The following is a 71,402-nucleotide window of genomic DNA, read 5'->3' on the forward strand; positions in this document are numbered from 1 at the left end:
GTGTACCCCGCAGCTCGCCCAAAGATAGGTGGGATAGGCTCCAGCACCCCCGCGACCCTCGTGAGGATAAGCGGTAGAAAATGAATGAATAAGGGTACCTTGGCCTCCAGGGGGCGGCAAAAAACAAAGTTATACTAAAACTAGCAGATACTAACAGATATGATAACCGATCACTTATATATACCTATTACAGTTTGAAATTTAGATTTTACCAGTAAGTAATTCAAAGGTGGATTAGACAAACTGTACCTGTAGATTTGTCGTAACTTTCCAGAAAGTCTGACTCAAACCAAAACAGACTCTAACCAAAACGAGTTTCCCCATAGCAAATGCGTAATGTAAAATGTAATCCAATTAAATTTGTTCCAGACAGCCAAAAATGTTAACACAAAACACATTTTATAAATAACTATGGTTTTACATGCAGTATAACTACAATATAACAGGTTTTCTATGCCATAACTATGAAAATATTCCATTTATAAAGAAGTACTGCACCTTCGCAGAAATTCACTTATCAGAATTGGTAAAACAAATCCACCGCATTTTTTCTTTTCTTCAAACTTGTCAAGTTTCTACACGCTAATGGCTGCTATTCTGGTTAGTCCATAGAGGTTTTGGGTGTTAAATGACTATTTGAATCTTCTTTGATGGCCGCTGTTGCGCCATCGCTTCCAGCACAGCTTTTAAACTGCCTGCTGTTCTGACAAGCCTGTGCAAGTTCACTGATCTTTGGATTATGGACAAGAAAAATGATGCCATAAACCCTCTGAGTGGGTGCAACGGATCAGGATCAAAACCAGCTGCCAATTAACTTAATGACTGAATCTATCACATTCAATTAGTGGGAGTCTATGAGCTGCCAATCCAGCCCTTGGATTTCTCGTTAAACAAAAACACAGGCAGAGCGATCACTTTAGGAGCGATGTCTCTGTCTTTGTGATCCTTATCTGACGGGCCCTGTGTCATATTTGAAGCAGTCCACACTGACAGGTCCACGGATAAAATGCTGTATTGAAGAGGTCACCTCAACTTCTGGAACCCATCGGCTGCTTTCTGTCCTGCACAGCAGATTGAAGGAGATATAATATTGAGGGGGATCCCTTGATGTGTGGCTATGGCAAGGATAAGAATGAAAGCTACAGGAGATCCGGCTACAGGAAGAGAGATAAATGATGCAAAATACAAGAATTGAGATGCCACTTTCTCACCAATAATCTGACTTTCTCTGCTTTGACTGTTCTTCCCCCAGAGGAGCAGCTCGCTGTCTGACAGGGATTTGCTTCATGGTCAGTGTCTTTAACCCCACGTGATAACACTTAGCCAGGCCATAAAGAATAGGCCCCTTTAACTGATCCATTAGCGTCCAATCCCTGAGAGTGGACCTGGCGGTGTCTACTGAAACTTACCAGGAAGCCTTGAAGGGAAACAGCGTGGCAGACGAGCGGAGAGATCAAAGTCTGCCTCCTTCCTCTTCTTCCTCAGCTCTCAGTCTCTATCTGCTGCTCTCCTTATCTGCAGATTTGACACAATGTCATCAGAAGGCGGCATTATATTGAATTCATTTTCATTTGTATGTGTGTACTTAAAAAGTATTCACCACACGTCAAAATTTCAAAACAATTTTCACAGAGGAAATAATGGAAGAAAAACTGGGATAGGTTCCAGCTCCATCAAATTTTGCATTGAACTGAGGTAGTGGAATTAATCCGTTCCAGAAGGTCCAAGTCTAACCTAAACATACTCTAATCAAATCAGTTTTTCCCATGAGTAATAATGAAAATCCAATTAATGTTTTCAGAAAGTCTGAAAATGTAACAAAGAGCACAGTTTTAGACTTTTAATTATAGATTTACATGCAGAATTAAATTTGAAATACATATAAATAGGCTACATATGAATGTTGAATATAAAGGATACATCCGGGGTTATGGCCTCCGACATATTTCTGATAATACAATTAAACATTAATTCATTCATTTTCTTCTGCTTATCCTGGAGCCTATCCCAGCTGTCTTTGGGCGAGAGGCGGGTACACCCTGGACTGGTCGCCAGCCAATCACAGGGCACATACATATAGACAAACAACCATTCACACAATTTGGATAATTTGGAGTCGGCAATTAACCTAGCATGTTTTTGGAATCTGGGAGGAAACCGGAGTACCTGGAGAAAACCCACGCATGGACAGGGAAAACATGCAAACTCCACACAGAGATGGCCAAGGGTGGAATTGAACCCCGGTATCTAGCTGTGAGGCCTGCGTGCTAACCACTCGTTCGCCGCGCAGCCCACAATTAAACAGAAAATCAAAAAACAACAACATTCATTCAGGACTCTTCTTCCTTATACTTTGAATACATCATTTGCTTCTACTGTTTCTTGGAAAAGCACATTTTATTACATTTTTTTAGTTCTTTGCTAATCCATTCCATAATTTCATTGCACATACTGATATCCATTCATCCATGTTCGAGCGCTTATTCGAGGTCAGGTTGAAGGGGCAGCAGCCTAAGCAGGGAAGCCCAGACTTCGCTCTTGTCTTCCCTCTCCGTCCAGCTCCTTCTGGCAGATCCCAAGGCGTTCCCAGGCCAGTTGAAAGACACAGTCTCTAGGTCCTTCCTGAGGCCTTCTACTTTCACCCGGATGACTGTACTTCTCACCTTATCTCTAAGCCCACCCACCCTAAGGGGAACACTCATTTCGTCCGCTCCTACTGGTGATCTTGACCTCTCTTGTTGTATAACCACTTTTCAAGTTATTGTTTAATGCATAATTCTACTTTTGTCTGCATAATAATACCATCTTTAGGACTTTGTGACTTTATAGATGTAATTTAACTTCTGTATAGGGTGAACAGTTTTGGTCCCAGTATTGACCCCTAGGGTACTGGGGTGATAGAGTGAAGCCGTGGAAGTTGAACTGTGAAATGGAGAGGGACTACTGTACACGCTTGTTACTTGTTGTGTATGCTGTGGCATCTTTCCCTCACATAATAAATAAAGTCCATTGAGCAATCATTCCATCCATCCATTAATCAATATACCTATCCATCTGAGCCTTTCAGTTACCAGCATGAAAGATTCCTCATGGTCACAGATCCCAAATTACCTAAAAGCACCACAAGAGAGAGCATCGGTTTTGTTGTCAGCGCTTTTCAATTGTCTTCATGTGGATGGTGTCCTTAGATGTCCCTCCTGTTCTCCATTTTGTTATTTTTGCCTTTTTTCCTCTGAGCATCTCTCCTCATCACATCGAACATCTCCTCCCAACATCCCACCGATGATCTGTCTCTCTCCTCTCAAATGTTCCCAGCCTCTGTCCCACCGTTTTCCTCCCCTGGTGTTTTCAATTTAGCACCACTATGAAGCAGTTCGCATTGTAATGTTATCAATTAGTCCGAGACGCCATGCACATTTATTTAACGGGCCCAGGAGTGAGTTTTAGTGATTTACAGGCTGCAAGGGAGATGTAAGGGAGAAATGTGCAGACATGTGCTGATGTGAGTTTTTTTTTTTTCCTCAGGTCTGTGGGAACCGGGCCTATGTGCTGTGTATCTTGAGGATTTGGTCCCGTGTGCGGTTTTCACATTTCCCTGAAGAAATGTGGTGAAACCTCCGTAAGATGAAAAGTGTTATGAGAGGAAATGCAAAGGAAAATGTTAAGAGATTGTCTGCAGGGTCAAATGGTTCTATTACATGCTTTGGATTTTAACTTTGTTCTGGGTATGGAAATAAGATAAGTTTATATTACAATTTGGAAATCCAAATTTCAGAAGGTTTTACATTTGCTTTGTAATAATGCGGTATAATACAAAAGATAATGGAAGTGGTTCAGTTGTTACCTTAACCCTCCATGGACTGAAATTCATTAAAGTTTAATCTTTGCTGGCATTGCTCAGGATCGCTAATGTAATTAAAGTGTGCAAGTAACGTGTGCTAAAATAACACTGACTTACTAATTTAGCACATTAATAGCTTAGCTTCAACTGCTGTATAGCTTTAAAAATGTGATTAATCAGGCTTTGGTAAATAATTCACATATTACAAGATTTTTGGAGAGGAAAAATGCCACCAGAATAAAATAATAAACTTGCCAAAATAAAGGTATATATTTAAGAAAAAAAGTGCATTTTAAAGGTTGTATTAAAAAAACAACAATTTGACTTAGTAAAGTCACATCACATTTTTAAATCCCATATAAGAATATTTCAAAATAATATTTACAAAATAAATTTATATTTTTCAAGGCATTCCTAGAGTAAAACATTGTAAAATTAAATATAGTGAAATCTGGATTTTTTTTGTAATTTTGGAAACTTACAAGACTAACCATTAATGGGATGCATGATTCATTCATTCATTCATTTTCTACTGCTTATCCTCACAAGGGTCGCAGAGGTGCTGGAGCCTATCCCAGCTGTCTTAGGGCAAGAGGCGGGGTACACCCTGGACTGGTCGCCAGCCAATCACAGGGCACACATACACAAACAACCATTGGGATGCATGATGTGCGAGAATTTTGAAATTTACTTGAGTTCTCTTGTCAAAGGTCAGCAATGTAAACTTTAGCAAAGTTTAGCAAGTACACACTGGGGGGGGGATGGTTGTATTCGTTTATCGCTACACCCAGTGGAAGGCCCCTGTGGTGTCTCTCATGTCTTCCTCTTAATTACCCATCATTCCTCTCCGGGCCTGGCCCCTCACAAATTACAGCACATTGTCCATCGCCGATCGGCCTGTCATCACTCGGCTCCACATTTCAGAGTGCGGCTCAGTGTGTACTGAGAGCAGAGCCGGGGGGGATGAGGATACACACATACACACAAACACACACACACGCACAAAACCATTTGTGTGTGAGCAAATTCACACACTCTGCCTGTCTCATACGTACAGCCTGGCCATTAGCTGTGGTGCCAGCTGACTCTGTGACCCAGACGCTTTTCTGCCACATCAGCGGGAGCAAATGACAGCACTACAGTCGGATGCTTTCAGAATTCACACATATAAAATTGTGTGCCATTTTTCATCAATGTATTCCTCCTTTTCCTACTTTTTATTCAGCCTGTTTTTTTGTCTGCTAACACCTCCTGCATTTCTTAACCATTTAAGATTAAAATGGCGCCCTCTGCTGTTTGAAAAAAATTTCCATTACTGAATCATTGTTTGCGCTGCAGCAGGCATGTCAATAAGTAAATACAATGTATTTATGTACATGGAATGACAAAAAGCTAGTTACATAACATTAAACACGTAATATTATAACTATTTACAGTGCAGTGCTACCCTAATTACCAACATCACTGTTACAACACTAGAATTGTGAAACAAGCGCTGGCTTGAAGTTGTCCATTAAACATTATTTGTGATATAACAGCCTTATTTGTGATAATGCAGCGTTATACAGCATCGCACAGCGATATTTGTAATAAGGCAGTATTACTTATATAAAGCAGCATTATGCGTGATAACGCAGGATTGTACGATATAATGCAGCATTGTGCTTGATAAAAATACACAACAATAAAATAAAAATAAAATAAAGTTAATTTAATGTGATGCCATGATGTCATCAAAAAAATTAAGTGGAAAAAAATACAATCCAATCAAATCAAAAGTTAATACTTAATACTAAATTCAACTACATGAATTAAATACTATACTAAAAAGAATTAAGATGAACAAGAATAAAATCTAATCATTTTAATTTTAGTTTAAGTAATGAGGTACTTCATGAGGTCATTCATCTAAAATAGACAGAAATGTAATTAAAATAAATAAAAACTAAAACCATACATTACATTTAGTTGTGTTTATAGCTATATAAATTAAATAATACAATAAAATGAATTGAGATGAATGAATAAGAAAATAAAATGAGTTAACTAATGTCATTTTACTTCATTAAAACTACATTCAACAATAAATTAAATTATATAACAAATAAATACAAAAAAATAACTAAATTTAACATAAATGTTTTATGATGGCTACAATTTATTTCTATTTTTATTTTTCCCTAGAAAAAGAATGTTATTATATCCTCATATGCGCTCTTACAATACCAAAAACCTATTTATGTGTTTTTCATCATGCTGAACAACTGATCCCACCAACGTATTTGTACGTCTTCTGTGTTTTTTGCACAAAGATGCAAAAAGAGGTGATGATGCAACGCTCCACTAATGCATTAACATTTCAGAGCACTTTTAAGACATAAAAACGGCCACAAGGTGGCAGAAGTTCCAAACGTGAAAAGTGTAAATACTTCATAGTGTTGTATTTGTAAATAAATACTGATCCCTTTTTGTGTTGTTTATGTCTGCATAGTCGTTTAGATAGTAATAGAGCTGTTACAAAAACTATAAATATTTGTGTCAAAGTGAAATGTATCTTTTCCCAAAAAGCCCACGTTCTCAAAAAGGTATACAAACACATTTTTTTTTCTAATGAAAGACGGGAGTCCAATCTTTGCTTTGCTAGGTTCCATGTTTATTTGGCCTTAGAGCACAAACTTGAGTGTGCCTTGAAAGATCATTCAAGATCAAAATGGCCAGTATTGAAGGTGTCTTCTTGTGAAAAATGGCTGCAACTGAATGAGTTAACAGCGTTAACTTATTTTTGCACTTGTCAGTTACTGTTAATATGTTACTGAAAACATTACCTTGTTGCATTGTTTAAATAAATCAAACAAACAAACTTGTTTGGAATGGATTGTGTGGATAATGTTTAGCAATATTGATTCTGTACTGTAATATTCTAATATATACGTTAATCAATTTTCTGTATTACTCACTTTTGACTTTCCAAAGCAACTATTCAACAGTTTTACTTTGGATTGGCAGAGGTCTGACTGCCATTCTAGATTGATGGGGTTTTTCCATTTTCTAAAAAAATGAATGCAACATTTTCCTGAATTCAAAGTGTGAGTGTGAGGCTTGTGTCTTTGTGGTGACACTGTCCTTCAGTTCCCTGCTCTGGAATTCAGACTCACTGCAGCACACTTTATGCTGTAACACAACATCATTGCCAGGGCAGAGTGTGCATGCCAAGTTGTTGCATCAGCTAAACATTAAAAACGTATTGAAAAACAAACACATAATAAACTATAATTATAGGCCTAGGGCAATAAAGTCTTTTAATTTTACTAGTTCTCCCCATTATTACCCTTAAATGCGAGTAAAACGCTAATTAATAATCACAAGCACATGCTGTACAAAGCATGGGATTCTTTACAGGGACTTTAGGTGTAAATGGCTTTAAAAGTGTAATAACAGCAGCTCAGAATCTCCACCCAGCATGGTCCATAAATAATGACTGCCTTTGATTTCAAGTCATATTTACTAACCCTAACCAATATTTCATGAGGACCAAAGTGTATTTGCTGAAGTAGGGGTATCCAAAGTGCGGCACATTTAACCAGAAGATAAGAAAAAAAACAACAGCAAAAAATAAAAAAATCAGCAGTAATTTTACAAGATTAATGAATGTCATTTTACTGGCATAAAATTGAACTATTTAAGAGAAATTGTATATATTTTTTTAATGTCAAAATATTAGGAGAAACAAGCAAAACAACGTTCTCAACGTGCAGGTTAATGGACGACTCCAAATTGTCCATAGGTATGAATGTGAGTGTGAATGGTTGTTTGTCTAAATGTGCCCTGTGATTGGCTGCCGACCAGTCCAGGGTGAGCCTCGCCTCTCACCCAAAGACAGCTGGGATAGGCTCCAGCATGCCCGTGACCCTCATGAGAATAGTGGTAGAAAATGAATGAATGAAAATTATAGTACCAAGAGAAGACAACTTACAAGAAGAATGTTCAATTCGTTGAAAAATTAAAAAAGAAACAACTAGCAATGGATAAAATAATTTCACAAATAAAGTCCAAATATAAAGGGAAAAGAGTGACAATTTTACGAGAATTTACTCATCATATGAGGAAAATTTTCATTTTTGTTTAAAAAAGTTTTTTGACAGACAAAACATGAGTGGTAATTTTTCAGAAGATTAAGTCGATGAAAAGTTATAATATTATGCAAATAAAGTCAAAATTGTATGTGAATAATATTATAATCATAATATTACGAGAAGAAAATGTGCAAAGATTAAATAGGGAAAAAGTTGAAATAATTGAAAAAAGAATTTTAATGGGGGAAAAAAAACAAAGTTCATACTAATAATACGCTTTTCACTCGTATCAGAAAGTTGAGACTTCTTAGCATATGTACATTTGTTGCTTTATAAAACACTTAAAGTAGCTCAGCATCTTTTCATTTTTCATGATATGGCTCTCGGTGGAAAAAGTTTGGACAAGACTGTGCTAAATTTTCCATGCTGCAATGGAAATAACCCTGCGGCTCCCAAACAAATAACACTTAATTATAAGCAATTCTTCACAACTGCACACTGAGACCAAGCATCAGTGACTGTAAGCATCGTGGGGGTGATGTGATTCGGCTTTAAAAAATATAAATGGAAGGCTCCCATTGAATACAATCACTTCCTTCCTCTCTGGTTCCTTCTATCAGCCATGATGGGAAGAGGAAAGGGGGTCTCCATTTGGTACTGATTAAGGAAGAGGCCATGTTTTAAAGAAGGGGTGGTGTTTGGAGACCACAGAGGTTCCACACATGCATCAGAAGACTCCTTCTAATTAAGACGTTGAAGAATTTGCTGCCTCGTGCCAGTAAGTCTCAGCCTCACTGTAAATAAATGGCAAAGGGCAGTGTGCGCTCAGCACCATTTGTAAGCTATTAAAATATTTTCAATGTGACATATTAATTAGAGTGTTTGAGTCTCCCCATTCACTCAGGGAAAACAGTGAATGTCTCCATGTGTGCCCGCTCATGTCAGAGTGCTGCGCCGTGCATGGAACGTTACATACCGCACATCAGTTTGCTGTTAATCTGCTTCAATTATCTCACTAACTCAGCATGTCATGTAAAACAATGGCATACTATTGAGATGCATTTGATTTAATTTTAATTTTAATTTTTCAGACGAAAAGCCAAAAGAAGGGAAATCTTCTAGATGGATGACACGTAATAGGATTTAATGTCTTCTCCGGCCTCAGGTTTTAAATTAAATAATAGTTATGTATTATTGTTATTTAGTATGTATTATTGTACCACAAAAATTTGATGTGCCCACCCCGCAGTGGTTGTGGCCTAACCACAGAGTGTTTATGCAAAATAAAATAAAATAAACCCAACCCTTTTGAAACTTAACAACAATGTTTGAATCCAACCAAATGACTAGTGTCTAATACGGCATAGACCCACGTTTCAAAAATGCTAAATGGTTCATTCCACCTTGTAGGACTCGTGAACAGTAAATGTTTTTGATTTATTTTTTAAACATGTCCTATTATGCTAATTTTTCACCCCTTTGTATTGAGTTTTGGACTCCTATAAACAAATGTGTCTTTTCCTGATGAGCCATTGCAAGCAACGTAAACAGAGAAGGAAAGCTTAAAGCTTAAAAGAAAGCTTAAACCTCTGTGACATCACAAAGGGGCAGTTTTACCACGCCTTTTGAAACCAAGAGTTTTGAGCCATCCCAAACTCACTTCCAAATGAGCAAACCTCATTATGTAAAACTTTGCATCATTTAACACGAGAATACAACATTTTAACTACATTCATAGCTCAGAAAAGTGGAAAAAGCATAATAGGTCCCCTTTTTTCTAGGCTTACATTCCACCCCATCATATAATTGTATATTGTAAAGTGATTCTTACAACTCTGTGATGGGTAGTTCCTCACTAAATACATGTGCCTCACTTCCTTAATAACTACTCTACTTGGTTATTCATTAGGTCCTCAGTAATTGCTGTATTTTTGTGTGCCTTATTGTAAAGTACGACTGTGACGGGTGTGGAACCCAGCTGACTATGAGCATAACATCACTATGACTGTAGGACATAGAAATATTGTTATCAGACCAATTAGAAAATGATGGGGTTTTTTTTAGACTGAACAAATCCTTCCAGCAGTTCATCATGTGAATTAACGTTGTAGGGATTTAGAGGTCTAATAAAGTTAATTTGCAAACCCCTGTGGCATTACTAAAATGTTTGTTCCTTTGGTGAAGTGGTGCATTTTGTTACCTAGCCTTTGACTCACTTTATTGTGTCCATTTCATTATGGATGACGGTCAAATATTTGTTTCAGTGGTTTTCCCCCATATAACCTAAATTGCAGCAAGCTGTTGCGCTTGGAAAAGGCATTCTCGTGCTGCTTTTCTCCCCTTATATAAATCACTGCTAAATGTGGCAATGAAATGACGACAGATGACAGTTTATTCTCACAAACTCACAGCCCCCTCATGGGAAGCTTGTGGTAAGGAGGCTGATTTTGCTTTTTATGACATTGTTGCTCATTGGCCTCAAATTCGTTGAATATATTTATGTTTTCTCTCAAAAAGCATATTAAAAAAGCAAGCTTTCTAGATTCAAAAGGAAAGAGTTAACAATATTGTGCTCATGAAACAAAAAAATAAAATGAAACATAAATGGTCCTTCACTTGTGTAGTGCTTTTCCACCTCAAAGGTGCTTTGACACTGTTAGCACACCGACTGATGACGCACCATCATCAGGTGCAACTGGGGGTTCAGTATCTTGCCCAAGGATACTTTGACATAACGGGAGAACTGAGGATTGAACCCACAACCTTCAGGTTGGGAGACAACCACTCTACCACCAGAGTGTACTCACTTAATGAATGTTTTTGCCATACTATTGTCATAGATAAACTATGAAATATGAGTTGTGGCGATGTTGACACAATTATAACTTTTTCTTGAGGCCTTCCGAAACGGGTCCGGTGTGGGCCCTTTGTTTCCTTCACATAGTATTGATAGTTTTGTTACCTTATAAAAGGTAACAGATATTCATTACCGATGCAATGTTTGATCGTTTTGTATTTCTTTGCAGGAAGCCACTGATTGGGCCCACCATCTCTGGAGCAAATGGATGTGTATAGATGTTTTTTTGTTTACAGTCTGACCATTTAGACAAGTGGTGGGGTGACAGGACGGGGTTGGTGTGTATTCTCTTTAAAGGGGTTGTGACAATCAATACCATTGAATCAATATGCGCTCCTATACCATGTCAAAGGTTTGTGCCTGGAACAGATTTATTATTCATTTATTTTTCACTGCTTATACTGTTGAGGGTCACAGGTCAGCTGGAGCCTATTCCAGCTACACCCCGGTCCAGTCAATCATAGGACACATATTTTTTGTCCCGTTTCTAATTAATTCACTCAACAGGCCAAATCTAAAAAGGTCATCCATCTTTATTTGCCACTGAGCTCACTTGGTAGAGCCCTGTCGAAATGAACAGATTAATTTCACTTTGAATGGTCTGAACTTGAAACATACGTCAAAGATGATGGCGCGCTCATAGGGAATCCTTAAGGTGAGAACTACTTGCCCGAACTTGCCCCATGTAAAATGAAAAGACTGCCATAATGATATCATGTAATTTTTTGTGTCATGACATGAGAATCTCAAATAAATAAAATAATAAAATAAATAATACCTTACACATCGTAGTCGTAGTAAGCAGTGATATTTATAAGTTGTGCACCACAATGAAACATTATTGAATAGACACATTTGTGTACTAGTAATGTGTTTTTAATCCAGAAAAATGGTCAAACAATAATTTGTGAAGCAAAGGTGAGAAAAATCCACAGAGAAATGGAACCGCTAGATTTTGTAGCTTGTGCAAAATCAGCACTTGGTATTGGATCTAATCGGTGGTGTTTCATTGTGACCACTTCAAATTGTCACAGCAATGTGATTCACTCACCTGTGCCATCATTTGATTTGCTGTCGCTAATAAAATACTTGTTTTGGAGGCACTGGTTGATCACTTTTTGCTGTTTCCTTCAGAATTAGACGATGTTGGCAGCGACGCATGATGGATGTTTTCGTAGTCAAACGATCGCTGATTGGTTGATCGCAAACAACGGGTGTGGGTAAAACGCGGACTGTGGATTACGGACCGCGGTCTACATAAACGATTCTGATTGGTCCATTGCAATGATTGCTTTGCAAATTACCACCGGAATTACGCAGTCCGTGTTTTACCAACATCAAACAAGAACCGCTTTAAAAAAAAAAAAACTCTTGGCTGTAATGGCATGTCAAAGTGCACTTGCCCGACGGGAATATCACTGATTAGATTTACTTGCCCGAATTTTGTTTTAACTTGCCCCGGGCCATCGGTACATCGTTATTGTCGAGCCCTGCTAACTGAGTAATACAACACGTCGCTAATCGCTAGCCTCAGCTTCATTCACAGAGTGGATACCAAGCTCTCACTAAAGATGCTCGTTTGCCATCAGCATTTTTTTTACCTGAGGACTGGAGCACACGTCTTGTGCTGGAAGACACGGCCATCCCAAGGAGAGCAGACATCAACAGTACCGTTGTTGAGAGAACTAGAATAACTATGTGTATCAAAGCTGGTAAGGCCATCTCTCAAGTGGTTTCAGTGTTGTTGGTCCTGGATTGCATTCTCACTTCATGAACCGGACTAGCTGAGCAAATCTACTAGAGTACACCTTAACTGGACCAAAGATGAAGTGAACCTTAAACACAAGCTCCTATTTGTGCAACAAAAGCATTGAAGAGCACATCTGAATCCTCGACAAGTTATGATCAGACGCTCCCGCTTTTTAAACATCAAGTAGATAGGATCTGTTGTGTGCTCGGAACATGTCTAGTGTTACTCCCATCAAAGAGGCCTGAATGGAGCTTGTGTGTACTGACTCTGCTTAGTGAAGGGATTTCTAGCTGGCGCCAGCACAAAAGAAACCCACTGAGACAACACACACACGGGTCAGCCTGGATTCACCCACCTCCTCCACACCTTCGGGCCTCCTCTTGGCTCCCTTTCTCAGGCCTGACTGACTCACATTCTTCTGGGATCATCCATTGACTTTCTCTTTCTTCTAGGTCACCCTTTTTTCATGAGATGCAGCTTCAACTTGTAACCTTGTACATAAATTGTTACACCTACCAGTAATGAGCAACTGTCTAACACAGTATTGATAATATATAGGCTAGTGATCAGGAGACCAAGTTCAGCTCAGGGAGGGAGTACACAAGAGACAGAATGCTTTTTAAGTGCAAAGTATGGTATACAAAAGAAAAATACAATAATGCATACAAGTATTCACAGTGCAACACAATATATTCCCAGCCCACCCACGTCTGGGTTTATAATCATCTTTCGGAAAGTGGAAGTGGTCATGGGGTCGTGATAGTGTGTGCGTGGAAATGTGGTGGCAGATGTTTCATTGGGAAAAGCTGTGGGCTGCAAAAGAGCCACCAACCAGCCAGTGGGAGCGGTATGGTTGAATCTTAAAGTAGACTTCAATCTGTGGCTCTAGGCCCGCTCTGGTAGCTCACCATCGTAAGAAAACCTGGCCCGTGTAACCAAATGTTCACTATTCAGACAATATACATTGCTATACATTTATTGCTCACCAATGCTTAAGTTGTACATAGAATTCCAAGTGGTTCTACAACTAACAACTATATTGAGCATTCTATTGTATGCTTACAGAATAACAAAAATAGCACTAATTGCACTATGAATGTAGTCCAAATTAAATACTGAAATATTAACATCAGTATAAATAATACATACCATTTACAATTGATATAATTTATATACAATATTCAAAAGGAATATAATTCCAGTAATAAACATTCACATAAAACAAAGAATTTCTTAAGTGCTTAAATATATTAGACACTTTGACAAAAGGTGTTCAATGGCTCTAGTTTAAATAATTTCTTCCGCAGGTTTCGTTGTATTTTGGTGAAATAAGGTATGTTCCAATCGAGCTAACAGTGTATATTAAATGAATGGAGGTGTTAGGTAGCTAACCACGTCCATTCAAATGAATGGAGGCGGCTAGCTAATACTACAAACAATTGACTTACCAATTCCATAGTTTACCGCGACATGCATAGTTTATTTTTCTGTCGACTCCGTTCGCGGTAGGAGGCACCTACGAGTTGAATGCGAACCATTAAAAGCAGAAATGTATTATAATGTCCCAAATAACTTTAAACTGACCTGTAATTCACTCGTGTATGTGTGTGTGACGCTTCATCACTGCCATAACAAACTGACTTCTGACGCCATTTAAATTGTGCGCGATTGGTCGCTCCGTATGACGTCACCAAATGACGCCGCATAAACTATCGCGAGATTGACAGCAGCAAATGAGGAGACATGTAAAAACTTCATTACGTAGACCTAAATCGTCTGATGAGATCCAACACAAGTGAAACAAGTTTGCATACATAAAGATGTTCAGTTTTGAGGTGCTGTTTGAATTATATGTTTATTTATGGTTGTTATTTGCAGTACAAATGTACTGCATCACACTGACAGCTGTCCTCGCTATTTTCCCCCCCTCACAGTAATAAATAACACAATTCAAATAAAAGAAACCTCCCTCAGTTGTAATGTTGCACCACTGACTACAGACTCCAACCACAATAGATCATAATTCAATAGATCATAGTTGAGTAGCTCATAATCATGTTCACACTGTGCGATGAAACAGACATTGATTCATGGCTACAACCAGTGGGTTGTTTTTATTACAGTCAGCATGCAGACTGTTCAGATAGAGATACTTTATTGATCCTTTGCAGGAAATGACTTTTCTACAGTAGCCACATTTACACAGTGGATTGCTAATAAGAATACACTAAGACCAAAAAACATTAAAGTGAAAAAGAAAAGAAAAATGTACATGAAATACATTGCGTGCAATAAAAATAAACACAACCTCCTTTGTACATTACGTATTATCACTACTTGTGTATCAAAGTGTACAGCATAAATGTAAATGTGCAGGGTTGAAATATGCTACTATAAAAGACGTGCAGTAACTCACCTAACGCACCTCACAACATCACAATTCAAATATCGCAATCATTGTTTTTCAAATACATATGTTCCATAATTAAATATGGCCTATTAGTCAAAAAATTATATATTCATGCAAATTTGACATACTTTTTTGCTAAATCTAAGCATTTTCAAGCAGGAAAAAGGCTAAAATACAAAATAAGCCATTCAGAAGATGGGTTCAAAGATGCTATGTAATATTCCATATTGGTCACTAGGTGTCAGTATTATTCCTGTAATGTTTAGCGCACACAAGCACCAGACTTAATTGTTATAACAACAAACGTTTATTGGAGGCTTGAATTATCTCACAACATGCACAATAATAATGATGATGATAATGATGATAATAACTATGATAACCCATTCTTTTTCTACTCATACCATAATCATCCTAATAATAATGTTCACAATAATAGCACTATACTATTGCTGACATAATCCACTCCAGCTAAAACTGAACCCTCCCCATCATTTCCACATTTCCGGGACACATTTATTGCAACACACACAAGCACAAGTCTTATTCATGTCTTAGATGGCTTACTTTCTTTGATTATGCCTACTATGTTGGCTAATATGAACATAAAGGTGACGAGAAGGGCGTTATTTCATGTCTAGAGGGCTCTAATAATTTTAAAACTGTATTTACAAGGTCATAAACAGGTTTTCCATGCTATAAGTGCAAAAATATTTCATTTATCAGCATTGAATCTGGCTAAATTCACTTATTATGGTCAGGTCTGGAACCAAACAACCGTGATAAATGAGGGATGACTTCAATAGGTGAATGCTAATGACCTACAGCAACAATAAGTATCTCTGCAACCACCGTTTTGTGCATATTTCTGGATTATATTGTATGTATAGATATTTTATATCGCTTTTGTGTGTAGTTTAGTTTTTAGTTTTCTTATATTGTTATTGCATAGTGTAAATGCACCTGGCATATTTTAAATCGTTTGATGTTCAGTGTTGTTGTAGATGTATTACTATATTTATTAACATGTTTACAGGATTCTTATTTTCTGGTAAGGAGCCTATCCCAGCTGTCTTCGGGCGAGAGGCGGGGTACACCCTGAACTGGTAGCCAGCCAATCACAGGGCACATATAGACAAATAATCGTTCATACCACACTCATTAATGGACGAATGTGAATAAATGTTTGGGCGCTGTGGTGGGAGAGGCCATGGGGGGAATTGGCAGCCATGTTCCTGTCAGATTACCCCAGGGCAGCTGTGGCTACAGATGAAGCGCTTTGGGTGCCTTGAAAAGCACCATATAAAATTAAATTCATTATTATTATTATTATAGGTACTTCACATAATTTTACATGAGAACCTGTAATATGAAATGTCATTCTTTGCTTGACTTTGAAGAATATATGCAAAGGATGATAAAATTCCTTTGCATCAGCACAGACTCCATTCACACGTCAACAACAGCTGAGTTAAGGAATTTGGATTCCAAGGGTATTAAAGTTGGCACAGCGTTATGGGCCACTTGGGACAAATTAAAAGCCAACCTGTTATTTTACTGTTCAGATGTGTAGATACTATAAAAAAATGGAGGTGGCAGATTTACGTTACTCAAGGTATTTTTGGCAAATGTTCTAAATTCTCTAAATTACCCCATAGATTTTTTTCTTGCTTTTTTATATTAAAATATCAGTAAAGAGGAAAAATAAAACTAGATTTACTTCTTCACCTCTAAATGACCCGGGTTAGGCTACTATTATCCAGTAATAATCAAGTTTTGGTGACAGCTGGCTTTGGCTCTGGCCACCCACTTTGCTAGAAGGATTAAGAAGGATTAAAATGCATAAGAAAGTTGTTTTGTTTCATTGTCTGGTTTTATATTTTTGTTTCAACTATTTTGGGTCTCCCCTCGATTCCCTAACTTCCTGTCATGGGCAGCACCACCGGATGCACCATTTTCACGAGTATTCCTATTTTTCCTGCTCCCCCACAGCTTGTGGTGGCAGCATTGTACTCTCACCTCTAACCTTGTAAGCAGACCCATCCAGTGGGCCACCCTAGTGTGTTTGTCCCTGCTAGCATTGTTATTCCCTTACAGGTGGTGATTTTGTGGTTTTTCTATGAAGTCCTTGCTTCCTGAGCCAAGTCTATCTAATAAAGACTCCAAATTGCTCTTACTGGTATCTGTTGCCGCATCGTGATATCCACCCCTACCAGAACCTATACAAAAGTGTTATGTTATGAATGTTATTTTTAACATCTGTAATATTTTACTTTAAAATGTCAGCAACAAAAAATTAAAATTGATCTAGAACCTGATGCATTCATCAAAAAAGTGGCATCTGGTTCCCGACCCATTGGTTCACTACCGTCGTTATAAGGAGATTGAAGTGAAAACATGACTGATTAAAAAAAAAAAAAGGTCAGCGCATTAATTTGTGTTCAGATGGTGACATCAGAGCAGATGGATGTGATGTAAGGACAAGCTGTGCTGTGATTTCACACTCCTCCGACACAAAGACATAACCATCGCTTCAAATACAGAATTAAGATGGTAAAGACACTTTAATAACAACCAATGGATATTAATAATCAGCTGATGTCTGTTTAAAAGTGTTCATACCTTCACTATACATTCAAAATCAATGTATGGACGCTAGATATGCTTACTGTTACATACAAATAGTACGTTAATTCTGTAAAAAGAACACACGACAGTGGAACAGTGCAGATAAGAGGCGCTACCTCATATACTGTACATTCATATTCACCCAACGATGACAATGAGTGTTACATTATGAATCAGTGTATTTATAATAAATTAAGCAATTCTTCTTGTTTGGATGTTTTCACACTCACATTTTTAATAACATGTTACAAGATATATTTTTAAGCTTGAATGGTAGCTGTAAGAGCAAGTGCTAATGAGAACACACACACACATACTGTACGCAAATGTGCATACATGCACCCATGTGTGTGTGTGTGTGTGTGGTGTGATGTATATAATGTATGTGTGTGGAATAGCCGAGTTTAGTCACGACATTTTCCAACACTTGGAAAACATTCCTGCCTGAGACCACAGCCGCTATCATACACACACACAATATGATTATGGTCTGCAATGAAGTATGACCGACCACCTGCACATGAACATACATGAAGCAACAATAAGCATGTCATCTTTTTACTCATCTCCCACGAGTTCACCTTTGCCTTGCTGATGGCTTTCTTCTTTGGCTCTGTCGGGTTCCTTCAGAGCTCTGATGACCGGTAACCACGGCGATGGCAGCCCAGGTCCTGTTCTTTTGACCTGGTTGAGGCGGCTGAGGGCTGCGTAGAGACCAGAGTTGGTGCCGCCTTGGATGTCTGATGGGTTCTGCTGCTCGGCGGCAGAGAACATCTCCAGAGCGGCCGGAGTGCAGTGCCTCTGCTGTTCTCACAGAAAGAACAGATGCACACAGTCACCCGGAATCATCATGGAATTTTGTAATGAATAAATAAAAAGAGTTTGTGATAATGAATGCAACAGTTTCAGAGTGTGCTTGATTAAATTCATTAATTAAAAAAAAAAATAATAGCCAATTGCACATGACCTCAGCACTCTAAGCACCAAAAGACCAACTCTGGACTTATGCTTTGCTTTTTCTTTGACTATGCATTATTATTATGGACTTTTTAATATCCCTCAGGTGAACTGAAGCAGACTTCATATTTGCTATTTATATTTAAAGAAGAACACTTTTTGGTTTACCTTCTACCTGACATCTTACAGCTGCTATCATGACATCCCAAAAGCACAGCAGTGACTGTGCTGACATCTATCCTCCATCCTTACCCTTCTTTTCATGTCTCCAGCGACACATTAGCTCGAAAAAAAAATGCCAAAAGCAACTGTATCTGCCAAAAACTTCAAAGGTTCCCCTTCCCTCTTCCCTTGCTGCCCCCTCACAGCTAAGCCTTTAATCACAGTTTAGTCACGCTCAGCCCTAATTAAAGACCCCTCCGATTCACAGACGGGAGTCCCGACCACTGCCTCACCAGAAACTACGCTCTCGCTCCCACCCCTCCCTCTTATTTTCTCCCGTGAGACAGATTCTTTAACCAACATGCGTGGCGGCGCTGCCTTGGTACATGATGTCCCGAGGTGTCGTTAGGAGTAATGACTTTTGAGCGCCAGTGTTGAGAAAATTCGACTGAAGTGACGGATGTGAGGGTGTGGCGGGAAACAAAGTCCCAAATGAGCCGCATTCTACACACTGTGTGAACCCTGCGGGTGTGTGTTGCTGCCATAAAGTCTACCTTGCAGTGGGCAACTTAATAAAATACTAGAGTGTACCTGAAGGATGAACCCCTCCGGGCAGGTGAGACGGTTGTACCACATGGCTTTGTACATGAGCAGAAGGAGCAGGCTAGTCAGGAAGGCCAACATGATGAGGATCAGACCTGTTATCTGAGGAACACAAACAACTTAATGCGTTGTAGATACCTACTGTCAAACATCACCTAGCCTGGACAAATTTGGCTAAGAATTATTGACTATTTGTGGACATTGGACAAAAAAAAAAAAGCCTGATGCCTTTGGGGAGACAGATCCTTCTCCATCGCTGCCCCCCACCCTCTGGAACTCTTTGCCCCATTCACGCCGTGCTTGCCCTGACCTTCCCAGTTTAAAAAAACAACTAAAAACCCGCCTCTTTAAATCTGTATTTAATATCTAACTTCTTATATCTGACTGCTGTGCCCCGCCCCGCTTTTTCTCATGTTTTAACTGTGTATTAACCAATGAATGTTGTATTTTGGTGTGTCTTCTACATTGTTTACTTGCTTTTATTCAACTCCATTCTTCTGTAAAGTGTCTTTGAGTATTTTGAAAAGCGCTATACAAATACAATTTATTATTATTAAGAATTTGTCTTGTACCTTGGCTCTGTCTGAGACATCTTTGTAAAAGCTGATGTTCAGCTTCTCGATGTTGGGCATAAACAACTTCTTCTTCTTTGGCTGCTGCTGCCGGTAATGGGTGGACGTCTTTACGGTGACCTGTGTCAAAACAAAATATGTAGAACCCCTTGGGTTTAGTATATGCTTTATTCATATTTACCATGTTCATAAAATGGAATAGTAACTAAGAGAAGGTTGCAGCCACAGCGGCAAAAGGCAATATGTCGAGTCTTGTTGAAATCCTGCGATAAGCAGCGTGCCGTGGTCATTGTGTAATATTACCATCACAGAAAAGCAACCCTAACGACGCTTCCTTACCTTGTCTGCAAATGACTGCTGGAGCTGGCTGACCTCCAGGGGTGTGATGAGGGGGATGTTATCAAAGCCATCATCTGCAGACGGCTGTTTCTCCATCTTATCAGACAGATTGCTGCCCAGCTTCACCATGACTGCACAGCTGCTTGAACACGGCTATAAGTCGGGGACAGTAAACTCACATTCAGTATGACAGCGAGTTACAGGGCATTGATGAGGGAACAGGTAAAGTCATATAGTCAGTTCATATATTGCTTGATGAATATTGAGAAGTGTGGAAATGATCAATGCTATGTTTTTAAGCAATCTAAGATTTTAGTTTCAGCATGTTTGATTGTGTGATTATGTGTCCATCCCTGTGTGACAGCAACTTCAATGACTTTGTGTATTATTAACATTGTTGAGACGTTTTAAAGTAGTTTTATTGTGCAAGGTGGCAATTCCATTGATGAAATGGAATTATTATGCACACAAATATACTTTCACTGTAGGTTTTGATCTTCCAGAAACGTATATTATGTGTTGGATATCACCAACAAGCAAGGATATAAGTCTGAAGCAGAAAAACAGCCCCAGACCATCACACTACCACCACCATATTTTACTGTTGGTATGATGATCTTTTTCTGAAATGAGGTGTTGCTTTTTGCCAGATGTAATGGGACACACCTTCCAAAAAGATGATTTTTTTCCCCAAAGGTCTTGGGAATCACCAAAGACCTGTTGATGTTTTCTGGCAAAATTCAGATGAGCCTTAATGTTCTTGTTTTTCTGCAGTGGTTTTTGTCTTGGAACTCTGCAATGCTTGCCGTTTTTCCCCAGTTTCTTCCTTATGGTGGAGTCATGAACACTGACCTTAACTGAGGCAAGTAAGGCCTGTAGGTCTTTGGATGTTTTTGCGGGGTCTTTTGTGACCTCTTGGATGAGTCATCCCTGCGCTCTGGGGTCATTTTTGTTGGCCTGCCACTCCTGGGAAGATTCACCACTATTCCATATTTTCGGCATTTGCCGATAAACACTCTCACTGTGGTTAGCTGGAGTACCAAAGCTTTAGAAATGGCTTTGTATCCTTTTACAGTTTAAACTAATCGTTTATCGGGGCGGCAATCACTCTTTCACACAGAACCATGTAGGTTTGGACTTTTTTAAAATCACTTAATAATACAAAGTTTCATTTTGTGTTCAATTGTGTTGTCATTGACTTCAATTTCAATTTGTTTGATGATCTGAAACATTTAAGTGTGACAAACTGGCAAAAAAGGAAGAAAGATGGTCGCCGTGGTGATGCATACATGCATACAGTATGTATAAGTAAAAGGTGATGAGTCATATGAGTCATTCACACGGTATAATAATACACCAACACCTTCCTGTGGAAAAAAAGACCCCCACTGGCTCCTTGCCGTCATGAGTCATTGGTGACATACAACACAGTACACACAGTAATTCTTCTATGTAGTACAAACTAACAGAAGAAAGATAACCTAATAATCTAACCTGAACAATCAGTATGGAATGTGTCATGATGAGTTAGATTACACGAGACTAATCTGGTCTAGTTCATCTCAAAGGTGTGTGAAGAGGTTGAGGTCATGGCTCTTAAACTTAGACCTTGTTTTGTACACTTGGGCACAGTCGTGCTGGAACTGGATATAATAACCTTGCCCCAAACCGTCCACATCAAGTTGGATGCATAGAATTCAAAATCAAAAGAAAATAAGGATTCTTTCTCAACTTCTGAATGAGAAACTGATTAAGAGGTGATTCAAAATAAAATCCATGTCGCCATGATGCCATCATTCAGGCAAAGAATCAAGTCTCCACTTCTCAAAGGAGGGACATTACTCAAGAACATGCAATGTTTTCTCTGTGTGGGTGGATTCGAACCCCCAGTGAGAGAGCAATGAATCATTGTGATTAGCATCTGTGATTAACAAATAAGCTGAGAGTCTCTTACACGGAGCATTCACACTTGAGATCTGAAAAAAAAAAATCGGACAAATAGGAGAGCTGTAAATAGCTTCCATAAAATGCTAACATGGGAATAAGATGAAATGCCTGAGCGGTTCAACGCTGTCTAGACGTACAGTTAGACGCCAGTGTTAGTATGAATAGTGCGTTGCTTATGCCTATCAAGTTCAGGTTCACTGCCCGTGTGAATCTGAACTTGCTGCATTGGAACTGCAACAACAGAGGAGGCGCAGCCAGACAAAGCGCATCAATGCAACGACTTTTTAAATGACTTAAATCTGCTGGTCCCTCATCACTGCAGCTAGATCCAGTACCCATGAAGCTATTGTCATCAGCAAAAAAATCATCACATCTGACCTGCAGTAATACATTGAAACAAATGTATTTAAAATGACACTATCACCGGCAGAGCTGTGATAATTCCACATCTATATTTTCCCTGCTAATCCACTCTGCTGCAGCCTGAAGAGAAAACACGTGAGAATCAACTTACTGCGGTTTTCTCTGCTCTGCGGCCAACGGGAGATGATCACAAGCCAGTGATGCTGCCGGGCACTCGCTGTGAAAGATGGTTGCCGTGGTGATGTGTTGTCACCCAACTGCGCATGTCAGTCAGCCTGCAGAAGCTTCCGGAAGTTGAATGTGTTTTAATGCAGCTGTGAGTGTCATCTAATGGGCGGGGAAATATGATGCAAGGTTCAGTCTTTTAATAATTGGTAGCATTCTATTTACAGCTCAATTTAAAATACCCAAATGAAAGTTTAACATCTGCTCTTTTTACAAAAACCATAATGATATATTGTGCTTATTTAACACAAAACTGAGTAGCTCTAAGAACTACAGAACACTCTTTCTTTCTTCTTAATGTATTTCAGACATACATACTATGTTACATTATTGTTTCTCACATATACACTTACAATACAATACACTTACAATATCTATATATATATATATATATATATATATATATATATATATATATACATGAATGTGAGTGTGAATGGTTGTTTGTCTATATGTGCCCTGTGATTGGCTGGCGACCAGTCCAGGGTGTACCCCGCCTCTCGCCCAAAGACAGCTGGGATAGGCTCCAGCACCCCCGAGACCCTCGTGAGGAAAAGCGGAAGAAAATGAATGAATGAATGAATATATATATATATACATATATAGACATACACACACATAACACATCATTACTACTACACATGTCTGAAAAGGAGCAGGAAGAAGCAAAGCTTATTAAATCCTACCCCTTCTCCACGCCATAGCAGTTACCAATTCAATAAGTGATTTTTTCCACACATATAATCACAGAATCTTACATAAGACAAAACAACAAAAGAAGAGTGGGAACATCGGACACCCCAGCAAAACCCCAGGACATTGCCGAAGCACACTACCAACCCCGCCAGTCAACCCACCAGGCCCCGACCCCCCCTAGCCCCTGAGTGCACCCACCTAGTGCAACAATGGACTTTCTTCAGTGTGCTGATGCCTTCTTCTCAATAATTGAACATCTCTCCTTTCTCTTCTTCTGATCATGGTTGAGGTGCAATCTTACTACCAGCAGTATCCTTGTCTGTCAAGTCCTTTTTGTGCAAAGCAATAACTACACGTGTTTCCTTGCAGGTAACACGTTCAAAACAGCTTCCAGAGTGGGAAAATCTGCAAACACCAAGCCACTATTTTCTATTTTCTAAAATATGATTCAGCAAATTATGAAATCATTTCAAAAAAGGTGCAAGACCTATGCAATTTGTGCGCTCTACATGTTTTTAAAAAAAAAAAAAAACATTGGCAAAAGGGTCAAAGGTTAGCAATCTGCGAGCTACTTGCGTTTGACCTGTGAATAGATATCATGTGACCTCAGTGAGCCGAGGAAGCTTCAAAGACACAAACGTTTGAATTTCAGTGACATACCACAAGGAACAGAACACTTACCCACCGTGATCAGGATCAGCTCAGTGGGAGACTGCGTGGAGGCGCTCCAGTGTATAAAGACGTACGTCTGCAAGAGAGAAAAGGGTTTAAGTACATGCAAGACAAGTTTAAGGGTGTGATGGCTTTGAGACGCTCGGCTGTAGATTTAGCTCAACCTTTTCATTTAGAGAAAGAGCCCATGCTGGTTCCCCTCATTGGCCATGCTCGGGTATATGAATTCATTAGTCCTTCGGGGAGCTCTCATCCAAAAATTTGCACTGAAGCGCCCCCACCCCCGCCAAACCATCAATTGAGGCTACATTTATTATTTTGACCTTTTCTTGGTGGGGGTGTGAGACATCAAAGTGGGTCGTCTACTGGTTACTTTTTTCCAAGACACATGTGCCTTCCTCACAGTGTGGGGCCGGCAGTCCTGGTTATCAAGGGGAAAAACACACACACATGTCATTCAAATGACAATTAGGCTGAACAACAAACATTGTCAAACCACAATCAAGATGTTGTTTTTCATTTTTTTTCCCCTAAGAGTAACTTATTTTTTCTGAAACATAGTAAACATTAATTTTAACATAAAAATAGTCAAATTCCCACAGTTTACCATATATATTTTTTTTTAGTTATTTTCCATTTTATTGTATTGTCAAATGAGCTGCAATTTACTGTTACACCACAGGCACGGCTACTCAAAAACGTTCTTCTTATTCATATACAAAAAAACCCCAAACATTTACTTTCTCCTTTGAGTCCAAACATTATGGCAGGGGTGTGGGCCCTGGCACATGTTTTTATTGTGCCTCTACACATTAAAAAAATAAAATTAAACAAGAAAACAAACAAAAAATAAAGTGGGAAATGAGCATTAAGTTTACAAAATTGTACAACAAAGTAATATTAACTTATTTAATGAGCATAGAAATACTATGATAACAAAAAATTTAGCTTTGAATTACACTACTACACTAAAGTTGTAATATTAGAAACAAAATATAAAGTTAAGTCCCCCTAAAAAGAAAGAAATACACTTTGTCACCTATAACCCAAAGCTGATGCAGGCTATTATTTTTAAATATTTGCAACTTGTTAGCATATCTGCTGAAAAAAAAAGTGGCCCCAGTATTGTTGCTTTTACCATTAAGCAGCACTTGCTGGGAAACATTTGAACGCCTCTGCATTATGTTAATTTGAAGCAGAACAATTGTGACTTTTAGAAGAGAAAAAAGGGGCTCACCTACCACAATGCTTTGTTTCTTTGTTTGTTTAAAAATATTTCCGTGTACAGGAAAGTCTACGTTGTCATCCTGAAGTACACGTTTGCTAGTCATATTATCTCATTTTAATTAGAAAATACTTGCTTTCAAATACCCTTTGTCATTATTAAATTAGAATGTATACATTATGAAAACATCTCCATCATTGGTGGTACACCACAAATTATATTAGCATGTGAAACTCAAGTTAACTCGTTATTTTACTCTTCTCTTCGTCAAGCGTTGATTTCATCAACGATTTACCAACAGCGCCATCAAGCGTGGATTAGGCGACATAGCAACCACACAACACATTGGAGGCTGTGCAGTTTTTGACGAGACTATTTTACGTGAGTATTACGAAATTCAATATATGCAGTTAAAACATCTTAACTCTAACCAAGGCAAGTTCCAGTTCCGTTCCAGACACATTACAAATTTAAACACGGCAATTACATTCAGAAATTGAAACTTTTACCTTAAACTCTTTTTACTTTTTTACTTATTGCATGCCCTCCTGTGGCACATGAAAAACCAATGCATGGTCTGTTAATAACTTTTTACCATGCAAATTTACATTCAAAGACCAACTATAACATATGATACGTGGAAGCCTCGCCATGCCTAACAATGCTATTTATACTAGTTCTTTTTTGGCAACACTTTCAAATAAGGTACACAAAATGACAGTAGTCATTTTAGTCAACAAACCTCACCCTAACCACTACTCATTATAATTAGTGAACTATGTGAATTATAGTTCATCTTTAGTTCATTAGTTCCTCAATAACTACTGTATTTTTGTACCTTATTGTAAGGTGAGAACAAGCCTCTGCTTGTGTTTACTGTTACTGTTACGCACACCATAAATTTTAGCCTAAAACTGTGGATGTTAACCAAAGAAAATGTGCTAAACAGGGCGGATGTTAACCAAGGCACCACCGTATAACTATTTTAACAAAAACATGATCCAGAGGTAGTGTGAATGGTTGTTTGTCTATATGTACCCTGTGATTGACTGGCGACCAGTCCAGGGTGTACCCCGCCTCTCGTCCGAAGACAGCTGGGATAGGCTCCATCACCCCCCGCGACCATCAAAAAAAAACCCAAAAGCGGTAGAAAATGAATGAATGAATGATCCAGAGGTTTTCATTTTGGATGAAGACTGACCAACAATAGCAGTGCACATTAAAGCATGCAGGAATCATCCGTGGTTGTCATCCATCTGTCATGCCATGGCTCTGTAACTTATAAAAACTGGATTGTGATTACCTCCAAGTGGCTTTTTTTAATGCTCAACTCATATTACATAGCTTAGCATTGACCTGATGGCGACAACACACTCACTGTCAAGTTCTTTTGGACTTAAGCCAGCCTGCACTGAAAAAGGCGATTTATCAACTCAACTGCAGATTTTAAGATTTCACACTTCAACTATATACAGGAATTTGTCACTTTAAGTTTAGAATCAAAGATGAATAGTATCAAATGACTACTCAAGACAGACCAATAGATGTTACACACCAGTGGTCTTCCCGATCTTATTTCGTCCACAAACGTTTCATCATAATCGTCATTTACTCTCTGATGAATGAATACAAGTAAAGTCACAAATGTCTACTGCAATGAAAACATGACCATTAGACTTTCTGTGATGACAGTTTAACCTTCACCAACAAGGTAACAATGTATTGTCATACAAATGAAATCCCAGAAAATGTATTGTAAATGATTTAATATCCTAACATATTAAATAAAAATTTACAATACAAGGAGTCCAAGACTTTGTTTGCAATATACTCTATTATTAACATTATTTAAATACAGTTTTCAATGTCACTGACTTTTAATGCAGCATTTAATCAAATCATTCTTAACATTACTCCACGTGTTGTCAGCTGTTTCATCAAAAAGGTCTAAAGTCCAAAGGTTGATCAACCATTCTCATGGCCAAAGTCAAGAGTAAAACACTAAAGGCAATGTTTTGATTAACCTTCATACAGTATATGGACTCAAACAAAAATGCTTAAAAGGATGGGTTTAGTTTTTTCCTCCAGTGATGAGAGGAAATGTGTGCCCGTGGTGCTAACACCAGTGAACCACACACAAACAGAACCCAGAAAAACCCTGTAGTCTTTAAAAGTTACCAATGCTTGCTTTTACTTTGTGAGGAAAGGTGAACGCATAAAGAATGCAACACAAACAGGCGGCAGATCCTAGTCCATCCTCTGTATTGATGAATTCCCCATTATCACCAGCATTAAATACATAAAAAAAAAAAAACGGTCAAACGATTCTTGCATTCAATACAAGACATAAACCATTAGTGTTATTAGAGTACTGTCTTGATGTTGTAAAATATGAATGTATCGGGAACACTGATCCATATTATTTGCCTTTCTAAATACAGTATATGTCCTATTTCAACATCTGAAATTAGGTTACTGACTAAATTGCTTGACCTTGTTGGTTTTAAATCCCTGATCTCTACAGCGTAATGATGCTGCCATTTCTGAGGGGAAATAACAGCAACATCTTCGGTGTAAGTAAACAAGAGGTTCAATGGGACGTGAATCATGAGTCATTACAACACTTCTTTTCTTGGGCAGATGCTAAAGATGAGACAATGAGCATTTTAACAACTGTCTTGTGTTGGTGATTCTTCCTTTGCAGAAAAGATTACTAATTAAAGGAATACTGTCCTACGCTAGTCATACTTCTAACAGAGTTCATATCACCTAGCACTCATCAGGTACACTCTTTAAATCTTTTGTCTTCTCTGATGAATCAAAACAGTACAGCATGTGCAACACAAAATATTGTATGGAACCTCAAAGCATGTACCAATTCTGGCCTCCTTTGGTGACCCAGAAGTCCTTCTTTCACAAAACCAAAGATCTGAGCACTTCTGTTAGTTAACATTGCCACGGCTGCTAACGTCTTGCTATTCCTCCAACTGTCCTCACTGTTGACATTGCACATCTAATGTCTTCATTCTTTTTGGTTGCCGGAAGGTAGCTGAGAATACAGCAAACCTGAGGAAAAAACATTGCGTAATAAGAGACACATCAACTGAGACCAACATCAGGAAAATATATGTGTAGCTGGTAGGGATGCTTCGATCAATTGGCCACCAATCAGTATTGGCAGACTTTAGCGTCATTAGCAACGACGATCACTAAAGCCGATCTGTGGCTAGCGTTATTGCAGCCCGTAGCGACTTGGGCAGCGTTTCATCTCGTTGGGTTGATAATGTTACCATGTGTGAGCTAGGCTAATAAATAAAATAATATATAAATAATAATAATTGAATCCATCCGACAAGATGAGCAGCCTTCTTCAACAGTGGAAGACACTGGGAAGGCCCTCTCGCTTACCTGCAAGTCCTGCTGGAGCTCCACTATATACGTTCACATCTAAAGTCTCATTAAGAGAAGGCATCTCATTCTCTCTGAGATTCACAAGTGAAATATGTTCTCTTGAAAAAGATGTTTTTGTCTAAAATAAGGTACCGGTTGTGGATTTTATGGTTCCTTTTTGCAGGAAAAAGATATTGAAAAATCTCTAATTAATGTAATCGGTATTGGCCGATTTCAGACCTGGATGATCGGTATCAGAATCGCAGCATAAAACCCTGATCGGAGCATCCCTAGTAACTAGAGATGCAGATCACCACAATGTACCCCATTAGACATACAGTATCAGTACAGTCCTCTCTTTTGTGCATTGTGTACCTTATGTTCTAGTGGCTGCTAGGAAACTGTTCATGTGTGTTGACTGATTGTTGCAATTTCTCTTCTTTGGCCCTTCTGCTGTGGCAAAGCTGTAGAGAAACACAAAAGCAAATGAATACACATTTCATCATGTACTTAAATACAAGCTGCGTATTGTTTACTGTTCTCTTTTCCATGAAGCTGGTCAGAAATTCATCTATGTCAGTGCGTCCCTCTAAAAAGTTTTCAGCCGTCTCCTCAGAATCCTCCTCCGCCTGGTGTGCTGCCACCTTCAATCGCGCCTGAAGAGTACTTGGGCTGCAGCTCTAGTTTTGGAAAGAGGTACCATTAGTTTCGCTCCTTTGCAGAAGTATTTGCAAATAATAACAAAAAAGACTTTTAATTGGGGCTGCACTGCAACCAAGTGGCTACTGCGCAGGCCACACTCTCTGAGTGGCGTTTGCATGTTCTCCTCGTGCATGTTTGGGTTTTCTCTGGGACTCTGGCTTCCTCCCACATTCCAAAAACATGCATGCTAGGTGACTCCAAATTGTCCATAGGTATGAATTTGAGTGTGAATGGTTGTTTGTCTATATGTGCCCTGTGATTGGCTGGCCACCAGTCCAGGATGTACCCCAGCATGCCTGCGACTCAAAGGAGGATAAGCGGCATAGAAGATGGATGGAATAGAGCCTTGTAACAACAGTTCAGGAGTATGGGTTAACATGACCAGGCCAGGGAACCATTCTATTCCAACTGGCCTCGGTTGTAGGTTATTCTTTGGCATAGTATTTGCAATTTGTAGTCTTTTTAAATTCATTCATTCATTTTCTACCGCTTTTTTCCTCATGAGGGTCGCGGGGGTGCTGGAGCCTATCCCAGCTGTCTTCGGGCGAAAGGCAGGGTACACCCTGGGCTGGTTGCCAGCCGATCACAGGGCACATATAGACAAACAACCATTCACACTCACATTCATACCTATGGACAATTTGGAGTCGCCAATTAACCTAGCTTGTTTTTGGAATGTGGGAGGAAATCGGAGTACCCGGAGAAAACCCACAGGGAGAACATGCAAACTCCACACAGAGGTGGCCGCGGGTGGAACCGAACCCTGGTCCTCCTAGCTGTGAGGTCTGCGCGCTAACCACTCGTCTTTTTAAATTAAAAATTAAAAAATAGCCCTACAGTACGCCTCACCTTGCATTTTTCATGTATTATGCTTATAAGAAATGCACAGTAGAGAAACTAACACTCCTACAGTCCACCTTACACCCGTATTACCCAATATAATAAACATAACCGTAAATAAGCCATTAGGACATAAATAATAGCCATGCTCGTTTGTGATACTATAAATGCGTTGCCTAGAGGAGTTTAGTTGACAAATGTTTTATTTTTCTTCACAAAATGAACTAAAGTGATGCTTCATTTTTGCTTCCCCTTTGGTACCCCAGACAAAAGAAGTGATGCGAGTTTACTCGATATTATGGATCCAACTGTTTGTAGCCACATACCTCACTGAGATCATGCTGTCTCTGCAGTTTTGTCTCAAAGGCAGACTTCAGATGAGTCAGCTGTTCAAACTGCCAACATAAAACACATAAGAGCTGCTGGACAACTACAGCATTCATCAATGTTGTTGATTGTGTGTTTGGGTATGACATTCATTTAATAGTATTTAACCTTGTAGATCATTTCTTGTCTTTTTCCTTCCAGTTGTGGTTCCATCTGAAGGTTTCTCTCTGTGAAAAGATGCATGAGCTTGTCAAGACAAATTCAGGCTTCTCATTGTCGACTGCCTTCTGACCTTACAGTTCAGAGATGGGAGAGGAACGTACTTGCCATATCCACTATGTTAGTGATCAACTCCTCTTTGTCATTTGTGACCTGCTTTAGTTGTGGCAATGTCACGAAGAACCTTAGTAACACATCTTCATTTTCAGACATGTCGGACAGCTGCGTCAAGCTGGGCCACATTGCAGAGAGGGCAGGCAAACAGGTGATTGTGTACCATAGAGGAAGAAGATACAGCATATCATTTTGTTAATCAAAATCATACAAAACCTGTTAAATGAATAATGTCTTGACACATGAGAATGTATTACTTTAAGTCACAGAGTTCAGCAAAAGACTCGGGAATCTCGGGCATCTTATACATATGTCCATTTATTCCAGCCTGAAAATAAACAAAAATCTAATTTATGACAAAGCAAACCATTTAACTGAAAGGGATCATGTGTAAAACTAAAAATATTTTTATTTTATTTTATTTATCTTCGGTGTACCTGCAAATCTCCAACAGGTACGGGTAATGGCAGGTCAGTAAGAAGTCCATAAGGAGCTGGACCTCTAGTAGATCCATGGACAGCATCAACCCCTGGATGAAGCACTGGACCTGGCCCAGATGGAGCTGGTGCAGGAGACGACGTATGACCTGGGCCAACATGGCGAGGACCATAGTGGTAACCCCGAGTCGGGTAAGGAGGCATTCCTGATGGCTTGTACATACTGCTGTTGGTAAAGGTCAAATAAAGTTGATTTAGTTCATATTATTTTCATCTGATTAGTCCTTTATTTACAATATTTGCCACCGGTATAACCGTGCATAGAAAAGGAGCAAACTCACTAGGGAAAGCCAGATGGGCCAGCAGACATCAGGGCGGGAGGACTCTTCCAGAATTCATCTAGCAGACTCTGAATGACTTTTCCGAGGTCTGAGTGCATGCCAAACTGCAAGAAAAAATGCACTCACTTTATCACCAAGTGTGGTACACAGAGCACTAGTATACATACATAAAGAAGCCCAGAGCAGTCTGTGGATAGTTTCGGGTGCACTCACACTAGGCCATTCAAACCTTCACAGACTTGGGTGCAATTCCTCGTCCCTCTCTTGGCCCTGACTGACATGTGTCATTATCATGACTTTGTGGATTACTGCCAAGTCTTTGTTTCTTTAAATTGTGTACTGACTTGCAGGTTCTGACTTGTGGATTATGAAAGGTGGTGGTTATCATTAACAACTGTTATTGCATTCCAGTCATTTTGTGATGTGCCAACGTTGCTTGCACATACATATGTGAATGCGCAAGCTACATGTTTATTAAGCAACCAATCCGAGTTGAGGCCTGTTCCTCGGAATTTTGCCAGAGGACAGGATTTATAATGGACTTGAGCGTATAGCAGCTCATATTAACCAAGTTGTATAAATGGACACAATCACAGTTTCAATACCCTTGGACCCATTTTCTATTTAAAAATACAGAATGTGACTTTTCCAACTGATTAACTGCTGTAGCCTTGAAGTGTTTTTTGCTGTCATGTACTGTTGTTGTAGTCGGCAAGTGTGATGTTTTTGTATTTATTTAGGTATAAACTGTATTGTAGCTCATATTACCTGATTTCGGCAATAGAAAAATGGGGGCTGCCGTTATGGTGAGGCAGTAATCTACTGATAAGGGGTTAAGTGGACTTACTACCACCTTGATTTAGTGGCAAGTCTTACAATAATTCAGTAATATGAATGACTATACTTACATTACTGATGAGAGGGCTTGTGATCACTGTGCCATTATTGCTGTCAACAAGGTGATGACCAACAGGAGGGTAGACACTAACTACCGGCCTCTCCTGAGGGAACTGAGGAGGAAGAAGACTGGAGACGAACAGTTTGACAACATCAGATTGAAACAAACCAAGAAGAGTGTTACAGACTTTAAAATATGCAGTAGAATTGTGTATCATGGTGGTTTTGGGGGGGGCATCTCTCACTGAAACTAATGAGGTCAAACCTCACCTAAAAAAACTTTACACTCCCCAATATTCAATTGGTTCATAAGTACATATTTTTAACATTTGGTATACTGAATGTGAACAGCAAAACAGACAAACAACAGAAACTAATTAATGACAATGTGGATTTTGTCTGGAATGAGTACAAGTTGGTACAGCGTGCTGTTCCAACAAATGGCTGAATGTTCTGTATCATCTTTACTTGCCCAAGCAAATTGATTTAGAATTCCCAACATGGTTGAAAGAGTTAAATCTGATCAGGGACTGGCCTGTATTGCTCTTACACAAATGGTTTAGCATTACACATAGAAAACTACCTTCACTCATTAGTATGAACTGTATAAAATTGTGAAGCCATACAAATGACTGCTCGTGATCTCCATAATCTGTGACTGTGACCGCAAATAAAAACTCACATGTTAACAGTGATGGTGGAGTTGCTGACTGTGAACGGGATCCTGTACTCCACATCTTTCTGGATTTCTGCAATGCTGTTTGGGATATAAAGAGACACAAGGGATCATAGATGAGATGAGATGGAAAAAAAATTACAATGTTTTGTATAGTTTTAGGAAAATAAGAATCCCTGTTCATGAAAACTCTGTTTTAATATGCAGATGTGTCCAAACTCTTTGACTGGGTAAATATGCCCAAGTTTAGGGGCCGCCAACCTGTCGATTACCATTGAGCAGTCAATCTGGATTTCGTAATTATACAGTTGGGCTTCATGTTTTTACGCTAGATATCTTGCAAGACAGCTAAGGGTCGTCGTCAGGACCAATGGCACATCTGAACCATCCAAATGTGCGTATACACTCATGTCGGTCGGTGATGACGATAAAAGATACCAAACAATATCAGACCATGCAGGATATCAATGTCAGAACTGTGTATTAATAAAGCCATCAAACATTCCATTGTGTCTAATGACATTCAGTCCTCACTCTCTACTACGACTGCAAAAATAGTAATAAAAATAAATGCATTATCAAATCAGTGCCCTCTCCAACCAGAGAATGACCAATGGAAACGCATTTGACCACTAAATACGCCCAAAGACCCCACCGCTCTCCAGGCACGCATCCAACCCTGAGCTCAGTCCCCAAAACCCAGACAGAGGTGTGTTTCAAAATTAATTAACAATTGATCACTGGTTTATATTTTACTGATATCTTGAATGTGACATGCTATACCTGATGCTGACCACTGGATGCTAGCTGTGTTGGCGTGTTTTGTGACGTTTGTGTGATATTTTCCTTTGTGACAAGTTTTGCTTTTTTGTTAGAATAATTATTTGTTCCAGTTGATTGATGTCTCACAGTGGTTATTTCTCCAGCAAATATTGTGGGCTGTAGACTGTGGGCTGAGTACTCACACAAGGACTGCTGTGACATATATGTCTGCTAATATTGGCCAAATTAATATTTCATATTGCATTTTATTCCTGATGCTAGGCTCAAACAATAGCAAATGTAGCGTGTTCCTTGGGTTGAAAATATGTATCCCTTATAAATAATTAGTGTGATTTCTAAGAATCCTGTCCTAGTGCCTGAATTATTCTTGTTCCTATGTAAATCTCCTATGTTAGACCTGGAATTGTAAAGTTTTGGTTCAATCTATCACAATGGAAATATGTTAATCGAAAAATGGGACAGACGCTTCACGATTTTTTTTCAACTATGAAAATATACCGATTAAAATGTATACAAAACCACACGTGTGTTATACTTAAAATGAAAAAAAATGCATTTTGATATAAGACGTGCTTAACAAACGTTGTTATGGCAAGACGTGACAGGCCAGTGACAGCACGTGTCATTAATGTCTAAAGATAGGCACGGCCACCGTCGCTAGCCAACTGGATTAGCAAACACACTGAGCTATGAGGAAGTGTTAGCACGCATTAGCCACGAAGAAATATAAACCACCCACGAACAACACTTTATTTTCAAATGACTAGCCATTAACTGAACATGTTTACATCAGATATTAGCACTGTTTGGTAACTGCCAGTCAAAGTGGCTAGCTATACCGCTTTGTCACGATTTATTCCGTGATGCTACAAAGTTAGCATATTGTTGTGATTTCAAATGAACTAAAACACACGCCAATGGTAGGTACAAACAGGTTCAAGTACTTGGCTTTGTTATTGGCGTTTACCTGGGATGAGCAGCTTTCAGTGACTCAATCTGCCGCTGCCTTTGTTGCTGAAGACTGTTGAGTGGAGGGTGAGGTCCGGAACCTTTTGAGACGGGGAAAAGCCAGTTCATCCTATCCAAACTAAACGGTAAACCGAACTTGGTAGTAGAATGCTAAGGTCGGTTACAAACTCGATGGAAAGGCAGCACACTTAAGTGGAGCTATGGTGTGGCTAACTAATAAGCTAGTGAGTAACGTCAACAACTCCTTTTCGTCCGCAAACGCTTTTTGGAGCTATGTTACACCATCAGATATAGCTTCATGCTGTACTGGATAAAATACCTATACCCTTTGTTCCTTTGGCAGTGGAATTAATGTCGCTAAAACATGAAAAAAATCCGGCTACTGGAAAACAACATTTACGCTTAAGCAACTTATTTACGTAACACGTCACAGTGAAACGACGAACTTCCTGTGTGTGCTTTCAAAATAAAATGTTCTAGAAGCACATTTGAGTTTTTCATTAAACTGAGTTTTTTTGTAGCATGTTTCTCTTGGTGTACTATTAGATATTAGAGATTTAACGACGCCCTTATTTTGCTATCACGGCTTTTTGTGAAGGCTCAAAATGTGTTTTTGAATGGCTCTTGACGGTAGAAAAACTCCCAAAACAAAACAGCGATCATGGTTTGATCTGACACATTTTAGTACATTTTATTGACAACAGATTCACTACAGTTTCTGCTTCGACAGCAACGTTCCAACTCTGATGAAGAAATATATAACGTGAATGATTACGTTTGACCCTTCATACGTAAAGTATACTTAAAGTAGCGCGCGTTGATGATTCAAAACTGACCTGCTGTCTGTCATTTCTTTGCCCGGTTATTTTAACGCTTCTTCTTTCTTTTTCAGCTTTCCCCTTCAGGGGTCGCCACAGCAAATCAGCCGCCCCCACCCAACCCTGTATTCCTCCGTCTTATTATTTGGACGCTACGTTGAGTATATAATTACAAAGCAGATAAACAATGTTGGATTGTGATGAGAGCATTTGGGTGGTTATTGTGAAACATACAGTTTCGCCCATTTCAGCGACAAAAATTATGACTGATTGAGGGTAGTTCTTGCATTGAATATTACCCCTGTTCTTTGGTATTTCAAGCCAGTAGTACTCATGATTCAATAACAGAAATGATGGGGTTATGACATTGCTTCTACACATTCTCAGGTCCACTCTGGTCATATTCCTTCCCTCAATACTCCATAAATGAAGCATAGAACGGTCATCAATGACTGAGAGCGTATGATAGAATCACTACTCTCAATCCGCTTCACGTTCAGGAAGGAATATCACTTCTCATCATCGTGGTTAGTGAGATCGTACACTTTAGAAACACATTTCTCAAGTCAACAACTATAGAAATGATCCCTGAAAGTATAGTCTTAATTCTAGCTTGGGTTCCGACGGAAGGTCATCTACAAGACTACCATTGTCACTCGGGGTACTCATGCAGTTTGTTCCTGTAAAAGATACAGTTCACGAGTGGAAAATGAATTCGGTAAATTTAAAACAATACTGACTTATTTCGTCGACTTTAAATTCTTAAACATGAGACTACAATACCAATTTGAGTACTACCCAGAATGCTTTGCAGTATTACTCGTTTTAAAATGAAATAAGGTGCTTCGGTCACTAAAGTGTTCACCCACTTCTTACCATGTATAGCATATTATTACTTGAATAATTGTAATACCATTGCCGACGCTGGGGGTTATATATTCACTTTATCCTCAGAAGAAGCGAAAAGCAATGTCCGTCTATTAAATCTTCCGACATTAAACAAGCATCGCACACAGGTTCCCACTCTACACTAAACATGAAAAGTTTAGCGAGGTTAAAACTCGTAAAAAAATCAAAGTTGCAAAGTTGGCTAACCCGATTTGAGCAACACACCACGAGCGAGCGACGCTGGTATCAGAAAGGTAGGTTGAGGTGTAAGATTTATAGTAAACTTCCACGTTACATGCGCAGTTATAATCCTGACTCGCTCCATATTACATGTATTATCATTCACAGTAGCGACGCCATAGTTCACATTCTGATTGGCTCGTGGCTGCTCTGTTCTCGTGAGATATATTTTCTCTAAACTGGAATTAATGTCACGACATCTCGTGACACGTCTAGATAACATGAAAATACAATTAGGGAGACCTAACATCATTATTTTGGCTTCCACTTGTTATGAACACCCTTCATCCTCCTGACCTTGCAATCCATACCAAGCCATATTGATTAAAGTCGAATTAGAGATGGGAAATGAGTCCGAAGCCTCGACGTTTGAGTCAATGGGATCCTGAATCACATTGCTTCAAAAGCTTGTATCACTGCAAATATTACGTGACAGATTTTGATCCTTCGTACGTCACAGCCCGCGTTGGCGATTCAAAACGGACAATACAGAAAACAAATAAACAATGATGTGCGTCTGTAACAATACCTTACTTCGCTTGATGTGGTTACATGCTGATGTTTGTTATGACTTCGCCGCTGTGCCACAAGATGTCGCTACTGTGCTGGTTTCAAAAAGCAAATGATATGTCCATAAGAAATTGGACTTCGTTCATTACTGTTGACAACTGTGAGTGTCCACTCTGGTCATATTCCCTCCCTCAGTGCTCCAAAATTGAAGCAAAGAACGTTCATCAATGACTGAAAGCGTATGATAAAATCATTACTCTCAGTCCGCTTCACGTTCAGGAAGGAATATCACTTCTCATCATCGTGGTTAGTGAGATCGTACACTTTAGAAACACATTTCTCAAGTCGATGACTATAGAAATGATCCCTGAAAGTATAGTCTTAATTTTGTAATGGGTTCCAACGGAAGGTCATCTACAAGACTACCATTTTCACTCGAGGTACCCATGTAGTTGAATATTGAATTGTTAATGAGTAGACAATATATATATATTACATTTATAAGTCGTATGTATTGTATGTGTTATTTCGTCCGTCCGTCCATACTTGAAATTTAGTTTGGATCAAAAACAAACTTTGAGCAGCAGTCCAGTGCTGATTGCTCGCCTCCATTTTTAAAACTGTAGGAAGTCTCTAGCTGCGGGTGACGTCATATCTGAGCTTGCGCATCCGGGATAAATTTAAATAGGAAAAGACACAACTCAATCCTGCTGATATTTTAACGCACACCGAAACCTGAAGGTTTTGGTCGGTGAACACGTGACTGGCCAAGATTGATTTAATTTATCTTTTCCACTAGATGCCGCTGCTGGGCGGTTTCAATCGTGCGGAGATAAAAAGAGTTCTTGATCAATCGCGTTTGCTAATGTTTCGTTGTTATTGACATGTATAAGCGTCCACTCTGATCATATTCCTACCCTCAATGCTCCACAAGTGAAGCAAAGAACGTTCATCAATGACTGAGAGCGTATGATAGATTCATTACTCTCAGCCCGCTTCACGTTCAGGAAGGAATATCACATCTCATCATCGTGGTTAGCGAGACCGTTCACTTTAGAAACACATTTCTCAAGTCGATGACTATAGAAATGATCCCTGAAAGTATAGTCTTAATTCTTCCATGGGTTCCAACGGAAAGTCATCTACAAGAGTACCATTTTCACTTGGGGTGCTCATGGCGTTTATTCCTGTAAAAATACAGTTCACGAGTGGAAGTAGGTTTAAGACTAAACTGACTTATTACGTCGACTTTAAACTCTTTAAAATGAGACTACAATACCAATGTAATTACTACCCAGAATGCTTTGCAGTATTACGCGTTTTAAAATGAAATCAGGTACTTCGGTCGCTAAAATGTTCATCCGATTCTTAGCAGCATGTAAAGCATGTTTTTTAATTGTCTGAATAACTATGTTTTTAATTACCTGAATAACTGTAATGCCATTGCCGACGCTGGGAGTTATATATTCACTTTATCCTCGGAAGAAGAGAAAAGCACTGTCCGTCTGTTAAAATGTCCCGACGTTAAACAAGCACCATACATTTGTTTTCCCTCTACAGTAAACACATTAAAAAGTATAGCGAAGTTAAAACACGTCAAAAAAATTCAGGATGTAAAGTTGACTAACCTAATTTGAGCAACATTTGTACCAACATTCTTTCTCTGTCCTTTATAAATCTGACTACAGTATTACATTCATTACACTACCTAAGCATGTTTTGAACTTTGCCAGCAGTTCGCTCTTCCGACACTGGAGGGCAACATTGAGGTAATGAGACCATATAATAGTTTGTGATAATATGTGAATATTTCCTTCACGTCATATTTAAACACGGAAGGAAAAAGCGCACATTTAATGCGACCAATTTAAGGGTCATAACTGACATCAGGCAGATAAAGAGTAGATAAAACTGTAGTTAATGGTCTTAGGCGTTCTTTAGAAGTTCTGATGTGTGAAATATACTACAGTACTGTATTTGGATTCCTTTATTACCTTGGAAATATTCTATCACACTTGAAGGAGTACATCTCTCTTGAATATGCCAGTGAAACGTGCACATTATATTTTAACAATTGATATTTTATTACTTCAAACATTGGGTAGACAATTTACAATATCATACTCCCTCTGTGCGTAAAATAGATTAAGAGCCAACTAGATTAATCATGTGTTATTAAATCGAGCTGTATCTACAAGTCAAGGGAGGAGGAAATAAATAGAGTGCGGGAGAATAATGTTAATATACAATTATATGAATAAACACCATAAATAACTGATATTTATATACTTTTTCTCAGATTATATCGCTCTGGTTATATTCAGCTGTTGATGATGATGTTCTTCCTGACGTGAAGCCACTTGGTATATTAATGGTCTTCCTCCATTTGTGTCTCTATTCACTCTCTTGGTCACAGAGGTGTCAAGGATATGTGGAGTCGCCTCTTCATCCGGAAAACACATGACAAACATTTTCATGTAAGGAGCTGAACACTGGACTGGGACCAAATAGTAAATCAGGGATATAACTGTGATTTACATGGCATTCATTAGCCATCTTTAACTTTTCCACAATAACATCCTACTCAAATACATCATAATAAAACATTGGACATTTATCTGTATTTTTGTAGTAAAGCTGTGTTGTATTACAATAAGAACTGACCTTTTCACTACAAAACAGGGCACTCGTGTAATTATTGGTCATACCTATCTGCTTGCCAGCTCCCTTTTTAGGCAGGATTTAAAGGAGGTGGCTCGCTCCATCGCTTTATATCCCTGAGACAGATGTCATTAGCAAGGAAAAAGAAAATGCAGAGTGTAAGAAAGAGTCAAGAGAAGTTTTTTTTTGTAGCATCGTGACATGGGTATGAGTGGCCATTTGGAGAGGCAAATGAAAAATGCAAAGCAAAAAGCAAGAAATAGGAAAATGACATAAAAGAAGAGAAATTCTGTTAGTAATTCAAGGTCAACACTGATAACGGTTGACAGTAACAATGTATCACAAAATACCACTAGATGACAATGTTGTTATTTAAAAGCAGCTCAAGTGTAGTGACAGGAGGTGGTTTCCATTTCATTTGACATTTTTCACCACTTCAAGTAATTAGGTGGAGTTGTTAGCAGCCCTTTTTCATCCAAGCTGTCAGCATCAAACATGCTGAAAAATCCCCACAGCTTTCCCAAAAAATGTGCATAACATAATGTACAATGATACTTTGTTAAATGTCTTAGCATATTCAGTGGTTCACTGAGTACTCATATGGTCATTCTATGTCAAATTATCATTCTAGATGGAAGTCTTAATCTTTATAATGTGAATTTAACATTTAGCTTATGCAATTATTTAAACATATTCCCCCAACAGGACTATAAATTGTCCATGGGTATGAATGTGAGTGTGAATGGTTGTTTGTCTATATGTGCTCTGTGATTGGCTGGCGACCAGTCCAGGTTGTACCCCGCCTCTCACCCAGTGTCAACCCTAGGGAGGTCCTCCACACTGGGGGCTGTGTCGGGTCTGCTAAGGGGGTGCCATCTTTGGGTCCCTAACGTGGGGGTCCGCCCGTCTGTCGGAGTCGGGGGGCCCGGGTGTTGGTCCCCCGATGGCACAACCTGCGGCTCCTCCCAGTGTGGACGGCCCCAAAGGTGGTGTTTCCTTGACCCTCAGTGCCATGCCATGTCTCCCTACTGTGTGTGATTGTGTGTGTGTGTGTGTGTGTGTGTCTAGTATGGAGGGTCGGAGGAAGGGGCTTTCTCAGTAATTGTTTTTCCTTTTAATTGTGGTAATTGTTTTTAATTCTGTTAAGCACTTTGCAGGAAAAGTGCTCTACAAATAAAGTTGATTTGATTTGAATGGGGCAAACATGTTTTCACACCACTCTCTTATTTCCTCACCCTGGCTCCTCTGTGCAGCCGGTCCTTCATGATGCCAATGAACTCCTTGTAAGACAACTGGTCATCGTGATCGACGTCAAAGATCTTGAAGATAGTGTTGACCAAGTGGCGTGTCAGCTTTAGACCCGTGGCCACATACACCGCCCTTGCAAACTCATCTGGAGGGACGCAAAGACAAATATTGTAGAGAAGAAGGAAGACATCATGTGCTTAGAACTCTAATTTCTAAAGTTGTGTTCCAACCTTGTCCGATTGAGCGAGAAGCAAAATTGTACATCTGCATGGCAATGGCAAAGTCCTCCAGGTTGTTGAGAAACTGGAAGAAGGATCGGAACTCATCGAATGTGATTCCCTGAAAGACCAAAACAAATACACCTGCGTAAAATACGGTACTTGAGGTGCATCAGCTTTGATTGAATTTTGATCAACTGGAAGAAGAGGAATAAGAGGACATGTGTGAATGTGTGTGTGGTCGAGCAAGGCAGTGGAGCACGAGAGTGTGGCAAGTGACAACAGCCCCAGGCGGAGATGATGGTGGGAAATTTCAGGTGCTATTCATGCATGGCTGGGAGGCAGGAGCACTCACAGAGGAAGGAGGAATAAATCAAACAGATGTGTGAGGGAATTGTAGACGTGTTGCTGTAATCTAAAGATCAAATGCCGAACCACAAAAATCACTTGAAATTTGTATTGTAAAAATGTTCAGCTGTGTGAAGGTACTTGCACTATTTCATGATGTTTTTCACAAAGTGTACATGGTCCACTTCAACTTTTCACTGCTGATATTAAAATACCCACAAACTCCCTAGATTGACTTCCTCTTTTGCTTTTTCCCTTTTATAGTAAACAACTTGTATTACGGCTGCACGGCGGGCGAGTGGTTAGACCTCACAGCTAGGAGCCCAGGGTTCAATTCCACCATCTCTGTGTGGAGTTTGCATGTTCTCCCCGTGCATGCGTGGGTTTTCTCCGGGTATTCCGGTTTCCTCCCAGATTCCAAAAACATGCTAGGTTAATTGGCGACTCCAAATTGTCCATAGATATGAATGTGAGTGTGAATGGTTGTTTGTCTATATGTGCCCTGTGATTGGCCGGCGACCAGTCCAGGGTGTACCCCGCCTCTCACCCGAAGACAGCTGGGATAGGCTCCAGCAACAATAATATGGTTGTCATGTCATGGTTGTCAAGTGGTTAGCGTGCAGGTCATGCAGCTGGGAGACCCAGGTTTGATTCCCCGCTAATGCATCTGTTTGGAGTTTGCATGTTCTCCCATGCATGCTTGAGTTTTCTGCAGGTACTCTGGCTTCCCCCCACATTCCAAAAACATGCTAGGTTAATTGGCGACTCCAAATTGTCCATAGGTGTGAATGTGAGTGTGAATGGTTGTTTGTCTATATGTGCCCTGTGATTGGCTGGCGACCAGTCCAGGGTGTCCAGCGATCCTCGTGAGGAAAAGCGGTAGAAAATGAATGAATGAATGAATTTGTTTATCTTATATTTTATGTTTCCCATGAATAAATAATATGGGGGCTTCATGGTTGTCAAGTGGTTAGCGTGCAGGTCACGCACCTAGGAGACCCGGGTTTGATTCCCTGCTAAGGCATCTCTGTTTGGAGTTTGCATGTTCTCCCCATGCGTGCTTGAGTTTTCTCCAGGTACTCCGGTTTCATCCCACATTCCAAAAACATGCTAGGTTAATTAGTTTAGTTAATTAATTATTTAATTAATTATGTGCAACATTTATTTGTTTTTTTTGTTGGATGACACCACATTTTCATAAATAAAGTTTAGAATTAGGGATGTCCGATATCAGCACACAAAATGGTGTCAGATTTTTCTCCAATCATGGCAAGCGATATTAAAACATATTTGTGTTCATTCCACCACAGGAGTCATATACATATATCGGTATCAGCATCGGAAATAGAGAGTTGGACAATATGGGCATATCGGACATCCTTATTTATTATGTACCTTTTCATCAGGTATGCTGTGTCTGACGTTTTCCAGGTAAGCTCCGATATTCTCCACATTGGTAAAGCGCAAGAGGATCTTGGCAAAGTCTTCTTCACTGATGGTGGTCATCCCTTTTGAGTAGGTCAAAAATTCAATCTCCAACACTTCAGTCTGGAGATTATCCATGAACCTAATATGAAAGGAGATGGAGTCGTTTGGTAATCATTCTGGATAAGTCAGCATTGCTTTTGCATAGCAGTTTTATGTGCTGGAATAATACCTGTAAAAATCATCAAAAGTTAGCTCAGCCTTCCCTTTCTTCCCGAAGAAGTGGACCAGCAGGGTGGTGTCAATGGTTATATTCTCATCTGTACGCTAAGGATCATCAGAAAGAGCAGCATAAAGGAGAAAGAGAGAAGATATGTGAGTGAATATTATTCTTCAAACAAAAGACACTGTTTCTCAATACCAAATATTTGTATGTATTATATGCAATGCAGACCAATCCAAAGAACCTACGTTCATGAAGGTCAACACTATATGAGCATTTACACCGTTATTGGCATTGATTTTTGAATTTGAACAAAACTTGGTGCAATACATGTCACAGATTACATGACATGAAAGTATATTGAGAAACAGCTAATGAGAAGGCCGTTATTGATCCAACATCACAACCATGGAGTCAAGCAAATCAAGACAAAGAATCTAATAATATAAACAAAAATAACTGTTAGCAGCCACCATGACATCAACGCACCAGTCCAAGCGGCACTCACGTTCAAGTTAAATTTCAAATGAAGTATTAATTAATGAGATGAGACAGAATATTTTTTTTGAGAAGTTCAATTTCTAGATCGTTTGAGACCAAGAAATCATTACTGTTATCGCAAATGCCAAATGATGCTTTTGGAAGTGGTCATCAACTAACGTTACTGACTGTTATTTCTTAAAAAAACAAACAATATAACAATTGTAATAATCTTTCCGCGTAACCCAGACTGGTGACTAATGTTGCTATGGTAGGAAACACACAACACAAAATTACTTACATCAGCACAAACAATACATTCCAAACATGCTGCAGGTAGAACAAGAATTAAAGAGCAAGAAGAGGTCAGAGAAGGAGAGGCAGATGAAGGAGTGACGAAGTGAGAGAAAGAAAGACACACGTACAGTAAGGATTCAAGCCACACCCCATGCATATTGCCAAAAATGCCACACCGTCTCAGACCATGAACAGCAGCAGCAAACGAAAGAAAGGCTCAGATGCGGACAATGTGAGCGGATTCCACTTTTTAACCTTTTTGTTTCATCCATGATCACTTATCACTTATTCACATCCCCCATTTGTAAATAATGTCTAAATTCTTTGCGCTATAGTTTTTGTTCTCTCTGCTAGGATGATTACGGTTCGTGTCAAGTCCTTTTAAAAGGGACAGGTGTGAATACTTCAGGATTCGTCGGAGTACCGGCTACTGGTGATTGGGGTTTGAGCACTTCCAATAAAAGCAGAAAATGGGGAAGTAAATAACAATTCTCCTTCGCTGCCATGCCCATCAGTGCCAAATCCTGTTATCTCCGGCCATGCTACTGTTATGCAGACATCATACTGGGTCATCTCATGTTTGCCAAAGATGGAGGAGAAAGTATGCCATTCCCATTACTGTTAATTGTCAAATGGGGTTCTACCTCAAGTGTAAAATCCTAAAACCCAAAGCAAGCCAGAAAGAAAAAGTAAAAAAAAAAGGCTATTATGTTTTCCTGGTCAAGATACAACAATTCCTAACAAGACAGGGTTACACCAATTAATTTGTATTAATTAAATTGATTCAATTGATGAATCATTAGTTCACTTAGGCAAGTTTGGTGTGGAAGAAAGAATACAGCCAGACTTAAAGCCCATCCAACATTTTTGGGATGAAGGGATAATGCGGAAGAACTTTAGAGCTCTGAACTCAGGACCTGACAAACGGATTCACACAATCACTCCCGAATGTCTTCCCAGAAAGGGAACACTGACCCATCCGTTTTCAATTCCTATAAGAGTAATAATAATTTCCATTTGTCCCAATACTTTTCTACAAGCAGCAAAAGTGCTAGTTTGGAACACCAAGTTCTAGACTTGTATATACATATATATATATATATACATATACATATATATATATATATATATATATATACATATATATATACATATATACATATATATATACATATATATATATACATTCATTCATTCATTTTCTACCGCTTTTTCTCACAAGGGTCGCGGGGGTGCTGGAGCCTATCCCAGCTGTCTTTGGGCGAGAGGCGGGGTACACCCTGGACTGGTCGCCAGCCAATCACAGGGCACATATAGTCAAACAACCATTCACACTCACATTCATACCTATGGACAACTTGGAATCACTAATTAACCTAGCAAATAATATTATATATATATATATTATATATAATTTACTATTTACAATTTGCATAAATATGCACACTTTTTTACTACCAGGTCACAAAACAGCATGATTTATCCCACCATTTATCCCACCAGACAGGAAGTAGAACCGGAGGTGACAGAGATAGAGATGCTGAGGTTCTTGGGAGTGACTAGGATGGATAGGATCAGGAACAGGTACATCAGAGGGACATTACATGTTAGAGGCCTTGGAGATAAAGGGAAGGGATAAGCCAAAAAAGAAAGAAAAACTGTGATCGCGTGAAACCGCGATGTGGCGAGGGACTAAGAAGCAACCTTAGTTGCTTAAACCATCACAACAGTTTGGTAGTCTGGACTTTCAGTCTTTGATGAGTGACAGGAGGTTTTTTTTGGCTTTCTTTTTGTTCTGTTTCAAACTTCATTAGAGTTACTTCCATTAGAACAGTGGTGGAAGGCAAGAGTGCCAAAGTGATGAAAACAATGTTATCATTCCTGCAAGTGTGGCAGCACCATGGTGAGCTCATCAGCCCAATGACGACATCATGATTACTCCGCCCAGTAGGGTAGGAGTCTACATGGTGTGTGTGTGTGTGTGTGTTACAGCAGACTTTGATCACAAAGTGAAGGGTAAAAACAGTCATTACTAATGTAAACACTAAACGCTTTTTCCTCCCCCCCCCCAAATCTATGACTAATACCACCTAGGAGCAGTTCATTGTCAGTCATCCCAACTGTCTGTCAGTAAGATATTCTAAGGGCACAGGTTAGCCCACCTTTTCCTTCCCATGACCCGCTCTTCTCTCCCACCTTCTGTCAGTTCTTTTCTTTCCCTCTCCAATCACGTCTATTCCTCTTATACTGCATGTTCTCAGTTTACTCTGATTTCCTTTCTGTTCCTAGAGCCCGTCAATGCTCGCTCCTCGAGCTGTCAGTCAGAGAGCCTCCTTTGCCAGACAAAGGCAAAGAGCTTGACTAATCTGTTGAGTAAACACATCGTTCTTTAAATACGATCGGCTTCTTTCTTTTGCCTTAAAAGTGCTCTCTTTGTACCTCAACATTTCTTCTCTGCTGACCTTTGACCCCTACTCTAGGCCTCTCTTACCTATTTGTTGATTTTATCGCTTCCTCTTTTTCTCTATTTATCTGATCGGCTGTTATCTAAACTGTTTCATCTCACTTCCATGCAATCCTGTTTCCACTATTGTGTTTGTGTTCCGTTTTGCATTGTTTATTCATGTTGCAATCTCAATACAATTTAAATATCAGATGGTTTGTTTTTTTTTAGTCCATTCCTTTGCACCTCTGCCTGATCCTGTGTGTTGTGTTGCTGTCCATTTGACATGAAAGGCACCTTAGAGTAAATACAAGGTCAGACCCCCTTATGCTCCACTGTCATTACCCACACCTTAGCTTCCGCTGCCACCACAGCACAAAGCCTGTCATTAGACAGCTAGCCAGCTTACTGGTTAGCTGTTATTAATCATTACCAACACCTCCAAGGCTGTGGATGTTTTTGCTACCTTCCTCCCCACTGGCAGACCTTGCAGTAAGACAATGTGTAGTGCTTCTCATGGCAAGGAGTATATTTGGAACATGGAACAACACCATTGATAGTACTGAAAAAGTTAGTAGTTATAGTTAATTACATTATGTTACATTACATATCACACATATAAATCATTACAAATATGATATATTTGCCTAAGTTAAAATGCTGACTTGTATTTCATTTTGTTTCCCATATGAAAATGAAAAAAGTTGTGTGTAAATGGTTTGATTCCATTGGTGCGCCATTAGCAACTAAACAACACAGACAGAAAGGCATAGATTGATGATAAAACGCACACACACACACACACACACACACACACATACAACCGCATAAATTTGTCTCACGAGCACAATACAAATACAGTACTCACAAATAACAGCAACAAACAGACACAAGGAGGACAAATTAGTCACATAGGGGATGTTACTTGAGTGCATACACTTTAAAGTAGAAAATTATGAAATTTTGAAATAAAAAAGGGAAATAAATATGGTAAGAAGGTACAAACAAAACTATATGGAAGTACAGTATATCTGAAACGATATTAAGTATGGAAATGAATGAAGACTTTTGAGTCACAGTTATAGAGAGTTAAATTTCTAGCAACAAAGTGACTAGCAACAAAATACGTTCTTAGCAGCTAGATTTTGGGGTGAAAATAGCCTCATTGTCTTCATACATTTCAGGCCGTACTGTGGCATGCTTTATGAGAACACAAGACACTCAGGGATGATGATGATGAAAATAAAAAAAGGTGAAAAGATGAGGGAGGAATGCCACGACAGAGGACAGTCGGGTCTGTGTACCTCTGCCAGGTCAGAAAATAGGATTTGGCTGGCGCCTCGCCTCAGAACGTCCCAGTAACTCCGCGCCACAAACTCTTGACTGTCTTTTTTAAGCACCTGTGGGGGTGGTCAAGCAGGGCCAGGATCAGTTCACTTCCAACGCCATCTTTTCTGTTTTCATTGAGTCGCTCTATCAATGACTGCGGCTGAGTGATCAACTTAGAAATAATAATAATACTCATTCATTCATTCATTTTCTACCGCTTATCCTTACAAGGGTCGCGGGGGATGCTGGAGCCTATCCCAGCTGTCTTTGAGCGAGAGGCAGGGTACACCCTGGACTGGTCGCCTGCCAATCACAGGGCACATATAGACAAACAACCATTCACACTCACATTCATACCTACTAGGAACTATGTTCCTCACCACCAAAATCCCACCACATCTCGGCTCACAGAACAAAGTAGGGGGTAAATCGCCTTTGATGCACTACACTCCTGTCAACGTCATGTCAAACAATCCAAACTACGCCTTTAATGTTAAAACAATCTTTCCAATGGGGCATGCTTTTTCTTCTATAATGACATAAGTAGTCGCTACGGTCCTGTTATACTCTTTTACTGCCATTTTATTTAATGATAGAACTTAACTTATAACCATTTCTCCTTTCACCCTTCAATTCAGTTCTTAAACCATCCAACGAAAAAAACAAAAAGAACACTAAGGGGGGTATGTTTTTGGATACATACGCTGTTCATGGGAGCAACCTGATATCCATACAGCTGCATACTCTAACACACAGAGAAGAGACATGAGGAAAAGACAGGACGACAGAGCATGCAGCCAGAGAGGAGGGAGGAGAGAAGATAAAAGACATGTTAGTACATGCAAGGAGAGAGGCTGCGGATACACAATGCATGTCGTTTCCAACGCTTCTATGATCAGAACTTAAAGATCATGCAATACGACACCAAATAGTTTGAAACTTAATATAATTTACTAAAACTAAAACTAAATTCATTCATTCATTTTCTACCGCTTTTTCCTCACGAGGGTCGCGGGGGTGCTGGAGCCTATCCCAGCTGTCTTCGGGTGAGAGGCGGACTGGTCGCCAGCCAATCACAGGGCACTAAAACTAAATATAATTTAGTAAATTAAATATAATTTATTTGTACATAAGTGAATTATGTATGTTATTATTACAATTAACTACAAAATATCAATATAAAATGCAATATTTCAAATGTGAAGTAATCTGTGGATTTTTTCTTGTCAACTAGATTTGGTATGGGTTAAAACTCGTCCTATGCTCATTCAATATGTAAAAAAATATATAAAAAATAGAAATTGTCATGCAAATATTAAAAATGTTAAAATAGAAACTTAACAAACTAAAACAAATAACAAAGCTTAATCACAGAAGCGTGAAAGACGACAAAGAGTGTATCCAATTAAACCAGTACACAATATGTGTCAGATGTCCTTGTCATGGTACAACAGAGATCACATCAAAACACATCAAAAACCTGTGAGGCAGCATGCACTCAGTCATGGTTACATGATGGATTATTATACTAATACGTCCACAAAAACGCCAATGAGCTTGTTAGTTAATGGCTAGTCATTTGAAATACATCCACATGTACAGCTTGGCACAGCATTCTAGTCACGTTAAATGCACCATTATGATTTCGTATTCAAATTCAAAAAGTATTCAAATTATCAGAGGCTAGTTAGCATCAGTAATGCAATGGATTTGGGGTCAAGGTTCATTCTGTCATGTCTATACTTGATAAATTACAACTGTACATTTATGATTCAGCATAATAATAAAGATAAAAAACAGATCTCATTCCCACCACCACGCAGGAGGGTTCGGAAGTGGAGAGAAGTGAGCCGTGTGACATTTTTATGTGCATCTCAATTACTCGTGGATTTTGGCCATTTGCTGGTAGTCCCGAAATGCAACCCCCCCGCTAAAAGCAGGAATCTACTGTACACCAAATACAATAACTATAGCCTCAATCCCAGTTTCCCTATCCCCAACATTCTTACCAACTGTGCAGACTTCTCAGCATCCCCCTTCCTTCCTTTCTTTTCATTTTTCTTCCGGAAGATCTCCTGAAGCTGGAAAAAGGACAAAATTAGCATCACATGCTCCAAGCACAGCTCTTTGTCCAAGTGTAAACTCCCACAGTGACACGCGTATGTCGGCCACAAACACATGCCGCAGATAAGACACAGACATCCTGCATTAAAAACACAGTTTTACCATGACATGATATGATATTATATACACCATATTTTGCTATAATACAGCTATTAGGGTTGGGAGATACTTAGGACATAGAACATTTAAATGATAAAATATTTTAAAAAATGACATCATATGACTTAATTTTCTACAAGGTAGCAGAAATAGCTCTGACATCAGAATTCTAATTCTGTGAAGGACGAATGGATTGAAACTCTTAAATTAGCGACTTACCACCAAAAACTCCCTCTTGTCCACCATCTGGTTGCCGTCTGCATCAAACATATTGAATGCAATCTTAAAGCCAGCATGGGGCTCTGCAGTAGAGAACACAAATGGTGGGGGGTTACAAGAGTGTGTGTGACGGGCAATTTGAAATGGCCTAATAGCACGCAGTTATAAGAAGACAATGGTCATTTAGAATGAAATATACAGTGGTTACTACGATAATAGCGCACCTTTCTGTGTGTAGTTCTCATGCTGTGTTTGTGTAGGTTTATTCCGCCAAGGTGACGTAGTCTAAATTGATCATAGGTGTGGTTGTCCATCTTTATATGACAGGTGACCAGTCCAGGGTGTACTTGTACTTGTACTTGTACTTGTACTTGTACTTGTACTGTACTTGGTGTCTGTCACCCAAAGGCTCCAGCTCGCTCGTGACTCTTGAGTGTTGTAAATGTGTGATTTTTACCTCTGCCAAGCGCAAGTGCAAGTTTGTGCTGGCGTTGATCTGTTTGTGTTCAAAATGACATGAAAACTTCGTAATGGATTTGGATGAAATTTTCAGGAATTGTCAGAAATTGTCAGGTATGCAAGAACCGATAAAATTTGGGGGGTGATCCTGAGGGATTTTTTAAGAGTATTTTTAACATTATGAGATAGGACAATTTTCGACATTTATGCATATAACGCCACCAGAAATGGTCAGTGCACCTAGAAAAAAAAATACAAAACAAGTTTCCAACAGGTCCTAAAAATATCAAAGACTGACCCAAAAAATGTCACAATATGGGAGGAGCTATGGCGCTTGGCATAGATTTGCGTTTTACTAGTACATACCGTATATTCAGGTCTACTATATTTCTTAGCTATAGGGGAAATGTTTTAAATAGGTAATTGCTTACTATGGTCTACCAAAGAAGTACTATCATAAGTAAAATTGTTGACTCACTGGTTAAAATGCAGAGCAGGAACAGGTACTCGGTGTACGAGATGATACCTAGCAATGAAACCAAAAGGGAATTAGTTTGAGAATGACTTCAGAGACACGCAGATGCTCACAGAATCAGACAATCCCTCCTTTCTAGCAGATAGCATCTTAAAATGTATCTCCTTGAGGTAGGCTGATAACACCACTTCCTTCCACACACCTTTGTGTCCACGTCGAGATCTGTGTATGTGTGTGTTTGGATAAGCAGGTGAAAAATGTTTCAGGAGGTGATCTTTTCTTGCCTCAAGCCCATTAGCAATCTTTTTCGCTTTCTGTCTGATTGTCCAGATAGTTCAGGGTGACTCGCCTGAGTGTTACGGGACACTGCTTTTCCATGTGCGTGGATGTGTGTGTGTTGCTGAACATGACACCGGGTAGAAGCGGTGACTTGTGGAAGGCTTGTGTTTCCAAATGCGCAGCTACTTTGTATGAAGAAGCTGGTTTGGGGGAGTTTGAACAGCACAGTGATCAAGAGCTTCACTTAAAACTACTCAAGGCTCTATAATAGGGCTGTCAAAATGAGCGTGTTTAACGATGGTAGTTTCTCAGCAGATTCCTTCACGTTTTCATCAAGAAACACTTGATCACAGGCAAGGACCGCAACTAAGGCCCTACTTGAAATGCTTGACCAGGCAGGGACACAAAGGTGTCACGGTGCACCATCAAGCGAGTCTTGCACAGAGGAGGTCTTCACAGACATAGGCGTTGGAAGATGCCAGTGCTCAAGAAGAAACATCTTGAGGCTCACGCGGCCTTTGCTAGAGGTCATCTGAAGCCAGATCCCAGCTTTTGGTCAACCACCCTGTGAGTTGGAGGTCTATTTGGCCATATGAATGATAAATACGGTTAGAGGAAGAAAGGGGAGGCATACAATCCGAACAATGAGAAAGGAGGATTACATCAGGATCCTTGATGAAAACGTGAAGGAATCTACTTCAGCTCGGCCACAACAGGAAGTACCACCAAGACAATGATCCAAAACATACCGCCAAGCCAGTGAGGAAATGCTTCAACGACAATGATGTCAACATCCTAGAATGGCAAAGCCAGAGCCCTGATCTGAATCCAATCGAGAACTTGTGGCGAGACTTGAAGGTAAGAGTGTTGGCAAGGAAACCGACCAATCTGACCCACATTGAGGATTGTGGCCACATACAAGAATCATCTAGAAGTAGTCCTAAACAACAAAGGCTATGCTATTTACTAAAGAAACACAAAAACATTGGATGTAGTAAACCTATGGTATGGATAATTTTATTTTTTTTTAATCCATGACTAAAATACCACTGAAATTAAACATTTAATAAACTGTGTATTTTGGTTATTCTTCCAATTGTTGGGTCACTTAAAAATCATAAACAATAACATCCAAAACATTGCATTTTACTGCACTATCACAGATATGTGGCCCATCTCAAATATGACCCCCTAACTATTTTCATCATTTTTTGTTTATGTTCTTTGTTTGATTAATTTATTTAAAAGCGCTTGACATTCCAATTACAAGGTTAAGTATGATTGCACAGTTAACGTTTATTGCTTTGATATAATGTACCCTCATTATTATGCCATATAATTAATGAAAAAGTGCTCTCAAAAATTTAATAATATTGATAATCGGCAATCATTTGCAGGACGATTATTGTCCAGCAAACTTACTTAACTCCCTATACATCTTTCAAGTTAAATGCATGCATACACATTGTATACACGCATATACAACCTCAAACTCCATTTATACTAAGCAGCAAAACTGCAAAAAGGTTTTGCAGGCAGTATGAAGGGGCAGGAGATTAAACGCACAATACACACACAACATTCCATTTAGCTTGGTCATTGTAAGTATTGGAATGCAGCCATTCCAAGGAATTTACCTGTTCCTGCTCATCGTGGAAATGCATGTCCTGACAAATACAATTCATATTGAATATCTTATCAAGGCATTAACTGACATGTTTCATTCCCAAATTAAAAAGGGAAATGTCCACAGTTTTCTGATCACCTGCTCCTTGTTCTGAGATGTATAGTAATATGATGGGAAAGAGGTGATTATATTTAGTCTGTCCAGCAGGTTGTTTGGCTGTGAGGAGGGACAGCATGCAATGACTGGATTAGAAACACCCACTGTGACACACACACAAACACACACACATTGGTAGGTAAGGACAGGGAGTAAAAATATGAGATATCCTTATTGGTTCATACTGATCAAAAAGAGCACATTATTCAAAACAGTTACCAAAGCTTTGGGTGCTCAAGGTTATTTTTGTGTGTGCGTGTTTACAGTACGTATACCTCGTTCTCTCAAGTTGCGGAACAATTTGGACGATCCTCTCCATACAGGGGGTGTGTCTGACAGGATTTTTTCCAGCTCCTGAAATTGAAAAAATCAAACTCACACATGACGATTGTTTTTTTTAATTCACTCATATTATTCATTCATTAATTCAATCATTTTCTACCGCTTTTTCCTTACGAGGTTGCTGGAGCCTATCCCAGCTGTCTTTGGGCGAGAGGCGGGGTCGCCAGCCAATCACAGGGCACATATAGACAAACAACCATTCACACTCACATTCATACCTATGGACAATTTGGAGTCGCCAATTAACCTAGCATGTTTTTGGAATGTGGGAGGAAACCGGAGTAAACATGCAAACTCCACACAGAGATGACCAAGGGTGGAATTGAACCCTGGTCTCCTAGCTGTGAGGTCTGCGCGCTAACCACTCAACCGCCGTGCCACCCCAATCATATCATGTGATCATGATATGTAGCATGTGCTCATGCTAAAGATGGAGGGCAACTTGAAACACATTTGTGTTTCTACACCATGCAAGGTAGCAAAGAGCTGGTATGAGCTGTACATGTTCTCATTACAACTTCAAATGAGAACATATACAATATATAAGTACACTGTTTTGATTATCAGGGGTATCATGCATTCATTCATCTCATCTATCTCAGCCTATCCCAGCTGACTTTGGGCGAGAGGCAGGGTACAACCAGGACTGGTGGCCAGCCAATCACAGGGCACATATAGACAAACAACCATTCACACTCACATTCATACCTATGGACAATTTGGAGTCGCCAATTAACCTAGCATGTTTTTTGGAATGTGGGAGGAAGAACCCACGCATGCACGGGGAGAACATGCAAACTCCACACAGAATCAAACCCGGATCTTCTGACTGTGTGGCCTACATGCTAACCACTCGGTCTAAAATAAGTCAGCTATGGGAAGTTCCAGTTGATGCATGCACACCTTAGCGATTGCACATCCTTGTATTATTTTACCAACTGAATCAAAACAGGAGTTCCTAACAACCAGAAAGATTCCCCATTTCTATAAAATGATATTTAAAAAAATAAAAAAATCTAAATGTGGACAAATGTCAATCCTTGCTAAGTTTAGCTTTTTCGAAAGTTGATTTGAAAATCCATCCACTTCATAATACATTATATAGAAAGTAATTAGGCTAAAACACAAACCAGATTGTAATTGAAAGAACGTGGCAAGCAGATATAAATGCGACAGATGCTTACAACAAGGCGGGAAGAAGAAAGAAGCTTTTAGAGTGTATCTCCCACCTGTTTGGTCAGGGACCTCCAGGGCCTCTTGTCTGCCAGGGAACAAGACAAAAGAGAAGGGGAAAAGAAGGGAAAGAGGAGAACAGCATTTGGGTGGGCTCTGTCAGATAGCATCTGTATTGGTCTTAATGTGCCCGGTACAGTCACAACACACACACACACGCACGCACACAAACACACACAGTCACTGTATATACAACTGTGATCATCACAGGCCTATCTAAAGTGCCCTGTGCTCGTCTTTGTAGTACATGGAATGTCCCAGTAAAAGCACATACTACTTTTGTTCTGTTTTATACAACAAGGTTCATCTTAATTCAACTTCAAAGGGGGCATTAGAGGATGTCGGCCGCTGAGAGGGTATGTGTGGCGGTATCATATGTCAAGAAGCCAGTGCAGATGCATGCTTTGGTTTGCACGCAAAGCATGCCCACTTAAGAACACAATCATACAATTTGTAGTGAGTGAAATACTCTGTGATCATACAGGGAGATTGCAAATAACAGTTTGGATATTTACTGCATGAAGAAAGTGTAAATGTGAGCTAATGGAATGTAGACAAACTAGTGAGTGTCTGTGTGGGTGTGCGTGTGTGACTAACATTAACCTTAGACTAAACAAATGCTGGGCCATCTGCTTTGAGGTTGGCCACGACAGATCTGTTTCTGATGGTGGTAGTTTGACAGAGATAGCAAAAACACGGTAAAAGTATTAAAACGGAACTGTAACCTGTTTACATCTGACACAAACAGACCCATGACAATGAAAGTCAAGCAGATCTAATTAAGTTATGATTAAAAAATGTAATTAAAAATGTACAGAAAGGGGTCTTGTGAAAAATGAATGAAATAATTGACATTGCACAAGATCAAAACAAAGCTAGTGCTCTTACAGTGGTGCATTTTCAGAATAATGATAAATAATAGTATTTTTTCCAAGCACTTTTCATGCATTTCTAATGTAAAGTATATTTGAGGCAGGGTACATCGTGGACTGCTCCCCAGTCAGTCAAAAAATGGCAATACAAAAATGGGCTGAAATTGACATGAAATTATGTTTTATACACATATGTTTTATCCCCTGTTTATTCAATGTGTTTGCAGGATATTTGATATGATTATAGGTGCAAATTACTGTAGTCGGTAGTGCGGCACACCCCCAAAAGTGACGACACCCTCACTGATACCCCTTTTAGAGATTCAATAACCCATAGACAAACACACACTCACATTCACACCTACTGAAAAGTCTGAGTCTCCATTAATGCTAATATGGATGTTTTTGGACTGTGCAGAAGAAAAGAGGTCTAAGCCAATATTTGGAATACATGCTAATCACATATGTCTGCTGTCCGTTATGAACGTCATAAAATCATGATAAAAAACACACACAATATCTGTTAACTATGAATATGCCATGACATTAAACTAATCATACTAAGAATCAACAACAATGTGTACAAAGGTGATATTATACATACTCCTTGGCTCACTCATGGTGACAGACTCGATGAAATTCTGAGGAGTCATGTACAGTTGCCCTTCATACTCCACGGAGCTAAACAAACGAAAACGATGCTCGTGGGACGACATGTGCACATCTCCATCCTCAAAGTCCATCGGATGTGCCTGTAAAATAAGAGTCAAATGTAATGTTAAAAGTTGGTTAAAGCAAAGTATTGAAGACAATACAAGGTCATACTGCTGAGATAAAATATGCAAAATATATGCAAATAATCTGATGGTGTCATCCAGCAATTTCTAGGACAACCAATAGCTGCTTTTCAACACTGATGGGGCCTTTTGTTTATTTTGTTCTTCTCTCGCAAATGCCGTCGGTTCAAAGCATCGAGAGATCAAGACAGTAGCGTGTAGACAGAAAATGACATTGAATCCACATTTTTGCAAAGATGTTGGCTTTTAAAGGCTGTGGTTTTGATCAGCTGATGATAATGGTAATGGTAATGGTTTTATTTCATTTGAACATGCATCAGATTACAATTGAGTGCATCACATAATCAGTTCACAGTTCCACATGTCCAAAAGGAGTAGGAAGAAGCAAAGCTTATTAAATCCTACCCCTCCATCTGGTACTTTTACAATCAGTAACTGTTACATTTGTTCACTTCCTGCTTTCCATAATACAGTTTAAGGTTTTTTTTTAATAATGCACCTCGTACCGAAGTACAAGGTGATATGACCATCCAATGACATAATGTGTACCATAGTAAGTGTCAATATAGTGATATATATAGCACATCATGACTGGTTCAAGACTCTTCATCCTTGTATTTAGCAAACATCAACTGCTTGTATTGTTTCTTGAATTGGCTCATCGTTGTGCATTGTTTGAGGTCCTTACTCAATCCATTCCATAGTTTGATTCCACATACTGAAATGCTATGGCTTTTTAACGTAGTCCTAGCATAGAAGTGTTTCAAATGTAGTTCATCCCTGAGATCATATTTCTCCTCTCTTGTAGAGAAGTATTGGATGACATTTTTACGTAATTGGTTGTTTTTAGCCTTGTGATGAATATCCGATCGCAATTTAATGGTTGTCTGCAATAAAGTGGTTACATACAGCGGGACAAATAATAATATGAATCATCTTGCATTGACATTTTTTCAGCTCGAGTTAACAGATGAAAATACATCAGCTGTTTTAAATGCATGTTTTTTTTAAAATAGCACAAACCAGTATAATAACACTTAGTGCAAGGACACACACAAGTTATTTAAGCACACTTTCAGCGTGATTAGAATCGGAGAGCAGCCATCCCATCAACTTGATTAGCTGCAGTGGTGGAAGCTGCGACACCACAAACAGATTGTGCTGCATGAAGCATTGTAATTAGCAGAAAGGTTTCCAAATTTAAACCTGCTTGGCCACAGGCCTCAAGCAAGTGAGTTTTCTGCACAGCTCAGCTAACATGCTAATGAGCATACTGATCCATTCAGAAAGCTTTGATGCTGGCTTCACTGAGGGGGCATTTTTAAGACATGGAGGCCTGTTTCTTTACAAAGAGAATGCTTCTGAAACTTGTTGATGTGTTCTTTGAAATTATATGCATTTAGAGGCATTGTTCATGTGTAGGGTTGGGCAATATATATCGATATTTCTTTTATCAAAACCAAACCGCTGCTCGGCGACCGAGTGGTTACCGCGCAGGCCACACAGCTAGGAGACCCGAGTTCGATTCCACACTGGGCCATCTCTGTGGAGTTTGCATGTTTCCTCCCACATTCCAAAAACATGCTAGGTTAATTGGCGACTCCAAATTGTCCATAGGTATGAATGTGAGTGTGAATGGTTGTTTGTCTATATGTGCCCTGTGATTGGCTGGCAACCAGTCCACGGTGTACCCTACCTCTCGCCTGAAGACAGCTGGGATAGGCTACAGCAACCCCCGTGAGGATAAGCGGTAGAAAATGAATGAATCGATCAATCAAAAACAAGCCTATCGTTCATATCAATACAGACTACATATCACTCCTATCACTCATATCACTGTCATGTTTGTAGATTGGCACTTGCTCCATTGTTTACACTCTTTGAGCACCCCTTCGCTACGCCGAGATCCCCACAGAGATACGGAGGAGGAGAGGCTGCATATCGGGAGTAAATAGTGAATAAAGATGGTATCAGCTATGTCTGTCGCCATGGGGAATGTGAGATGGAAGCACTGAAGATTGTATTATAGTTGAGTTTTTCTATATTTAAAAATGTGAATATACTATTTTACTTCAGCTGCTATTTTTCTATGAGATTGATTACATTTTAATAAAACATATTTGGATTTCACTTTTGTCTAAACTCCCTTTGTGGAAAAAACAATATTGTCATAAATATAAATATATCAGGATATGAGTTTTGGTCCATATCGCACAGCCTTATTCCTGTGTATAGCCACAAACAACCCTCTTCCTTCTCTGACCACGCAGCTGATACCCCGAGGTGGTCTCCCTTCAGGCTACCAAATGTTCTCACTTCACATCTGGTAGCTCCTTAGTCTACCTAGTTTATTTTCCCAGAGATAATCCATCATGGCATTAAAAATGTATTGATCCATTTCCACAAAGACAGATAAAAATATAGAATGTAGTTATTGAATCGTTTCTTTCACATCAAACTTATCCAAGGTTTTAAGTACCACACCTTATGCACTGCACCACAGTTAAGCTGCCGTAAAAAATGACATGGAGTGTTTCTACTGATTTATATTATGAAAGGCAGTGGTTATCATATATAACTGATATGAGATTTAATTGCAGTGATTCTCTGACTCAGCAAAACTTCAAAAATGAGCTTGTGCTGGTCAAGCCCACAAATGTGAACCATGGGGACAACATCTGAAGCCGGACTTGATCAATTACAAGCGGTCCTTCATTTATGACATTTTGTGTTATGTTTTGTGGTTACGACGCATTTCCATAAATGAGTTATAAAATTATGTTTTTAAGTGGTTTAGTTTGTAAATATGAGACCTGCTCGATAACCAATTACTCAGCACAAGAACACAGTAAGACAATAAGTATGTCAATACTGCAATACAAATGTTGACAATTCATGAGTAATTTCTATACAAGCCTATACATGAATTATTAACTTATTAGTCATTTTCAATAAATGAAATATATTCCATAATATTGCCGAATTGAAAATAATCTGTTATTATTATTGCATTGTTATTGTTGACAAAAGATGTATCTGTGTCTTTGTGAGTTGTGTCCTTGTAGTTGAGATGACGTCATCTTCAATCTTCTAAACTAAAATCTTGTGTTGGCTTTTATCTAAATAACTACATTTAAAGCCCTGCTTATCACATTTAAATTCAGTGCTTTGTTGCAGCTAGCAGCAGTTGCACAGAGCTCTTCCTCATGTTTACGTTTCAGCACCAGCCACAGCGGAGAGCGCCTTGCTGCGCGTGCGCGCGTACATCGCCCAGCTGTCAAATAGGAACAATTCATAATCCCAGCATTACCCTATATCGTATTCTTACATTAATGGGATAAAATCATGAAATAGTCGAGGGTGTGTTTCACAAAGGACAAAAAAGGCACTCGTCAGCAAACAATAAGAAACGCCATTATTGACATACAGTACCGCAGATAGCCATACTACCTTCAACAATATGGTTCGGCCCCTACCTTCTCCTTAGCTTCGACAGCTGGGATAAAAGGTAGGAACCCGTGGGCGCTGGGGGTCACCATTCTCTTCCAGCATCTGCGGTTTGTCACATCCTCGTAGAAGTAAAGTGCCACGGCCCCACCCGTCGCAAGACACAACCCGAAAGTGAGACACCTCCGTGCCTTTGACCCATTCTGACGACTGGCGAATTCGTTTCTCGACACCGAACACAGATGAAGTTTACCGGCCAACGATGCCACTCTACGGAAGGCGGCCATTGTTGCTGATGTTTGCTCTGCCGCTATGCTGCTGTGCTTGGAACTTTGGGGGTATAGATCTCGCGTGATGTCGACGCTATCGCGAGATATCCTATGTCGACGGGTTTGCAGAGGAATCTGAGAATATATGCTGTACACATTGACAGATTCCATAATTAAAATGCCACAGGCTGAGGTCATATGTGAATATATGTGAGGGGGAAATCAATTGTTGCTTGGCAGTATTTAATTTCAAGGTTCATTATATATATCTGATACTGATGTATAAATATATACTGTGGTGTGAAAAATTTATTTTTTATGCATGTTTGTCACGCTTACATGTTTCAGATCATCAAACAAATGTAAATATTAGTCAACGACAACACAACTGTCCACAAAATGCAGTTTTTAAACGAAATGTTGTATTATTAAGAGAGACAAAATACAAACCTACATAGTCCTGTGTGAAAAAGTGATTCCCTTCCGTTAAGTGATATTAATTGCACTCTACCAGTCTGGAAAAGGTTATAAAGCCATTTCTAAAGCATTGGGACTCCAGCAAACCACAGTGAGAGCCATTATCCACAAATGCCAAAAAACATGGAAGAGTAGTGAAACTTCCCAGGAGTAGTTGGAGAATCAAAATGACCCCAAGAGCACAGCGTCTCAGCCAAGAGTTCACAAAAGACAAAAAAAAACATCATACCGACAGTAAAATATGGTGGTGGTAGTGTAATGGTTTGGGATGGAAGACTTCCTGTATTAAATGGCACCATGAATTTCGCTGTCTACCAAAAAATGCTGAAGAAAAACATTCAGCCATCTTTTCCTGACCTCAAGCTGAAACAAACTTAGTTCTGCAGCAGGACAATGATCCAAAACACACCAGCAAGTCCACCTCTAAATGGCTGAAGAAAAACAAAATGAAGACTTGGAAGTGCCTATAGTCCAAGTCCTGACCTGAATCCTATTGAGATGCTGTGGCATGACCTTAAAAAGGCGCTTTATTATGAAAACCCTCTAATTTAACAATTTGCAAAAATGAGTGGATGTAAGACAGTGCTACAAGACTCTTTGCAAGTTACCGTAAACACTTGATTGCAGTTGTTGCAGCTAAGGGCGACCCAACCAGTTTAGTGGTCAATCACTTTTTCACACAGAAAACTACAAAGCAAGTTATCCATCATTTTGTTAGTAAAAATAGAGTAAGCAAATGCATGGGCAATTGCGTAATAATATCACAAGGTTATATTCATATTTCCATTCATATATATTGACAGTTACAAGTGCATCCATAACTACAATGTGGTCCTCAATGAAAATGAGTTTGACACCCCTGATGTAGGCATTATTTCAGTGTGGAGGAGGAGGTGCGTGCGTGAAGAAGGCCCCGAGGGTACACCACCCGCCCCCGTCCCAACCTGCACCCACCTACACAAAGAAATTACTAATCGAACGGCTGGATAATGGAATAACTGAATAAGTACCCTAAAGGTTAATGTTGTAAATTGTTGTCTGACAGGATTCTGGCGGTCTTTGACAATGGGCCTACATATATATATATATATATGTATAGTGTATATATAGTAGTATAGTGTATATATAGTGTATATATATATATATACATACTATATATATATATATATATATATATTTATTTATTTATTTTAAATGAATCATTCACATTTACCTCAAACCTGCATGAAGTAAACATCAAAGATGCTTTGCCACAAGCTGCAACTGAAGGAACTACGCTACATATGGTGATGGAGATCTTCCTATAGATGGTATTGATATCAAACACGGCAAGTATTTGTGTCATTTAAATACACTGATTATGATGGTGTTCTCACACAAGCCAGAAATCATGAAATATTTATGTATAATAACGATCTATTTCTATCCCTCTAACCTCTAAATTGAGAATGTCGAGGGAATAAGCAGACATTTAAGTAATTATTTTTCAGAACAAAAAAATGCTTGGGGTCTCTGGTTGATGATATTGACGTTTAGAAGAACTTCCTGTCAAAATGAAAGAACAAATAAATATAGAAGGAAAAAGATGAAGATTATTGACACATTATCCCACGGCCACATAAAATGATGTGGCGGGCCACATGTGGCCCCCGGGCCTCGCGTTTGACACGTGTGGCATACATGCCCAATGCCATTAAGGAAGCAGTAAACCAAGAACTCATTATGGACAACAAGTCATGTGACCATGGGAACACTTCAGTTTGCACCTCATGTGGAAATGTGCCATTGTAGTTGACGTCTTCATTCTAAACGGATCAATATCTAATATATCAGGATCTGATCAGCCTGGGGGCAAAACGCTGATCAATTCCCTTTGGGGAAGAAAGTTCTTTTTTAGTCATAACTAGCCTATGAATCAAAAGAATATATATATATATATATATATATATATATATACACACACACACAGCTCAAACAGAACAATACTCTCACAACGCCTTCTACCCTTTTTGTCACTGTGGCAAAAATCATCATGAGCACAAAATGACCTGCATAGTAACCACACAGGCACACACATATGGACGCCCTCCCACACCATACACACCAACACAAACACACCTCAGCTTCAAGTCATTCATTATTGCAAGTCCCAAGGGAGGGGAGGGAGGCAGCTGCGCATGCGCGCACAGGGATAGGTGCCAAAATCAATGCCCCATAAAATTGAAACTTGGGCTCCTGGTCCTAACTGATCCACTGCCTAAAAAAAGCCCAAAAACCAGAGCGTGTACATGAAAACAAAATGCCATGTTTGTGTTGGATGTAAGTCATTAGACTGCATGCAGCGCATTTAACCATGTAATACCATTCATTCATTCATTTTCTACCGCTTTTCCTCACAAGGATCGCGGGGGGGGGGGGGGTTGCTGGAGCCTATCCCAGCTGTCTTCGGGCGAGAGGCAGGGTACACCCTGGACTGGTCGCCAGCCAATCACAGGGCACATATAGACAAACAACCATTCACACTCACATTCATACCTATGGACAATTTGGAGTCGCCAATTTTTTGGAATGTGGGAGGAAAACCGGAGTACCTGGAGAAAACCCACAAGAACATGCAAACTCCACACAGAGATGGCCGAGGGTGGAATTGAACCCTGGTCTCCTAGCTGTGAGGTCTGCACGCTAACCACTCGACCACCGTGCCGCCCCATGTAATACCAACTGGCTCAACTTACTCACATTAAATAGTCATGTCAGTGCATGATATGCTGTTATGCATTTTTGCATGCAACTTTCAGATTTGATGAAAGTTCTTCAGTGTTTGTTACGTATATCGTATTCCTCCTCTTCTCCAGCACCCCCGCTACCCTCATGAGGAAAAAGCGGTAGAAAATGAATGAATGAATATTATTTCTAGGGCGGCATAGCGGACGAGTGGTTAGCGCGCAGACCTCACAGCTAGGAGACCGGGGTTCAATTCCACCGTCGGCCAGCTCTGTGTGGAGTTTGCATGTTCTCCCCGGTTTTCTCCGGGTACTCCGGTTTCCTCCCACATTCCAAAAACATGCTAGGTTAATTGGTGACTCCAAATTGTCCATAGGTATGAATGTGAGTGTGAATGGTTGTTTGTCTATATGTGCCCTGTGATTGGCTGGCCACCAGTCCAGGGTGTACCCCGCCTCTCGCCCGAAGACAGCTGGGATAGGCTCCAGCACCCCCGTGACCCCCGTGAGGATAAGTGGTAGAAAATGAATGAATGAATAATGGAAACACCTCTCAGCACAGACTGGAGAGCAAGGGTTTGAATCTCAATGAGGATAGCTGGGATAGGCTCCAGCTCACTTTTGACCCTAATGAGGACAGGTGGTATAGAACATAAATGAATGAGTGATTTAGTTGCATGCATTTTGAGATATCTTCGGAAAGTGACGAATGGAGGGGCTTGTTTATTCTTATCCTCGACACCTGACTTTACCAGCTTTTGATCGTACAAATAGTTATCCCGGTCCAATAAGTTTTATTAGTGACAATTTCTAAATTAAAAACAAAATCTCGATTGTCTTCGTCCAAGTGTCATGTGTTGGGGTATTTCAGTTCAAACAGGTATTTCCCCCACTCCAGGTTGTTTTCCCAGATGCCCTTACAAGATCTTAACTTTGAAGCCTCTACGTCTTTGATTCGCCCTTTAAGACCACAATTAAGGATGTATGAGCTCCTGTACTGTTCAAAGATCCCGGGAAAGATCAATGGGGGGGATTGACAGGCAAGTGATGTCTTTGCACAGGTGTGTACGACTCTGTGTGTGTGTGTGTGTGTGTTTGTGTGTGTGTCTCTACGGGTTCTTGTCTTACATAAAACGCGGTGGCAATAAATCAACAGCCGTGTGCGAAAATTACGCAAACGGGGGCTTTCCTTCTCCCTCTCGCTGCACCTGAGCCATTTCCAAATTGGGGGGGTTGGGGGGGGGCGTGGGACTGTAAAGCGTTTAGGGTAATGGCAGGATCACTTTCAGGCTGTTTGGAGCACACATACACACACATACAAACACTCGCCATGTTTATTCTTCACACCGAGGTCGCTTGCACTTGTTTTAGTACGCAAACACTTGATTGGTTTAAAATAATCCGCAGTCGCATCTTGCCGCAGCATAACTTTTTTTTTTTTTCATCTTGCAATGCACGCTTTAAAACAAGAATAAAAGAACATTTTTGATAAATGAACATTCATTTGCAAAACGCTGAAAACTATACGCACCAAAGAGTCAGAGGAAGAAGGGGGGGGGGTGAATGGCTCCCTTTGAGGGGCAGTGCAGTAATGCGCCATAAAGGAGGAGATCGGGGCTCATTTGCATAAAAAGGCAACTCGGGTGTCTCAGTGCATGATATAGATACAAGCTGCTGCTACATTGCGCTCCATTCTGCTGCCAGAGCAGGAGGAACCGCATGAATAAAGGAAAGAAGTGAATGAAGGAGGAGAGAGAGAGGAACATCCTCTAAGGTGCAGTGGAGCAAAGAGGAGTATCCCCGAGGAGAAGGAGAGGACTGCCGAGGTGATGCACTGATAAACTGCAAGGCAGGCAGAAGAAGAGGTTTCTCCAAGAGGGATGTCTGCACGTACATCAGGTCCACGAGGTGCTGATTGAACTTTTATTTGCTGAGAAGCTCTCCGGATCTCCACCTTGGATCTCGTACAAAAAAAAAAAAAAACAAAAAAAGCCCGAACGGGTGTTTTTACTGTGATGGCAGCAGCAGCTGAGGTTGGGATCTTCAACGGATTTCTGGACAGCTTTGGCTCCGCGGGTGGCGCTCATTTCGTTCTCACCCCAGCCGGCGCGGTGGAATACAACTCGGTGAGCAGACTCATGATGGTGGGGGGCTCGGCGCAGCAGCACCAGCAGCAGCAGCAGGAGCAGGAGCACCTGATGTCATCCGAACGCTTGTCCCGGAGCTTAGCGGACCTCAGCCACCTGAAGGGGATTCTGAGGCGGCGGCAGCTCTACTGCAGGACCGGCTTCCACCTGGAGATACACCCCGATGGCACCGTGCAGGGAACCAGGAAGGACCACAGCAGATTCGGTATAGAAGTCATATTTGATTTCAGGATTGAAGTTTAAATAGCCAAACAAACATTATGAACAACCTAAATATAACTGCAATGCATCATACTGAGAATGTCTTATATTATATATTTTACTGTCTAATATTATTATATGAACAGCTCTCCACAATATAAAAATGACTGGATCTTATTAGAATGAAAGGTTCAAGGTCAATGTAAAGAATATCCAAAGCGAACTTCCCCTCCAAGGCATCCCTTCATATTCAAGTATTAATAGTCCTACGTAGCACGTTACCGCCGTGACAACAGCTGTTAGAACATATTGTCAGTAATGGGGTACAGTCGGGGGTCCAAATCATTTCAACATACACTATAGCTAAGTACCAAAAAGGTATATACAGTAGGGAGGTTTCCAAAACCATAAAAGTCAAGTGTACAAAATGTATTTTTTTTCTTCTTCTGGACTATTTAGTTGTGACATTGACACATTGAAAGCTTTTTTTGATATACAAGGTTTTAAAAATGACCAAAAGCTTTATCATACACATCAAAGTAGGCCGCTCTGAGATTTATTTAGCTGCGCCGAGGTAGTAACTCTTCAGGCGTTTGATTCATTTGCGCTGAGATCCAATAATGACTTCATTGCAGAGACCATTCCAGACCTCTAACATCACTTTTTTAGAGGTTTTAGAGGTTATAGTCCTGGTTGATTTATCGAACATGTTTGGGATATAAAGGTTGAGGAGTAAAAAGGAGGATATTATTGACGTTAAGCGTGTGTTCATGTGTACTCAGGTATTTTGGAGTTCATCAGCCTGGCTGTGGGACTGGTCAGCATCAGAGGTGTGGACAGTGGACTCTACCTTGCCATGAACAGCAAGGGGGAACTTTATGGCTCGGTAAGTACATATCATATGACTTTCCCAATGACACATTCTAGATTATTAAATGGACTTTTCTTTCGTTTTTACAGGAGAAGCTATCAGCAGAAAGCGTTTTTCGGGAGCAATTTGAAGAGAACTGGTATAACACCTACTCATCCAACATTTACAGGCACGGAGAAAAAGGAGCATTTTACTTTGTCGCACTTAACAAGGACGGGACGCCGCGGGATGGTACAAGATCGCGGCGGCATCAGAGATTCTCTCACTTCTTGCCGAGGCCTGTAGATCCAGACAGAGTACCAGAACTATACAGGGATATACTGGGCCAGAGCTGAAGCTGAACCGATGCTGGCCACAAAGCAAACTGATGCATCAAATACTGCCCCCCCCTTTTTGTGGGCAATGGATGATCCAAAATGGATCACATTAAATGCACCGGATTCAAACCCCGGATTGCTGGTACGGCGGAAGGATAGCGACCCTCGCTGAACCAGTCGTACAAGGGAGTTTGACAGAAAAGCACCAGGGATCTTCTGTGGATGATGCAGAAACAGACCCCCCCCCCCCCTCCATTATCCCTTTATTGGCATATGCAGTGGCATCAGCAGCCAAGATGGATTTCCCTTGATTCTCCAAACTACCTGCTTGTCCAGATCTGCATGTTTAAGTGAACAAAAGTTTATTCATAAGCAGCTGCTAGGAATTGTTTCTGCGCTTTGGCTGCAGAAACCTTTTCTGTTTCATAGTAGGCTCCTTTTCTTTGATGCTAAACTCTAAACTCTAAGGCTGCTAAGTAAACTACAAAAAAAGTATAATCTGCTATACAGTCTGGCTGGTTTACTGAAAATAAGGTAGTTTTATGCACTGGAAAGCAGCCATGTTTGCTCGATACGGCGCTGACTGCTGATGCTCAGAAAACGGACTTGAGGAATACGAGAAAAAGACCTGGCGACAAGCAGGACTTCTTCTATGGTGGATGTGAACGCTCATCCATTGGACGCAGTGAAGGAACGGTGTTGTTTTGTCGCTGGTTGCAGTTAAACGATGAGCACAGGATTCACAAGGACTTAACAGAGCTGTTGGACAGATTTTAATCTTATTTATGAGGCTATAATTCATGGGACACACAAAGTTTCATATTTATTTCATATATTTATTTTGAGAATATATTTTTACAGCTATGACACAAAATAAACCAAAAAAATGATCGATATTGCCGTTGTTTTGATTTGTGTGCCGTCTTTGCATATTCGTCTTGTTAAAACAGATCATTGTCCAGTGAAAAGTGAGTTTGTCTTTAATCAAAATCAACAAAAATCTAAATTTAGAGACACTGAAATTGGAGACACAAAATAGTATTTTATATTCTTATTTTTCTATACAAAAAAAGTAAACACAACTTTGAAATACTTGTTTTTCATTGGACAATGGTGATAAATTGGAAAAGCTTGTGTCTAGGAATTGCAATTGATTTGAAGTGAATTGGCAAATATATACACATAATTTGAATGGGTATATCAAATATTCTGAAGATTTTCTTTAAAAGATAAACCTAACTTAAATTTAGTGACTTCATAAGCTTTACAGAAGTAACATTTGCATTAAAAATCATTATAAAGTAGAGAAGCACTCTGTGCAGACCTCCAACAAGTACCTCTCTATATTTTTCCAAGTGCTCAGACCATTTTTTGTGGAGTTATACGCATGCCGAAAATCTCGTCATGTTAATGAATCTTTGAAAAAAATCCAAGACGGTGAATGTGGAGCCTATCCCAGCTGTCTTCAGGCGAGAGGCGGGGTACATCCTGGACTGGTTGCCATCAAATCACAGAGCACATATAAACAAACAACCATTCACACTCACATTCATACCTATGGACAATTTGGAGTCACCAATTAACCTAGCATGTTTTTGGAATGTGGGAGGAAACCGGAGTACCCGCAGAAAACATGCAAACTCCACACAGAGATGTCCGGGGGTGAAATCAAACTCGGGTCTCCTAGCTTTGTGGCCTGTTTGCTAACCACTCGACCGCTGTGCAGCCCCTTAGGGAACATTTTTATAGTTAATATTCCACCAATTTAGTGGTAGACTCACAAGTACCAATACTCACAGTACCAATATTACTGACATAAATACATAAAAACATTAAAAAAATTCATTGACACGGATTGCATTGTAAATTTAATATGTTAGAATGAGATTCTTGATATTGGTTGCACTCGGTATTAAATGTTTAATGTCAGACTGGAGGCAGGTGTCCACTTATTATGTTGACAAGAACATAGCACCAACAATATCTCTGCCATGATAAAGGTCACCGGAAAAAAAGGGAGTTCAATAAAACAGTAATAGGTTCCATGTTGTGTTTTTCTTTTTCATTATTTGTTTGGACCGATACATTCAATTGGACAATATTAACCCCTGCTGAGGAAATAAAGCAACCTCCCACACAGAGACTTTTATATTGGAAATGAAATAAATAGAACTTATTCCTTCATTTACAATGAAGTTCCCGTTAAAACAATATGTCAGAAGGATTAGAGGCACAACAGAAACAAATAAAAGGTGAGATGTTTGCTTCATGGAAGCATTGAGGAGAAAAATAACATGAGGTCATCAGTGTGAAGAGACAGTTCTCACTTCCACTGACGTGTGCCACAATTAACAAGTGACTGACAGGCCGGATGCTCTGCAGCACTCTTTCATCCTCTCCTTCATCATTCCTTTATCTCTCTCTGCACCTACCTACCTATGTACCGACCGACAGGTGAGTCATCCCTTCTTCTTGGAACCACCCAGACTGAGTACACTACTCCGACAGAGTGAGACACACACAATATGTCAGTAATAATGTCATAGAGACAATTGAGAGTTCAGAAAAACAGATGCATTAGCTGCAATTACATGACACATAACACTTGTTTTTCTTTTTTTCAGCATTTTGACTATTTTACCTTTGAATTGGTGAAAGAACTGTCATATTTGTGCACTACCCTGTCAAGTGTCAAGACATTGTGCCAAGTAGCATGCACACAGGCTCCAAATGGTCATTTAAATGATTTCACCCCGCCAGATGCAATGGACTCCAGCTCACCCGTGACCGTAAACAGATTAAACAATAGAAAATAAATGATCGATAAAAAAAAAGAATTATTTAAATGGTCTATAAAGTATTTGAAATATAAAGCAGCTGATTTAATGATGCAGTAAGTTCACTGTGTCAATTTCAAGGGTTGGGGCCCGCAACTGACAATGTAGGTCTGACCATGGACATAAATCTGGTGTCATGTGACGCTCTCCATATAAAATAAAGCCATCATTCATTTTTATGCCGCTCTATTCTAGTCTGGAGAATATACCGTATGAACTATTCACAGGTTCATTTTTTTTCCCAGTGACAGACATAACGTTTTTGTTTCATCAAGATTGATCAGGTTCAAATATTAGTGCTATACTTCCTGATTGAGCTGATGGAAACACCTGGACGAATATTAATTATTAATTATTCATTCATTTTCTACTGCTTTTTCCTCACAAGGGTCGCGGGGGTGCTGGAGCCTATCCCAGCTGTCTTTGGGTGAGAGGCGGGGTACACCCTGGACTGGTCGCCAGCCAATCACAGGGCACATATAGACAAACAACCATTCACACTCACATTCATACCTATGGACAATTTGGAGTCGCCAATTAACCTAGCATGTTTTTGGAATGTGGGAGGAAACCGGAGTACCCGGAGAAAACCCACACATGCACGGGGAGAACATGCAAACTCCACACAGAGATGGCCGAGGGTGGAATTGAACCCTCTTAATTATTCATTTTAATTAGTCTTAATTATTAAAATGTAATTGGGCGGCATGGCGGTCGAGTGGTTAGCGCACAGACCTCACAGCTAGGAGACCAGGGTTCAATTCCAACCTCTGCCATCTCTGTGTGGAGTTTTCATGTTCTCCCCGTGCATGCGTGGGTTTTCTCCGGGTACTCCGGTTTCCTCCCACATTCCAAAAACATGCTAGGTTAATTGGTGACTCCAAATTGTCCATAGGTATGAATGTGAGTGTGAATGGTTGTTTGTCTATATGTGCCCTGTGATTGATTGGCTGGCGACCAGTCCAGGGTGTACTCCGCCTCTCGCCCGAAGACAGCTGGGATAGGCTCCAGCACCCCCCGCGACCTTCGTGAGGAAAAAGCGGTAGAAAATGAATGAATGAATAAAATGTACTTTTCACCAGCTCACCTAAATCGGCCATCTTGAGTCAGATATGTATCAAAGCGAGTTTTAAGGCAATGGGTTTAATCTAATCTAATAGGGGTGCACATTGTGTGGTGAGAGGACCTCAGAGAAATAACAGCTGAGTACCAGCATGCATTTATGGTGTGTGTGTGTGTGTGTGTGTGTGTTGCTGTTCAAACCAGGACAGATAGAGGAAGGAATGGC

At 39.7% G+C, this 71,402-nt stretch overlaps 4 protein-coding genes, 1 long non-coding RNA gene and 3 other non-coding genes across 14 annotated transcripts; 1 reads left to right on the top strand and 7 right to left on the bottom strand.

Annotated features, from left to right (window-relative positions):
• Positions 1–545: 545 nt before the first annotated feature.
• Positions 546–14,217, bottom strand: LOC131134949 (uncharacterized). The gene is made up of 4 exons (XR_009131501.2): positions 14,106–14,217; positions 13,970–14,037; positions 1,410–1,515; positions 546–1,061 (listed from the first exon to the last, which is right to left on the bottom strand). It is a non-coding gene; the product is annotated as an uncharacterized LOC131134949 (long non-coding RNA).
• A 173-nt stretch (positions 14,218–14,390) lies between these two features.
• Positions 14,391–25,527, bottom strand: caly (calcyon neuron-specific vesicular protein). Of its 3 annotated transcripts, none has more exons than XM_058082544.2 (7): positions 25,337–25,527; positions 24,109–24,171; positions 22,654–22,829; positions 20,193–20,345; positions 19,854–19,973; positions 19,270–19,383; positions 14,391–18,363 (listed from the first exon to the last, which is right to left on the bottom strand). In XM_058082544.2, exons 4-7 carry the CDS (start codon positions 20,319–20,321, stop codon positions 18,118–18,120), a joined length of 609 nt encoding a protein of 202 aa, XP_057938527.1. In that variant the 5' UTR covers positions 20,322–20,345; positions 22,654–22,829; positions 24,109–24,171; positions 25,337–25,527; the 3' UTR covers positions 14,391–18,117. The 3 variants fall into 3 exon arrangements, with proteins under 3 accessions (XP_057938527.1, XP_057938521.1, XP_078649349.1); XM_058082538.2 differs by having other exon boundaries at positions 24,105–24,171; XM_078793223.1 differs by lacking the exon at positions 25,337–25,527 and adding an exon at positions 24,419–24,461 and having other exon boundaries at positions 24,105–24,171.
• Positions 25,528–27,071: 1,544 nt separating this feature from the next.
• On the bottom strand, positions 27,072–35,517 carry vps37a (VPS37A subunit of ESCRT-I). 2 transcript variants are annotated; one of them, XM_058082507.2, is made up of 12 exons: positions 35,014–35,517; positions 33,270–33,344; positions 32,599–32,716; positions 31,691–31,794; positions 31,350–31,572; positions 31,170–31,240; positions 30,903–31,030; positions 30,748–30,806; positions 30,579–30,647; positions 29,247–29,390; positions 29,086–29,174; positions 27,072–28,386 (listed from the first exon to the last, which is right to left on the bottom strand). In XM_058082507.2, exons 1-11 carry the CDS (start codon positions 35,121–35,123, stop codon positions 29,094–29,096), a joined length of 1,182 nt encoding a protein of 393 aa, XP_057938490.2. In that variant the 5' UTR covers positions 35,124–35,517; the 3' UTR covers positions 27,072–28,386; positions 29,086–29,093. The 2 variants fall into 2 exon arrangements, with proteins under 2 accessions (XP_057938490.2, XP_057938482.2); XM_058082499.2 differs by having other exon boundaries at positions 31,350–31,575; positions 35,014–35,511.
• A 704-nt stretch (positions 35,518–36,221) lies between these two features.
• LOC131101596 (small nucleolar RNA U3) lies at positions 36,222–36,437 on the bottom strand. The gene has a single exon (XR_009119241.2). It is a non-coding gene; the product is annotated as a small nucleolar RNA U3 (small nucleolar RNA).
• Positions 36,438–37,638: 1,201 nt separating this feature from the next.
• On the bottom strand, positions 37,639–37,854 carry LOC131101607 (small nucleolar RNA U3). The gene has a single exon (XR_009119246.2). It is a non-coding gene; the product is annotated as a small nucleolar RNA U3 (small nucleolar RNA).
• A 512-nt stretch (positions 37,855–38,366) lies between these two features.
• Positions 38,367–38,582, bottom strand: LOC131101601 (small nucleolar RNA U3). The gene has a single exon (XR_009119245.2). It is a non-coding gene; the product is annotated as a small nucleolar RNA U3 (small nucleolar RNA).
• A 901-nt stretch (positions 38,583–39,483) lies between these two features.
• micu3a (mitochondrial calcium uptake 3a) lies at positions 39,484–60,612 on the bottom strand. Of its 4 annotated transcripts, none has more exons than XM_058082426.2 (15): positions 60,302–60,612; positions 56,633–56,780; positions 55,153–55,184; positions 53,857–53,935; positions 51,523–51,570; positions 50,586–50,668; positions 50,153–50,224; positions 48,847–48,888; positions 48,119–48,214; positions 43,604–43,698; positions 43,342–43,513; positions 41,611–41,719; positions 41,368–41,525; positions 40,180–40,248; positions 39,484–39,914 (listed from the first exon to the last, which is right to left on the bottom strand). In XM_058082426.2, exons 1-14 carry the CDS (start codon positions 60,557–60,559, stop codon positions 40,180–40,182), a joined length of 1,461 nt encoding a protein of 486 aa, XP_057938409.2. In that variant the 5' UTR covers positions 60,560–60,612; the 3' UTR covers positions 39,484–39,914. The 4 variants fall into 4 exon arrangements, with proteins under 4 accessions (XP_057938409.2, XP_078649350.1, XP_057938413.2 ...); XM_078793224.1 differs by having other exon boundaries at positions 60,276–60,410; XM_058082430.2 differs by lacking the exon at positions 48,847–48,888.
• A 4,678-nt stretch (positions 60,613–65,290) lies between these two features.
• Positions 65,291–68,179, top strand: LOC131131672 (fibroblast growth factor 20-like). Its single transcript, XM_058076580.2, has 3 exons — positions 65,291–66,093; positions 66,872–66,975; positions 67,050–68,179. The coding sequence occupies exons 1-3, from the start codon at positions 65,757–65,759 to the stop codon at positions 67,293–67,295; spliced, it is 687 nt and encodes a 228-aa protein (XP_057932563.2). The 5' UTR covers positions 65,291–65,756; the 3' UTR covers positions 67,296–68,179.
• Positions 68,180–71,402: the final 3,223 nt, after the last annotated feature.

Source organism: Doryrhamphus excisus, linkage group LG9 (assembly GCF_037039965.1).
Source record: "Doryrhamphus excisus strain RoL-2023G ecotype Guam linkage group LG9, RoL_Dexc_Guam_v1.1, whole genome shotgun sequence".
NCBI classification, from domain to species: domain Eukaryota; kingdom Metazoa; phylum Chordata; class Actinopteri; order Syngnathiformes; family Syngnathidae; genus Doryrhamphus; species Doryrhamphus excisus.

Bases quoted from the DNA above. Each gene is read 5' to 3' on its own strand.
- caly (XM_058082544.2), bottom strand. From the start codon at position 20,321: ATGGTGAAGCTGGGCAGCAATCTGTCTGATAAGATGGAGAAACAGCCG. The intron at 19,974-20,192 runs GTAAGGAAGCGT...GTTTTGACACAG, and splicing joins AGCAGTCATTTGCAGACAAG to GTCACCGTAAAGACGTCCAC. The intron at 18,364-19,269 runs GTACACTCTAGT...CTGTGAGAACAG, and splicing joins CGGAGGGGTTCATCCTTCAG to CAGAGGCACTGCACTCCGGC.
- vps37a (XM_058082499.2), bottom strand. From the start codon at position 35,123: ATGAACTGGCTTTTCCCCGTCTCAAAAGGTTCCGGACCTCACCCTCCA. The intron at 31,031-31,169 runs GTAATACATTCT...AATGTGGCCCAG, and splicing joins GCTGAACTCTGTGACTTAAA to CTTGACGCAGCTGTCCGACA. The intron at 29,175-29,246 runs GTAAACAATACG...GTTTCTCTACAG, and splicing joins GCTTCATGGAAAAGAGAACA to CTTTGCCACAGCAGAAGGGC.
- micu3a (XM_058082426.2), bottom strand. From the start codon at position 60,559: ATGGCCGCCTTCCGTAGAGTGGCATCGTTGGCCGGTAAACTTCATCTG. The intron at 48,215-48,846 runs GTATGTATCCAA...CCACCCCCACAG, and splicing joins AGGTTGCTCCCATGAACAGC to GTGCTTAAAAAAGACAGTCA. The intron at 43,514-43,603 runs GTATTATTCCAG...CTTTCATATTAG, and splicing joins ACTTTTGATGATTTTTACAG to GTTCATGGATAATCTCCAGA.
- LOC131131672 (XM_058076580.2), top strand. From the start codon at position 65,757: ATGGCAGCAGCAGCTGAGGTTGGGATCTTCAACGGATTTCTGGACAGC. The intron at 66,094-66,871 runs GTATAGAAGTCA...ATGTGTACTCAG, and splicing joins GAAGGACCACAGCAGATTCG to GTATTTTGGAGTTCATCAGC. The intron at 66,976-67,049 runs GTAAGTACATAT...TCGTTTTTACAG, and splicing joins AGGGGGAACTTTATGGCTCG to GAGAAGCTATCAGCAGAAAG.